The sequence below is a fragment of the Arachis ipaensis genome, chromosome B3 (genome assembly GCF_059453495.1).
Source record: "Arachis ipaensis isolate K30076 ecotype BB chromosome B3, ASM5945349v1, whole genome shotgun sequence".
NCBI lineage: Eukaryota > Viridiplantae > Streptophyta > Magnoliopsida > Fabales > Fabaceae > Arachis > Arachis ipaensis.
The window spans coordinates 125024464-125096552 of record NC_142438.1 but is presented as its reverse complement, the minus strand read 5'-3'; the positions used below and the strand labels follow the sequence as shown (position 1 = coordinate 125096552).

General features: G+C 36.8%; 4 protein-coding genes and 2 pseudogenes across 4 annotated transcripts; 5 read left to right on the top strand and 1 right to left on the bottom strand.

The window, feature by feature from the left end:
* The first annotated feature begins 34350 nt into the window (after positions 1–34350).
* Positions 34351–39726, top strand: LOC107630938 (mitogen-activated protein kinase kinase kinase 3). The gene is made up of 11 exons (XM_088507083.1): positions 34351–35260; positions 35928–36239; positions 36608–36695; positions 36787–36849; positions 36985–37145; positions 37236–37311; positions 38175–38234; positions 38334–38441; positions 38544–38783; positions 38882–38985; positions 39136–39726. The coding sequence occupies exons 1-11, from the start codon at positions 34842–34844 to the stop codon at positions 39398–39400; spliced, it is 1896 nt and encodes a 631-aa protein (XP_088363209.1). The 5' UTR covers positions 34351–34841; the 3' UTR covers positions 39401–39726.
* Positions 39727–40610: 884 nt separating this feature from the next.
* LOC107633579 (GDP-mannose transporter GONST1-like) lies at positions 40611–47765 on the top strand (annotated as a pseudogene).
* A 6312-nt stretch (positions 47766–54077) lies between these two features.
* LOC107630939 (ras-related protein RABC1) lies at positions 54078–56281 on the top strand. The gene is made up of 7 exons (XM_016334236.3): positions 54078–54369; positions 54455–54600; positions 54684–54752; positions 54839–54904; positions 55094–55215; positions 55513–55641; positions 55983–56281. The coding sequence occupies exons 2-7, from the start codon at positions 54465–54467 to the stop codon at positions 56088–56090; spliced, it is 630 nt and encodes a 209-aa protein (XP_016189722.1). The 5' UTR covers positions 54078–54369; positions 54455–54464; the 3' UTR covers positions 56091–56281.
* A 574-nt stretch (positions 56282–56855) lies between these two features.
* On the top strand, positions 56856–57952 carry LOC107634619 (uncharacterized). Its single transcript, XM_016338040.3, has 3 exons — positions 56856–57274; positions 57368–57506; positions 57589–57952. The coding sequence occupies exons 1-3, from the start codon at positions 56933–56935 to the stop codon at positions 57771–57773; spliced, it is 666 nt and encodes a 221-aa protein (XP_016193526.1). The 5' UTR covers positions 56856–56932; the 3' UTR covers positions 57774–57952.
* A 785-nt stretch (positions 57953–58737) lies between these two features.
* Positions 58738–62176, bottom strand: LOC107634620 (U-box domain-containing protein 26-like). Its single transcript, XM_016338042.3, has 2 exons — positions 62087–62176; positions 58738–60197 (listed from the first exon to the last, which is right to left on the bottom strand). Exon 2 carries the CDS (start codon positions 60177–60179, stop codon positions 58923–58925), a length of 1257 nt encoding a protein of 418 aa, XP_016193528.1. The 5' UTR covers positions 60180–60197; positions 62087–62176; the 3' UTR covers positions 58738–58922.
* Positions 62177–63977: 1801 nt separating this feature from the next.
* On the top strand, positions 63978–64589 carry LOC148572362 (uncharacterized; annotated as a pseudogene).
* Positions 64590–72089: the final 7500 nt, after the last annotated feature.

Sequence of the window (72089 nt, the reverse complement as noted above, 5' to 3'; positions counted from 1 at the left end):
TGTTGGATTTACTCACCTCTGTATTTGCACAACCGGTTTAGCATCATCCTCAAGCAATATCTTGTGCATACACTTGGCCGGACTAATCCCCTTCAAATTACTAATGGTCCAACCAAAAGCCGTTTAATGACTCTTGAGTACTTGAAGTAGAGCATCCTCCTCCTCATGCCTCAGAGAGGAGCTAATAATCACTGGATAAGTATCATGCTCGCCAAGGAATGCATACTTCAAAGAGGGAGGTAAGGGCTTCAACTCAAGCTTCGGAGCCCCTTCCTCAGTACTAGGCGTGTGAGGCTTCTCCTTCTGAGGTGGTGAATTATCAATCTCAATTAAATCTTCCTCAAAAGGGGATTTTAAAGCATCATCAAGTTCTTCAACTTTGAATACCTCTTTAATCAGAGGCTAAATCAAATCAACTCTCATACACCCTTCAGAATCATTAGGGTGTTGCAAAGCCTTAAGAAAATTAAGGAAAACTTCCTCTTCATTAACTCTCAGAGTCAATTTGCCCTTCTGAACATCAATAAGAGCTCTACCTATAGCTAAAAAGGGTCTCCCAAGAATAATAGAGACATTTTTGTCCTCTTCCATATCCAATATGACAAAATCAGCATGGAAAATAAATGGTCCCAATTTTACAAGTAAATTCTCAATAACTCCAAGAGAAAATTTAATTGAACAGTCAGCAAGTTGAAGAGAAATACGAGTGGATTTTACCTCATCAATTTGGAGCTTTCTCACAAAGAAAGAGGCATGAGGTTAATGCTAACTCCAAGATCACATAAAGCTCTCTGAATAGTGATGTCTCCAATGGTTCAAGGAATTAAAAAGCTCCTTGGATCCTACATTTTCTTAGGAAGGTCTTGCTGAATAATGGCACTGCATTCCTTAGTTAGTACCACTGTCTTACTTTCCTTCCAATTTCTCTTGTTAGTCAACAATTCCTTCATAAACTTGACATAAAGAGCCATTTGCTCAAGGACCTCTGCAAACGAAATATTGATCTGAAGCTTCCTGAAGACCTCTAAAAATCTGGAAAATTGTTTGTCCTTAGAAGCCTTCTGAAGTCTTTGAGGATATTGCATTGATAAACCACTATTTTATGGTTTATATTGTGTTTAATTGTGTGGTTTTATCATGATCCTTACCCACTTATTCATTAAATTAGCATGCATTTATATTTTCTTCCTAAAATTATTACATGTTTGAAAACTGCTTCCTAGAGACTTTTAATTATGTATTTTTAATTCTCCTTTATTCCATTCGATGCCGTGATCTGTGTGTTAAGTGTTTCAGGCTTTATAGAGCATGAATGAGTTGGAGATTGGAAAGGAAGCTAGCAAAAATGGAAGGAACACAAGAAATTGAGGAGATAACCAGCGAGAAGTGACGCGGTCGCATGGCTCACGCGACCGCACGGATTGGAAAAGCTCGAGCGACGCGGAAGCGTGGACGATGCGAATGCGTGGTGAGGAAAAGCGCAAATGATGCGTCCGCATGGATGACGCGATCGTGTGACACGCGCGATCTGCATAATCTGCAGGATTCGCTGGGGGCGATTTTGGACCCTATTTTGACGCAGTTCTCGGCCCAGAACAGTAGACTAGAGCCAGAGAACATGCAGAAACCAAAGACAACATTCATTCTACACAGTTTTAGTTTTAGATCTAGTTTTTTTTACTCCTCCTCTAGGTTTTCTCTCCACACACATTCATAGTTTTTTAGGATTATTATTTTACTTTTTGGCATTGGGATATTGAGAAGATTTATTACCTCATCAAGACTTCGTCATTCTAGTTCGTTTTCTTTACTTGGTCTTACTCTTCCATGTTCTTTGCTTTGTTTAATTTTACCATTGGAATATTTTTAGGCTTATTTAATACAAGGATTGATTCTATTTTTAAGATATTATTTTGATTTTTATTTACAATGTCTTTCTCTAATTCTCTTTCATGTGTTATGAGTTTTACATTCACAATGAGCGAGTAGTCCCCTAACTTGATGGGGAGTTGATTGAAAGGAACTCTTGAATTGGAAAGCTTAAAAGAAAGATTGTAATTGGGTTTATGGTTGGATTGCCTTCTAGTCACTAACACCAATCCCTTTTAATTAAGTGGATTGCAACTTGTGAATAGACGTAGCATTCTAACTTGTTTGACTTTCCCTTACCTAGTAAAGGATAACTAAACAGAACAACCTTTAATTATAAATTAATCTTGAGAGTATTCCAACAATAATAGGGATTCCAACTAATTAACTCCCAGTCAAGGCTTTTACTTGCATTATTCAAATTCATCAATTTAATTTCCTGCTTACTCAACTCAAACCTTTTTGAAAACCTCTGATTAATAAAATAGCACACTTTTCTGCAACTCGTTAGGAGACGACCTGGGATTCATACTCCCAGTATTTTAAATTTCAATTTTCTGTGGCACCTTTTTAAATTGAGCAGTGGATTTCTGGCGAGTTAAGAACTGTACTTGCAACGTATATATTCTAATAATTTTTAATTCGCCAATTTCTGCCCGCATCAATTTTTGGCGCCGTTGCCGGGGAGTTGCAATAGAGTGCTAAAGTTATTAATTAGAATTTATTTATTTGCATTTTATTTTATTTTGTTACTATGAGCTGCTTGTTTCTTTCGTCAAATGACGCGTTCGCTTCCTGATCCGCGCTTGCTAATATTCGATCCTGAAATTGAAAGGACTATTTCACGAATAAGGCGAGCTCGGCGTCGGTTAGTCCGCTCTGAGGGCGGATCTAAAACGTCACTTGAGGAAGAAACCAGCCCCCGTTCTACTGATTCGGTTGATTTACGTGCATACAATATGGCAGCTAGGAGAGTTACCATCCAGGAGGAAGGAGCCCCTGATTTTACAATGCAACCGTTTCAAGCGCATCACCCAGCGGTGGCTACAGATTTCGAAATAAAGACCGCACTGCTCAATTTGATGCCCAAGTTTCATGGCTTACCTGCTCAAGAGCCTATCAAGCACCTGAGAGATTTCCAGGCAGCCTGTTCTACTGTCAGGCGAGATGGTACAGATGAAACTTCAATTCTACTGAAAGCTTTCCCGTTTTCTCTTGAGGGAAAAGCAAGAGAGTGGTACTACACTCAACCCCTAGCAAATGTATCCAACTGGGATATGCTCAGAAAAGAGTTTTTGGAGAAATTCTTTCCATCTGAAGTTACTGATAAACTGAGGAAAGACATTTCCACGATTGTTCAAGATGACAACGAGACTCTCTTTGAATACTGGGAGCACTTCAATAGTCTTCTGGAAGCATGCCCCCACCACATGATCGACAAGATAGTGTTACTCAGCTATATCACACAGGGCATGAGGCCCCAAGATAAGACCATATTGGAAAGTGCTAGCAATGGGTCTATGAAGAAGTACAAAACCACTGATGAGGCATGGCAATTGATCAGCGACTTAGCTGAATCTACTAGGAACCACAGACAGAAGCAAGGTCGTTCAAAAGCCGTTGCAGAAGTATCCTCTAGCAGAGAGACTGCTGCTCTAACTCAGAGTATCTGTGAAATGACCAACTTGCTGAAGCAGATGCAATTGAATCAACAACAAGTTCAGCAAGCTCAACCTCCTTCACCACAGCAAAACCAACAGTTAGTCCCACAGAGAGTTTGCAGAATTTGTGCTGATTATAGCTATTATACTGATGAATGCCCGCAACTTCAACAGGAAGACAACATGGTGGCATCCACTCATAACCTCTATGACCGCCCCAACCAAGGGTACAATCAAGGTGGAAATAATAACCATGGATGGCAGGACAATTCTAACCAGAATTGGAGGGACAACAATAACAGAGGAGGCAGAGATAATCAGGGAAATCAGAGGTAGAATAATAATAACAACAGGCAGCAGAACCAACCTTACAGAGCACCTCACCTGAGGTAATCCCAAGGACCACAGCATACCCAACAGCAGACCTCTCAATTCACTCACCCTTCTTCGTCTCCTAATGAAGAGTTACTAAAATTTTTTTAGCGAAGTCAACAGACCATGGAAAATAACATTAATGCCAGTCTGAATGGTCTGACCGCTACTTTGCAAGCTCTTGTCTCACAGATTGGATCAATGCAAAATTCCAATAACCAACCTTCAAGTTCCACTGGAATCCCCTCTCAACCATTACCTAATCCAAAGGGAGGCATTAATGCCATCACCCTGAGGTCCGGAACCACACTGCAGGAGAGGACTCAGGAGGAGACAAGCCCACCAGAACATGCCTCAGCTGAAGAGGTAGTAGAAATAGAATATGTTGAAGAAGAAGAGGATATACAGGACATAGCTGAAGAAGAAGAAGTGCAACCACAAGAGGAAGCACCAAAAGGCGCAGACACTGCAGAAAATGACACTCCCATTCCATTTCCACAGCTTGCAAGGAAGCCCAGGAAGCAGCTGGAACCTGATCCCAAAATGGTAGAGATATTCAAAAAGGTTGAGGTAACTGTTCCCCTTTTTGACGTCATTCAACAGGTACCTAAGTACACTAAGTTTCTAAAAGATTTATGTATCCATAAAGACAAAATTAATGAATTAGAAACTATTCCCTTAGGAAGTTCCATATCTGCTTTAATAGGAGGTTTACCTGAAAAGTGTAGTGACCCAGGTCCTTGTATAGTTAGTTGTACTATTGGTGAAGTAGTAATTTATGATTGCATGTGTGATTTAGGAGCATGTGTTAGTATAATACCTTTGTCTATATATGATATTTTGAGGCTCCCTTCCTTAAAAAGGTCGGCAGCTCATTTTGTGTTAGCAGATAAAAGCATTATTACAGTGGCTGGAGTTGCTGAAGATGTTTTATTGAACATTAAGGGTCTTACATTTTCCACTGATTTTATATCTTGGAGATGCCCCAAAATGACTCGAATAAGCCATCATCAATCCTACTTGGAAGACCATTCTTGAAGACATCAAAATTCAAATTGGATGCTTTTTCAGGAACATACTCGTTTGAAATAGATGGCCGAATAGTAATCTTCAATCTGAATGGAGTCATTAACAACCCTCCAGAAGATTATTCTATCTTCCAGTGTGATGTCATAGATGAAACTGTAGCTGAGGTTCGCAAGGAAGAGTTTGAAGAGAGGCACACTGGACAAGGTCCAAGTGTGGGAACCCTCTTAACTGACAATGAGGGCACTTCGCCATTTTCACAAGCTCCAGACAATCCAGAGCCTGCCCATGATCAGAAGTTGGAATTGAAACCCCTCCCTCCACATCTCAAGTATGCTTATCTCGAAGATGAGCAGAAGTTTCCAGTTATCATTGCAAGGGAACTCACTTCTCAGCAAGAAGAACAGTTACTTAATGTACTGAGAAGGCACAAGAAAGCAATTGGATGGAGTTTGGCAGACATAGTAGGCATCAACCCTCAAGTGTGTGAGCACAGAATATTTTTAGAAGAGGGAGCAAGACCTGTCCGTCAACCCCAAAGAAGATTGAATCCCACTATCTTGGAAGTTGTCAAAAAGGAAGTGACCAGACTATTGGAAGAAGGTATCATCTATCCCATTTCAGACAGCGAATGAGTTAGCCCAGTACAAGTGGTGCCCAAGAAGTCTGGAGTCACTACAGTGAAGAATGAGCATGGAGAGCTCACAGCAACTAGAGTTCAGAATGCTTGGAGAGTCTGCATTGATTACAGGCGTCTCAACCAAGCTACCCGTAAGGATTACTACCCACTTCCATTCATTGATCAAATGCTGGATCGCCTGTCAGGTAAATCACATTATTGCTTTTTAGATGGTTACACAGGTTATTTCCAGATTCATATAGCTCCTGAGGATCAAGAAAAGACCACTTTTACATGTCCTTTTGGGACTTATGTTTACAAACGAATGCCCTTTGGCTTGTGCAATGCACCAGCTACTTTCCAAAGGTGCATGATGAGTCTTTTCTCTGATCTTATTAAGGACTGTATGGAGGTTTTTATGGATGATTTTAGCATTTATGGTGATTCTTTTAGCCTTTGGTTAGATGGATTATCTAGAGTATTAGATAGATGTGTTAATACAAACCTTGTATTGAATTTTGAAAAATGTCATTTTATGGTAAAACAAGGGATTGTATTAGGACATGTGGTATCTAATAATGGCATTTCTGTAGACCCAGCAAAGGTGAGTGTTATTTCTAGTTTACCTTACCCCTCTTCTGTGAGGGAAGTCCGTTTGTTCCTTGGCCATGCAGGTTTTTACAGGAGATTTATTAAGGACTTTAGTAAGGTAGCACTTCCTTTATCCAGATTACTACAGAAGGATATTGAGTTCGAGTTCAGTGAAGATTGCAAGCAAGCGTTTGATAAGCTGAAGGCCGCCCTAACTCAAGCTCCAATTGTGAGAGGACCAGACTGGAGCCAGCCGTTTGAAATCATGTGCGATGCTTCCAACCATGCAGTAGGAGCAGCGCTGACTCAGCGCGAAGGTAAGGACCCTTTTGTTATTGCTTATGCGTCTAAGACTTTAGACGCTGCCCAGTCCAATTATACTACTACTGAGAAAGAGCTTCTTGCTATTGTTTTTGCTATGGATAAATTCCGAGCTTATTTACTTGGTACTAGAGTAGTAGTGTATTCGGACCATGCAGCTTTAAAATATCTATTATCTAAAAAGGAGTCCAAACCAAGACTTATACGTTGGATACTGCTATTACAAGAATTTAATTTAGAAATAAAGGATAGGAGTGGTAACCAGAATTTAGTGGCAGACCACTTGAGTCGCCTTGAGCACATTAAGGATGATTCTACTCCTATAGATGATAATTTTCCATTTGATAACCTGCAAGCAGTATCTGAGGTATCTCCTTGGTATGCACCTGTAGCTAATTATCTAGTTAGCCGCACATTTCCTCCTAACTTTTCTAAGCATCAAAGAGACAAGCCGAAAAGCGAGTCTAAATATTATATATGGGATGACCCATATTTATGGAGATGTGGCGCTGATCAGGTAATTAGACGGTGTGTGCCTCAATCAGAATTCCAGTCCATCTTAGAGGTCTGTCACTCATCTGAGAGTGGATGACATTTTGGCCCTCAAAGAACTGCTAGAAAAATCTTGGACTGTAGATTCTGGTGGCCTACTCTTTTTAGAGACGCTGCTGAATTTTGTAAATCTTGCCCCCTATGCCAAAAATTTGGTAATATATCCAGGAGGGATGAGATGCCTCAACAAATTATGCTTTTCTGTGAAATTTTTTATGTTTGGGGCATTGACTTCATGGGTCCGTTTCCAAATTCTAATGGTTATTTTTATATATTATTAGCTGTGGACTACATTTCCAAATGGGTGGAAGCAATTTCTACCCGCACTGATGATGCTAACACTGTTGTTTCCTTTGTGAGAAACCACATTATTTGTCGCTTTGGATCACCACAAGCAATCGTGAGCGATCAAGGCACCCATTTTTGTAACAGGAGACTAATAGGATTAATGAAGAAGCATGGGATAATTCATAAGGTTGCAACAGCATACCATCCTCAGACCAATGGGCAAGCTGAGGTGTCAAATAGAGAAATAAAGCATATCTTGCAGAAGATAGTCAAACCTCATAGAAAAGACTAGAGCACCAGGCTACAAGATGCACTCTGGGCATATAGAACAGCATATAAAACACCCATTGGGATGAGTCCTTTCCGCTTAGTTTATGGAAAAGCTTGCCATCTCCCAGTTGAAGTGGAGCACAAAGCCTTTTGGGCAGTCAAGGAGTGCAACATGAAAATTGGGAAAGCCGGAGCTGAAAGGAAGTTGCAACTGCAAGAACTGGAAAGCCTTCACCTAGAAGCTTATGAGAACTCAAAACTATACAAGGAGAATATGAAGGCTGTACATGATCAGAACATCAAGAAAAAAGAGTTCTAACCTGGGGATTTAGTCCTCCTTTACAAATCTCGACTGAGGCTCATGCCAGGCAAATTGAGATCAAGATGGGAAGGTCCATACAGAGTAGAGAAGGCCGAACCGTACGGAGTTTATCACTTAAGCCATCCTTCACACTCTGAACTTGTCAAAGTTAATGGACACCGTTTGAAGCTATACCATGGCGAGAAGATACAGAAAAATAAGGAGCTTGAGATCTTCCTCTTGGAAGATCCCCACATAACAGAAGATTGAGCTAGTGGAGCGTCCAACTTACGGACGTTAAAGCAAAGTGCTAGGTGGGAGACAACCCACCATGGTATGATCGTTCTTTTCTTTATTTTCAGTTTTTCCTATTCAATAACTCTTCTCTTTATCAGTACTTTCATGCATCTGTATTCACATACTTTTATTTAAAAAAAATGGCACGCGATGCGACCGCATCAGCGACGCATCCGCGTCGCAAGGAGAGGGGAGAAAAATAAAAACGAACAGAGAGTCACGCTGGAGCGTGGCTGGAGGCGTGCCAATGGCACAATTCTATCCACGCGGACGCATGCCCCACGCGGCCGCGTGCCCTGATTTTCGATGTAAGAAGGGTGCACAACGAATTATTGTGCGCGAGTGGTGCTGGATTGGTGCCAATGGCACAATTCTATCCACGCGGACGCATGGCTCACGCGTCTGCGTCGTTCCCTTCTGAAGCCCACTCACGCGATCGCATGCCCCATGCGATCGCGTCACCCCAAATTGGGCACATATATCAATTCGAACAGAGAGTTGTGCTGGCGCGAAGTTGCACTCGTGCCAGAAGCACAACATGGGTCACGCGACCGCGTGACCGAGGTGACCGCGTCACCTTACTTGAAGCGCAATCACGCGATCGCGTGTCCCACGCAGTCGCGTCGCTTGCGCCGCACAGCTCAACCAAAATTGCCAAAATATCTTTTCTTTTTCCTCTCCAATCCTAATTTTTCTTTTCCCTCCTTATTTCTTCCTTCTCCCTTCTTCCTTCTATCTCACCTTTCACTCTCTCTCTCTCTCACCTCCATTAACAAGGTTTTATTTTCTTCTTCACTCTTTCCTTTTCTACCATTTTTCTTATTTCTTTTTTGTTATTTTCTTTTCTTTTCTTTTTCTTTTCATTATTCATATTTTCTTTCTTCTTCTATCCTTTTTACATGGTGTTATCAATTCATGTGAGTCATTATTCTTCATTATATGCTTGTGGATTGTTGCAAATTGTTTGGCAATTATGTATTATTTTCTTTAAAGGATTGCTTGCATGCTCACCTTAATACTTCTTATACCTTATCTACCATGCATGCTATGTGTTTGTGAAAAAGCCCATATGGCATTATGCACTTCTCTATGTTATTCTAATATTCAATGCTTGCTTTTCACAAATTCCCTTTACTATTATATTAATTGAATTTAATTGTCAATACAAACGTGATGGTTTGTTACAAAGTAATGCTTGGTCTATGCTACTCATGCCCTTTTCCGGCATACCAATAAACACCTTGCATTCACTTGTCATTATATGCACTAGCTATTTTCCTTTGATGACTTTTCACATGTACTCATGAGCGGGTGTTAATGTCAGTTACCTCCTAATGTGCATCCATCACCACCTTTTCCACTCTCTTCCTTGCTATATATCTCTTTGAATTTAAATTACTTTCTCTTCCCCTTTTCAGGATGGCCACCAAGAAAGGAAAAGAGAAAGCTACCCCCAAACAACCAGCAAGAAGAGGAACAAAAAGAGCATTAGTGGCAGAGCCTTCTTCAACTGCAGTCAAGCCCTCAACAAAACGAGTTAAGAGGATCATCAAGGTTGATGAGAAGGAGAAAGCCTTTCTAGCGAAGGACACTGCGCGATTTCCCAATTGCTACTGTGAGCAGATGTTCCCCATCCTGGCAGAAAGGAGTTATAACAACGAATACCTTCTTCTCCTCCCGCCCAATATTGCTACTTTTGTTGAGTCGCAAATTGAACGAAGACAATGGGGTTTCCTACAGAGACAGCCAAGGCAAGTCAATCTTTCTTAGGTAGTCGAGTTCTACTCTAACTTCCACATGCCTACTCTGCAGTCTGTCTATGTTCGTCAGAAGCAAGTCCCCATTACAGAAGAGATCATTCAAAAAGTTCTAGATCTTTCCCCTATTCCAGAAGGAATGGACGCCTTTCAAGAAGCTACACTCCAGCGCCAGCAGTACCAATTTGACTGGGAAGATGTTCTCAGAGTTATCGCATTACCTGGCAGCCGTTGGATCTACGGATACCATCGTACCCGCCCTAAGGGAATATCGGCTTCAGCACTTACCTTGGAGGCTCGCGTATGGGCACAGATCATGTCCCATTACGTCTTTCCGAGCACTAACGAGTCCTCCTTCACTGCAGACATGGCCGTTCTACTATGGTGCATCCTTACAGACCAACCTCTGAATCTACCAAGACACATCCGGAATGCCATGGGACACGTACAAATTGCGGGCAACTTACCTTTTCCCGCCTTGGTCTCAGATCTTGTCTCAGCAGCCGGAGTCTCCTACAGAGTTGGGGACACCAAAGCCATGCTTCCACGGGATGATCAGTATGTCCCTAACGGGAAATACCTCAGACTTCCCGCAGCCACTACAAGCCTTCCTACTGCACCGGTTGAAGATATTCCTTCTTCAACACCACAAGCACCTACAACATCCCAACTGCTCCAGCAGATACTTGAAAAGTTGGATCAGCATGAACAAAAAGCGAAGTTAAGAGAGCGCCGTAACAAGCGCCGATTCACATACCTCAAGGAGCTTATCATGGGAAAATTCAAGGACTCAGACACCCTGGACTCCACTTCTTTTACCAGCACAGGGAGCCATGATGGTCTCGACTGTGGAGATACTGCTACCAGCCCACCCCTGTTCCTGACAGATGGCACCGAGGATGGTGCAAAGCCTTAAGTGTGGGGAGGTCGGTCAGTACCTGACTTCCGGAGGTAATTTCTCTTCCCTAGCACCAATAAATTAGGATTTTAGTTAGTTTTTCTTTCTTTTATAGAATAGGATAAATTGCATAGTAATAGGTTAGTTGCATGCATGTTCTACTTGATTGAAAAGATAATAAGTTTCTTCTAAGACTCTATCTTTGGAACAAAATTTCACTAATTTTTAAAATTTTTATGATAAATTTGCTTGAAGTTGTATTTGAAACATGATGTTTGAGCCAAAGAACACACAACCTGTGAAGATTTGAGCCTTTATGCATGGTTACATTATTTAACCATAATTAATTTATTCTTGTGTGTTTACTTCTCTATGATTGTAATCTATATTTTGTTTTATCTTATATGTCCAATATTTATTATATTTATATGCTTGCACATAATTGAGGCCATTATTTGTTTAAACTCACTCATCCAAATTAAGCCTACCCTTTTCAATTACCTTTGTTAACCACTTTGAGCCTTTAAATTCCATTTGTTCTATATTTCACCACATTACTAGCCTTAAGCGGAAAAATAATTGTATATCCAAAATTGAATCTTTGGTTAGCTTAAGATAGAATTGTGTGTGCTAGTTAAGTATGGGAAATTGTGGAAACAAAAGTTATTAAGGGAATATGTCATGATAATACAATGGGAATTTGGATACCTACTCATGTGAAACTATAAGAATTAAAAATCTATGTGCATTGATAAGCTATGTTTATTTTTATGTTAAAAAAAAGGTAATAAATAAATAAGGGGACAAAATTACCCCAATGCTGAATTAAGAATTCAAGGATCAATGCACATATGATAAAAATTAAAATAAAAAGTTGATACATGAGTATGGAATGTAAAAGGGGAACTCTGGTTAGCTCGGTATGAATTCTAAAGTTATGTAAAATATATAGGTTGGGTTGAAGCTTGGGTTAATTAAAGACTCAATTTATAAGCTCACTTGACCATATAGTATCTCTACCTTTACCTTAGCCCCATTACAACCTTGAAAAAGACCTCATGATGTTTCCATTGGTATGTTAACTGTTGTTGATTGATTAGGAGAAAAACAAAAGTTAGAGAGCATTATTAGAGAAGGATAGAGTGATTACCCTATACACTAGAGATTAGAGCGTACATACATCATCAGTGAGGGTTCGATGCTTGAATTTCTATGTTCCCTGCTTTCATGAGCTATCTTCTTGTACTTTTATCTGTCTTACTGTATAATGATAGAATTAGTGAAATTTGATTTGTAATTGTTTTGAAGAGCTTATTTACTTTTGATCAAGTGGACAAGAATCATATAGTTGCATTCATATATATATATATATATATATAGGATTGCATTGCATTGCATGAGTTTCTGCATGTTCATACTTATTTACTTTATCTCCTTCAATTAACCATGAGGACATGCTAATGTTTAAGTGTGGGGAGGTTGATAAACCACTATTTTATGGTTTATATTGCGTTTAATTGTGTGGTTTTATCATGATCCTTACCCACTTATTCATTAAATTAGCATGCATTTATATTTCCTTCCTAAAATTATTACATGTTTGAAAACTGCTTCCTAGAGACTTTTAATTATGTATTTTTAATTCTCCTTTATTCCATTCGATGCCGTGATCTGTGTGTTAAGTGTTTCAGGCTTTATAGAGCATGAATGAGTTGGAGTTTGGAAAGGAAGCTAGCAAAAATGGAAGGAACACAAGAAATTGAGGAGATAACCAGCGAGAAGTGACACGGTCGCATGGCTCACGCGACCGCGCGGATTGGAAAAGCTCGAGCGACGCGGAAGCGTGGACGACGCGAACGCGTGGCGAGGAAAAGCGCAAATGACGCGTCCGCATGGATGACGCGATCGCGTGACACGCGCGGTCTGCATAATCTGCAGGATTCGCTGGGGGCGATTTTGGACCCTATTTTGACGCAGTTCTCGGCCCAGAACAACAGACTAGAGCCAGAGAACATGCAGAAACCAAAGACAACATTCATTCTACACAGTTTTAGTTTTAGATCTAGTTTTTTTTACTCCTCCTCTAGGTTTTCTCTCCACACACATTCATAGTTTTTTAGGATTATTATTTTACTTTTTGGCATTGGGATATTGAGAAGAGTTATTACCTCATCAAGACTTCGTCATTCTAGTTCATTTTCTTTACCTGGTCTTACTCTTCCATGTTCTTTGCTTTGTTTAATTTTACCATTGGAATATTTTTAGGCTTATTTAATACAAGGATTGATTTTATTTTTAAGTTATTATTTTGATTTTTATTTACAATGTCTTTCTCTAATTCTCTTTCATGTGTTATGAGTTTTACATTCACAATGAGTGAGTAGTCCCCTAACTTGATGGGGAGTTGATTGAAAGAAACTCTTGAGTTGGAAAGCTTAAAAGAAAGATTGTAATTGGGTTTATGGTTGGATTGCCTTCTAGTCACTAACACCAATCCCTTTTAATTAAGTGGATTGCAACTTGTGAATAGACGTAGCATTCCAACTTGTTTGACTTTCCCTTACCTAGTAAAGGATAACTAAATAGGACAACCTTTAATTATAAATTAATCTTGAGAGTATTCCAACAATAATAGGGATTCCAACTAATTAACTCCCAGTCAAGGCTTTTACTTGCATTATTCAAATTCATCAATTTAATTTCCTGCTTACTCAACTCAAACCTTTTTGAAAACCTCTGATTAATAAAATAGCACACTTTTCTGCAACTCGTTGGGAGACGACCTGGGATTCATACTCCCAGTATTTTAAATTTCAATTTTCTGTGACACCTTTTTAAATTGAGCGGTGGATTTCTGGCGAGTTAAGAACTGTACTTGCAACGTACATATTCTAATAATTTTTAATTCGCCAATTTATGCCCGAATCAGGCATCTTAGGCTTGTACTCAGGAGCCTTAAGCAACGCTGGATACTTCTCAAGATCAACCAAAAAAGATTTGTCCAAGTGTCTAGAGATGGCATGCTCTGCCTCTTTATTTTTCTTCTTTGGAGCTTTTTTTTCAACTGACTCCTCACTAACTTTTGCCTCTGAACCTGCTACTTTACCACTTCTCAGATGGATGGCCTTGCATTCTTCTCTTGGATTAAGCGGGCACTGTGTCACTAGGAAGAGTATTAGGAGGCTTTTCAGGTGCTTACTTGCTCAAGTGACCTACTTGAATCTCCAAGTTCCTCAGTGAAGCTCTCGTTTCCTGCATAAAACTATGAGTATTCTTGGAGAGTTCTGCAATAACAAATACCAAGTCAAGAGAGTTTTGAGACTAAAAATGTGCTTACTGTGGTTGAAAGGGCTGAAATTACTGGTTGTTGAAGTTGTTTTGCTTGAAATTGCCCTGAGAATTGTTGCCAACATTTTATTGTCTCTGTGCCTGATTTTTCCTACAAAATTAGGATGATTCCTCCATCCCAGATTATGTCTTAGAGAAAAAATCATTGTTGGGGGTCTAGAGGAATTACCCATGTAATTAACCTGTTCAGAAAAAAATTGAGCATAATTATAAGTCTCACCTTGAGGGAAGCCACCACTCATATCATAAGATGTATCTTGAGTATTAACAGGTGAGACTTGCATTTCACTCAAGTGTTAAGTAATAGTATGATCTGTTGAGACATGGCCTTGTTTTAAGCAAGAATGGCATCTAAAGCATCCAATTCCATGACTCTTTTCTTCACAGAGGTCCTCTCAGAAGAATACAAGTACTGGTTATTAGCAACCATTTTAATTAACTCCATAGCCTCTTCAGGGGTCTTTTTCATGTGGAGGAATCCGCCTGCAGAATTATCTAGAGACATTTTGGCGATCTCAGTGACTTCATCATAAAGGATCTGTAACTGAATCTAGCCTGAGAACATGTCAGTGGGACATTTCTTGAGCATCAACTTGTATCTCTCCCAAGCTTCATAGAGTGATTCACCCTCTTTCTGCCTGAAAGTCTGAACATTTATCCTTAGCTTAGTTAGCTTTTGAGGTGGAAAGAACTTGGTCAAAATTTTGTTGACCAACTTATCCCAAGTATCCAAGCTCTTCTTGGGCTGTATATCAAGCCACTGCTTGGCTCTGTCCCGTACAACAAACCAAAAGAGGAGCAACTTATAAACATTAGGCTGAACACCATTGGTCTTAGCAGTATCATAGATCTGCAAAAAATTAGAAATAAACAGGTTTGGATCTTTCTACAGGAGTCCATGAAATTGGCAATTCTGTTCTACCAAGGTAATGAGCTGAGGCTTCAGCTCAAAGTTGTTAGCAGCCACAAGAGATACAACAATACTATTCCCATAGAAATTGGGACTGGGAGTAGTGTATGAACCAAGTGTCCTTCTGGGTTGCTCAGGAATATTAGGACCATGAAGAGCATTCAGATTAACAAGATTGTTATTAGGATCCATAGTGAGCTCTTCAACTTCCTTTTCAAAATTGTCCCTGAGATTTTCATCGACTTTGTAAGCTCTAGCCTGCTATAAATGCCTTCTCAAGGTTCTTTTAATCTCAGGATCAAAGTCGAGAAGAGGTTCTTTGTTCTTGTTCCTGCTCATAAATGAACAGAAAATAAAAAGAAGTGGGAATCTCTACGTCAGAGTGAAGAGAATTCCCGGTGAGGTAACTTGAGCAAAAGAAATCAAATAAAATAAGATAAGTAAATGGTACTAGAAATTCGAAAATCACTACAGAAATCAAGCTAACAAATCCGACAACGGCGCCAAAAACTTGCTGCAAATTTTCAAAACCACAACTTACCGGCAAGTGTACCAAGTCGTACCAAACAACAACAATTGAATGATTCACTTAGTTAGACAAGCAGAAAATGGTGTTGTGATGTTCAAAATCATTAAACAGTAATTTGGTTATTAAGAAAGCAAACAGTAGATTTGGTGTGAAAAGTATGTGAGAGGACAGTTAAGGTTTCAGAGATGTTTATTTTCCAAATTAAGATTTCTTACTGTTCCGAGGGTTACTTGAAACTGAAGGTCGATCTCGGAGGAGATCTTCTGTGCTGGTCGGAGCTGACGTGTCCGGCTGGTGGATGGTAGCCGGAGCTATCATTCTCAACCTACTGGACTGGCTACGCTGCTGATCCTTTGTCACCGGAGGGTGGTGGTACCTGCAAGGGACTCCGATGCTTAAGTTAGCAAGGGTATTAAGCAGGTTTTTTAGTAGAATCAGAGTATGAGTTATACCTGGATGCTCCAGTGTATTTATAATAGTAGAGGATGACCTTTCTGGGGATAAGATAGTTATCTTATCTTATCTTTGAGTGAGGTCATCTTATCTTCAAGGGAACCGCCCATATCTCTATAGGCTTGGGTTGCCTTTGGATTTGGGTCGTGTTCCTCTATCTGGGCCCTTTATTGGGCTTTCCTGGCAATTTGGCCGAACTCTTTGAGAAGAGGTAGGATAGTCTGACCTGAAGAGGTCAGTCACCTTGTCGCTAAACATCCCGGGTTGGACAGCTCGACCCAGGGTATGAACAGTGCCCTGCTCGAGCTCGGTCTTTCTTTTGAGGTCGACTCTTAGTTTTAGGACTTTGATCCTTCTCTAGTGAAGCCGAACTCGAGCATTTTGTTGACTTTGCTGAAGCTTTTGAATGTGAAGCGTTTTCCCCTTTGTTTTCTTCTAAAGCGCGCGCTTTTGCATTTAGCGTTCTCGTCTTAGAAATGTGCGAGGGTTTAATACCCTCATTAATTGATTTTAATGCCCTGTTTCTCTTGCCTCTTTTGTTTTGAATTTTACACTCAAAAAACGGTTTTCTCTTCTCTGTAACTTCCCCTCTTTTCTCTCTATCTTTCTGTTTTGCCTGAAACTTGTATTTTCGCATTTTCTCTACGATGCTTGTTTTGGTACTTTGTTGGTGCTTTGCTTGAGAGGTGATTCCACATTTTGTCGTTCCGGCTTTCAACTTTCTTCAAAACTTTTTCCTTTTTCCAGGTTGGTTCTTCTTTCTGCTTCTTTACTTTCTTCGTCGCTTTGAATTCGGTTCTTGATAAAGTTTTGATTTTGCTTGAATGCATGTTGTTACTGAGGCTTTTATGAACCTGTTTGCTTTCCTCCAAAAGATTACTCTTTTGATGTCTTTCGCCATGTTGGTAATTTTGCTGATGAACCTTTGTAGAAAGTAACAATTTTTCTGGTGGCTCATTTTGATTTTCTCTGTGCCGTTGCTTGTTTGGGGGATTTATTTTTCTGAAAAAGGTTGCGTCTTTGATGACTTCTTCTTGATACGTTTTGTTGCTTGGTAGTTCCGTTTGTTAACAAACTGAGACTGTGAGTTTGAAAGGTAGTTATTTTTATGACTTTATTTGATTTGTGGCTCGTGGCTTTCTTCTCAGAGTGTCACTTTTGTTTGAAAAAAGGGTTATTATCTTCCTGTTAGGACATGTAGAGGTGTAGGCTTGTAGGTTTTCCTGAGTCCTTGTTCCATAACTGCCTCCAAAGGATGCCCCTGGATCTTTGGTGTGGGTCCTGGGGTTTCCTTTTGTTGTTTGTATTGCTCTGGATTATGTTGTCCGAGTTATTTTGATATCGCCCGGGCTGTTTTTTGGTTAGTAATTTATTTTTCTTTCTTGTTTGTAGGACTAGTTGGCCATGTCTTCTCGCAAAAATATTGTAGAGACGTCTTCTAAGGTTCCTGAGAGGATGTCCGACTGGTTGGACTCCCTTGTGTTAATGTGTATTTCTGTGGTGAATGCCGAGTTTTGTGTGGAGCTTAGGAAACATCACCGTCTTTGTAAGAGTAGAGATCAGGAAAAGAACTATGAATTGGTAGCACCAGATTCCGAGGAGAGGGTTTGTTTTCCTGTTCTGACCCGGGGGGAGCGCCCTTTTTTTTATGCTTATGACTATTTTTTCAACCAGTTGAATATTACTTTTTCTTTCACTTCCTTTGAGACCGATTTGCTGTGGTTGTGTAATGTAGCTCCATCCCAGCTCCATCCGAACTCCTGGGATTTTATCAAGATCTTTCAGCTACTTTTCCAAGAGTTGGACGTTATTCCTTCTCAGACTCTATTCCTTTATCTTTTTGTTTTAACCAAACCCGGGATTTCTTCTAAAAAGAAAGCCTCTTGGATTTCCTTTAGATCTGCCCAGGGACATAAAATTTTTGCCATGTATGATGAGTCCTTTAGGGACTTTAAGAATTACTTCTTTAAGGTATGAGCGGTTGAGGGAGCTCGACCATTTTTTCTAGAAGCGAACGATGAACCGGCCTTCCCCTTATGTTGGCAACAAAATGTAGTAGTGTCTCGATACACGTGGGAAATGCTTGATGAAATTGAGTAGGCCTTTGTAAATGTTTTGGAGGATATTTGGGGGGAACCTCCTCATCTTGACACTAAGAAATTTCTGAGGGACCCGTCCCTTGTCCGAACTGCGTTGGGTATTTGATATGTCTTGCTTTGTTTTGATTTTGCTTCCTTTTTTTTCCAATGTGTAATCTGCTTCTATGGTTTGATTTTATTTTTCAGAGATGGCCAAGAACAATGACTCCATGAAAGCCTTTAAGAAGGCGAGGAAGGCTACTGCGGCTCAAAACATCTCGGCCAAGGTGGCTGGGGAAGGTTCTTCAAAGGTTCCGTTGAAGCTATCTGTTCTGAGCTCTCCAGGACCGAGGAGGATGATCCCTACTCCTCGGGTCTGTTTGGTTGATCCCCCGCAGGCTTCTGCTACTACCTCTTCTCCTACCGGTGCTCCTCCTCCAAAAAAGCAAAAAACAGCCGAGCCCTTTAACCTTGATGCCCCTGATTTCGACGTTGTCGAGTTTGTGGACCAGCAAATCGGTCCTTATGGTACCATCCCTACTGATGATGTTTCTCTTCTTCGCCATCTGGATTTTATTACTCGAAGCAGCATCAAGATGGCGCACATGGGGGCGGCCTTATATCGGACTGCCCAAGATCTTCCTCTTCACGCTACAAAGGCCTTTATGGAGGAGGCCAAGTTGGAGTTCGATCGAATGAAGGGTTTGAAGGAGGAGCTCGAGGTGAAGGTGACCAAGTTAGAGAAAAAGTTGGAGGGTGGAAAGGCTAGTTCTGTTGTCTTGGCGGCTTCTGTGAAGTTGGCTGAAGACATGGCGTTGAGGCACAAGGAGAGTTATGTCATGACCTATAGAGAGATGATGCGTCTCAGGGATGATTTGGAGTCTGCCCGGGCTGATTATGCCGAACTCCAGGGTCACCTTGTAGGCAGCGTAACTGCTGCTTATGAGAACCTGAAGGAGTAGGTTCGGGTTCTTGCACCCGAGCTTGACCTTACTCTCTTCAGCTTGGAGAACGTTGTGAAGGACGGTAAGATTGTCCCTGATGACCCTGATGATGATGATATCGAACCTCCTCCTGTGCCTACCGCTAAAACTTTTATTGTGCCGACTTCTTCAATTCCTTCATCTGAGGTTGGTCATTCGGATCCTGATTGCCAACTCTTGAACCGGGATGATGGGATAGTGGATGCGGTGCCTCTTCAGACTCGCCCTCCTTCACCCCGTGCTGATGCAGCTGAGAAGTCTTCAGATCCTTAATGATTATTCTGGATGTTTGTGTATATAGCCCAACTTGTGGGCTTTGAACTTTTTATATTTTGTAATTGGTTCTGACTTTTTGATACTCTTTTAGTTGCTTGTTTAGCAACTTTATTTTGAAAAACAAAGTAGTTTCTCAAGCTCTTGGGGGTGACTTTTGGTAGCCTCTTGAGTTTGTTATTATTATAACTTGTGTTTTGCATAACATGTTTGTCTGCATCTGTCTAATACCTTTTTAGGTCTTTGGGAGTGTTGGAGCCTTGTTGACCGACCTCTTGTGATTTGCCATTGTATTTTCATGCTTATGGCTTGATTATTTTGAGGTTGTGGATGTTTGGGTTCAACTTGTATGCCGACTTCCCCACTTCGCGTTGAAGTTATTTCTAGTAATCCGTTTTGTTTGGACCTTTGTTAGGTCTCTTTTAAGGATTACTTTTATAACGTTTGTGGGAGTCTGATTTCATCATGTCGGTCTCTGCTAAGTTATTTATAGTAATCCTCTTTTTGGACCTTTGTCAGGTCTCTTTTAGGGATTACTTTATAACTTTATGTTCTAGGCCGACTTCATCATGTCGGGCCTTTCGAAGTTATTTTAATAATCTTCTTTTTTGGACCTTGTTCAGGTCTCTTTTAGGGATTACTTTTTATAACTTTATGTTCTGGGCCGACTTCATCATGTCAGGCCCTTCTAAGTTATTTTAGTAATCCTCTTTTTTGGACCTTGTTCAAGTCTCTTTCAGGGATTACTTTTATAACTTTATGTTCTGGGCCGACTTCATCATGTCGGGCCCTTCTAAGTTATTTTAGTAATCCTCTTTTATAGGGCTGGCCAGACCTCTTTCCAGGGATTTACTTTTTATAACTTTGGTTATTATGGTCGACTGGTCCGACTTCTTTACGTTGGCCGGTCTTTAAGTTATTTTTAGCAATCCATTTTATTAAGACCTCGTCAGGTCCTTTCTATGGATCACTTTCGATAACTTTTTGCATTATTCTGTTTTCATCTTTGCCGATTTTGTAGAAATTGGGTTTAATCCCCGTTTGGTCGACCTTTTAATGAATTTGGTTTTCATCTTTGTTGGTCTTTATCGTGATCGTGCAGTGAATTTGATTTTCACTTTCTGCCGATCTGTAGCTTTATAATCAGGCGATGAAATTTTAGCATTTCAGATTAATGCGTCTTGAGAATTTGTAGAAGATCTAAACAAATTTTATTCAAAAGAAAATGCAGATATATACATATGGGAGTTTTATCCCTCTAAGTCGGGCAATTTGTAGGTCTTGGCTTGGCACCTCATTAAAAAACCCTTTCAGGAAAAAGAGTGTGCCTTATCCTAAGATCCTTTATCACCCCTAACTATAGTACCTTCTTAGGTTGTAGGCGTGCCATGACCTAGGAAGCTCTCATCCTTTGAGTTCGGACAATCTGTAGTAGCCCTTTCCAAGTACTTCTATGACTCGGTAGGGTCCTTTCCAATTTGTTGCCAGCTTTCCTTCTCCAGGTCGAGTTGTTCTGATATCATTTCGAATTAGGATGAGGTCATTCTCAGTAAAACTTCGCGGCACTACCTTTTGATTGTATCTCGAAGCCATTCGACGTTTCAATGCCTCTTCCCTGATCCGAGCTCTTTCTCAGATTTCTGGAAGTAGGTTGAGTTCTTCCCTTTAAAGTTGGAAGTTGGCTTCTTCATTATAGTGGATCACTCTGGGCGACCCTTCTTCAATCTCTACTGGGATCATTGCCTCCATTCCACAAGCTAATCGGAAGGGTGATTCCTTTGTGGTGGAATGTGGTATTATTCGGTATGTCCATAGGACTTGTGGGAGCTCTTCAGCCCAGGCTCCCTTTGCGTCCTGTAATCTCCATTTTAGCCCAGCCAATATGACTTTGTTGGCAGCTTCGGCTTGTCCATTGGCCTGGGAATGTTCTACAAAAGTGAATTGGTGTTTTATGTTCAAGTCGGCCACTAACTTTCTGAAGCCTGCATCTGTGAATTGGGTTCCATTGTCTGTGGTGATGGAGTATGGAACCCCGATCCTTGTGACAATATTTCTATATAGGAATTTTTGACTTCTTTGAGCAGTGGCGTTAGCTAGAGGTTCTGCCTCGATCCATTTTGTGAAGTAGTCTACCCCTACTATGAGGAATTTGACTTGTCCTGATCCCTGAGGGAAAGGTCTGAGAAGGTCGAGTCCCTATTTTGCGAATGACCAGGGTGAGGTTACGCTGATAAGCTCCTCTGGCGGGGCGATGTGAAAGTTGGCATGTTTCTGACATGGTGGACACGTCTTTACGAACTCTGTGGCTTCTTTTTGTAGAGTTGGCCAATAAAATCCGGCCCGGAGTACTTTTTTGGCAAGAACCTGTGCTCCAAGATGATTGCCACAGATGTCACTGTATACTTCTTCTAAAACTTCTTTTGTGTTGGAAGTTGGTACACATTTTAACAATGGTATTGAAATCCCTCTTTTGTATAGAGTATTGTTTATGATAGTGTAATATTGTGCCTCCCTTTTTAACCTCTTTGCCTTCTTCTTATTTGTGGGGAGTGTTTCTGTTTTGAGGTAGTTAATTATGGGAGTCATCCATCCTTGATCCAGACCTGTTATGGCTAGGACTTTTTCTTCTTCCGAGATTGACGGGTTCTGCAGCATTTCCTGGATGAGGCTTCTATTGTTGCCCCCTGTTTTAGTGCTGGCTAGTTTTGAGAGTGTATCAGCTCGGGCGTTCTGTTCTCGGGGTATATGGCGGACCTCATATTCCCCGAGTTGTCCGAGCTGTTCTCTGGTTTTTTCCAAGTACTTTTTCATGGTGGGATCCTTGGCTTGGTAGCTCCCTGCTATTTGTGAAGTGACCACCTGTGAGTCGCTGAAGATGATGAGCTTTTGAGCTCCAACCTCTCTAGCCAACTTCAAACCAGCTAGTTGTGCCTCATACTCAGCTTGGTTGTTTGAGGCAGAGAACCCGAATTTGAGAAAAAGTTTGATTTGGGTTCCCTGATCGCTTTCAATTATCACACCCACGTCGCTTCCAGTTTTGTTTGAGGAACCGTCTACATAGAGATTCCATTCTGTATGGATTTCCGGGGTGTCTGTAAATTCTACAATGAAGTCAGCCAAATATTGGGATTTGATGGCTGTCTGAGCTTCATATTGAAGGTCGAATTCAAACAACTCGACTGTCCATTGTAAGATTCTTCCTGCTAAATTTATTTTCTGCAGAATGCCTTTTATTGGCTGATTGGTTTGAACCCTGATGCTGTGGGCTTGGAAATATGGACGAAGTCGTCGAGATGTTAATATGAGAGCATAGGCAAATTTTTCTATTTTTTGGTATTTCATCTCGGATCCTTGTAGTGCCTTGCTAATGAAGTATACAGGTTCTTGCCCACTATCATTTTCTCGGACCAATGCTGAGGCTACTGCCCGACTTCCTACTGCGAGATATAATACAAGGGGTTCTCCTTCCCGTGGTCGAGTTAGGATAGGAGGTTGTCCCAGGAACTTTTTGAAATCTTGGAAGGCCTGTTCGCACTCCGTTGTCCATTCGAACCTCTTTTCCTTTCTTAGAGTAGCATAGAAGGGGAGAGATCTTATGGCTGATCCCGCTAGAAATCTGGACAAGGCTGCAAATCTTCCATTGAGATGTTGTACCTCTTTGCCGCAAGTCGGGCTCTTCATATCGAGTATAGCCTGGCATTTATCCGGATTCGCCTCAATTCCTCTTTGTGTGAGCATAAAACCCAAGAATTTGCCAGCTTCTACTGCGAAGGTTCATTTTGCAGGATTAAGTCGCATCCCATGCCTTCTTATAGTGTTGAATACTTGGGTGAGGTCGGACAGTAACGTCTCTTCACTTTGTATCTTTACTAACATGTCGTCCACATAGACTTCCATGATTTTTCTGATGTGATCCGTAAAGACCTTATTCATTAATCTCTGGTAAGTAGCTCCTGCGTTTTTAAGTCCAAAAGGCATGACGATGTAGTAGTAGTTTGCTTTTGGGGTTAAGAATGAAGTTTTTTCTTGGTCGGGTGGGTACATCGGGATTTGATTGTATCCCGAATATGCGTCCATAAATGAGAGGTATTTATATCCGGAGGAGGCATCCACTAGAGCGTCGATACTTGGGAGTGGGTAAGGATCTTTTGGGCAGGCTTTGTTGAGATCAGTGTAGTCGGTGCATATCCGCTACTTCCCATTTGATTTCTTTACCAAGACGACGTTAGCTAGCCATAGTGGGTACTTGACTTCTCTTATGAATCTTGCCTCCAGTAGAGCTTGTACCTATTCTTCCACAGCTTGGGATCGTTCTGGTCCGAGCTTTCTACGTCTCTGTTGTACTAGCTGAGATCCTGGGTAGACTGCTAGCTTGTGGCACATTAACTTGGGGTCTATGCCTGGCATGTCTGCAGCCTTCCATGCAAAGAGTTCGACGTTATCTCGTAAGAACTGTACGAGTGATTCTTTTGTGTCTCCTTTTAGGATTGTACTGATATTGGTTGTTTTGTCTGGGATATCTTCGATCTGGACTTTTTCTACTTCACCTTCGGATTTTGGGAGGAGTTCTTCCCGCCTCTGAACTCCACCGAGTTCGATGGTATGGAATTCTTCTCCTCTGCCTCTGAAGTTTAGACTTTCGTTGTAACAGCAGAATGCCGTCTTCTGGTCTGCTCTTATTGTAGCTATCCCTTCTGTAGTTGGGAACTTCATGCATAGATCTGGAGTCGAGACTACTGCACCAAGTTGATTTAATGTTGTCTGACCTATTAAGGCATTGCAGGTTGAACTCACGTCGACCACGATGTAGTCTATCTTGAGTGTTCTTGACTGGTTTCCTTTTTCGAAGGTTGTGTGTAGTGAGATGTATCCAAGTGGCTGAACTGGAGTGTCTCCCAGTCTGAACAGGCTGTTCAGATATACTCTGAGTTCTTTTTCTTCCAGGCTGAGTTTGTCGAAGGCAGTTTTGAACAGGATGTCGGCGGAGCTTCCTTGGTCTACCAGTGTGCGGTGGAGATTTGCGTTTGCCAGTATGATAGTGATGACCATGGGATCGTTGTGTCCTGAGATGATACCGGATGCGTCCTCTTTGGTAAAAGTAATTGTGGGGATGTCGGGTGCTTCCACTTTTCCCTCGACATGATATACTTCTTTAAGATATCTTTTGCGAGATGATTTGGAGATTCCTCCTCCCGTAAATCCTCCGTGTATCATGTGGATGTGTCTATCTGGTGTACGAGGTGATCGCTCAGTTCGTCCGACATCTTCGTCCCTTCTTCTTTTTCTTTGCTCATCGACTCGGTTGGCTAGGTACTGATCTAATTTTCCTTCTCTTACCAGTTTTTCTATGACATTTTTTAAGTCAAAGCATTCGTTGGTGGAATGTCCACGGATTTGATGGTATTCACAATATTCAGTCCGATTTCCTCCCCTTTTTTTGCTTTTGAGTGGTCGAGCTGGGGGTATTTTTCAGTATGGCAAACTTCTCTGTAGATATCCACAAGGGACACCCAAAGAGGGGTGTAATTGTGGTATTTTTTTATTTTTTTTCCCATGTTGGTCTTCTTTCTTTTTGGACTCTTTATCCTTATCTCGGGAGGAGTAGGAGAATCCGGATTTTGAGGTCTCTCCTAGTCGAGAGTTTTCCTCCATGTTGATGTACTTTTCTACTCGTTCTTGCACTTCGTTCAGAGATGTGGGATGTTTTTTCGATATAGATTGGCTAAAAGATCCCTCTCGCAAGCCATTGATGAGACCCATAATGGCGGCCTCTGTTGGTAGGCTTTGTATGTCCAGGCATGCTTTGTTGAATCTTTCCATGTAGCTGCGGAGACTTTCCCGATCTCCTTGCTTGCTTCCTAATAGACTAGGGGCGTGCTTAGCTTTGTCTTTTTGGATGGAGAATCTGGCCAGAAACTTCTTGGCTAAGTCGTCGAAGCTTGAGATGGACCTAGGGGGTAGATTGTCGAACCATCTAATTGCTGTCTTTGTTAAAGTGGTCGGGAAGGCTTTGCAGCGAACTGCGTCTGAGGCGTCGGTGAGGTACATTCTACTTTTGAAATTACTGAGATGATGGCCGAGATCTGTTGTGCCATCGTATAAAGTCATATCGGGAAGTTTGAAGTCCTTTGGGATTTTGGTCCTCATGATCTCTTTGGTGAATGGGTCTTGGTCCTTACAGGAGTCGTCTTCGTGCTTGGATCAAGTATTTTTGGCCTTGAGATCTACTTCGAATTTTAGGAATTTGTCCTCTAACTCGCAGCGTCACCTAACTTCCCTTTGTAGGTCTCTCTCAGCTTCTTGTTGATGCTCCACCACTTTTTCGAGTTGTTTTAGGCGGTTTTGAAGCGCCTCCAGGGCTCCCAGGTTTGGCGAACTCTTATCTCCGTTAGGTTGAGGAGTATCTTTTGGTGTAGTGTCCGTGTTTTGTGCGGCATTCTATCTTCTAGATCCAAGTCGTGGTCGTTATCAAGGTCGTCCGCCATGGTGATGGGATGTCTTCCAGGTTCCCCGGCAACGGCACTAATGTTCCGAGGGTTACCTGAAACTGTAGGTCGATCTCGGACGAGATCTTCTATGCTGGTCGGAGCTGATGTGTCCAGCTGGTGGATGGTGGCCGGAGCTGTCGTGCTCGACTTACTGGACTGGCTACGCTGCTGATCCTTTGTCACCGGAGGGTGGTGGTACCTGCAAGGGACTCCGATGTTTAAGTTAGCAAGGGTATTAAGCAGGTTTTTTAGTAGAATCAGAGTATGAGTTATACCTGGGTGCTCCAGTGTATTTATAATAGTAGAGGATGACCTTTTTGGGGATAAGATAGTTATCTTATCTTATCTTTGAGTGAGGTCATCTTATCTTCAAGGGAACCGCGCTTATCTCTATAAGCTTGGGCTGCCTTTGGATTTGGGTCGTGTTCCTCTATCTGGGCCCTTTATTGGGCTTTCCTAGCAATTTGACCAAATTCTTTGAGAAGAGGTCGGATAGTCTGACCTGAAGAGGTCGGTCACCTTGTCGCTAAACATCCCGGGTCGGACAGCTCGACCCAGGGTATGAACACTTACCAACTATTTTAATCATATAAGATTCAATTTCATGGCAAACTGTAATTGACTAAACCCTAATTCCTTAGTGATTTAGTCTCCTTTAACCTAATCGATCGCCAATTCCTATAGATTAAAGGGTTAGGTTCAATTCTAGTTTATTATCCACAAAAATCCTAATTACCTAAATATAAGAGGATTATATATCACGTATCCTATTAAGTCTAGGCAATTAGTAATTTAGGAAGAATTTACTTTCAAGCTAGTATTCAAGTGAGATAACTTTTTCAAGAATCAACGAGAATTTATGTAGAACAAGAGTTATTTTCCAATACACTCAGATTCATAAGATGAAGAATGAAAGTAATCCTTGAATTTAAATCAATACATTAATCAAAATAGAGTGTCAATAGTTTTAATCCATAGAATAAACAGAGCTCTTAACCTTAACTAAGGAGGTTTAGTTGCTCATGACTCAGAGAAAAGCTAGGGTTCAAAAGTGTGTGAAAACTAGAATGAGGTAGAAGAGAAGAGAGAGTCCGAAGGGCTGAATCTTTTTTCTTTTATATCTAACCTAATTTTATTTGAAAATAGAATAAACCAATAATTACTAAAGTCCAAAAGATTGTGTTTGGGAATAGAAATACTTAAAATAAAATAAAATATAATAATTATAATCCAATCTAACTAATGAAGCCCCTTTGTTGAAGTTGGATCCGCGCTACTGGCACTAAACGCCAGAATTGGCGTTTAGCACCCCAGGTGGCAGAAAGCTCCCTTTTGTTGCTGTGTTCCTAGCGCTAAACGTCATGCTCAGCGTTTAGAGCCCCATGAGGCAGCGAGTCATGAAGAACCTAGCTCTAAATGCCTAGGTCCGCGTTTAGCGCCGCTTGAACAGAATCAAATGGTGAAGTTTCGGGTGTCCTGGCGCTAAACGCCAGGTTTGGCGTTTAATGCCGCCTTCACAAAATGGTTGCACACATTACGAGACACTTGGGTGCTAAACGCTAGATGTGGCGTTTAGCGCCAGCTCAGTAGATTCAAAATTCTTCTCTTTTCTTGCACACGAACTCTACCAAATTGATCCAAATTTTATTTGAAATAATTAAAATAATAAAGCGACTCAAAGTAACATCCAAATAGGCTTCAAACACTAAAATCTCAATAAATTCATATTTAAAATAGTAAGAAAACAAAGAAAAGATGCTCACACATCAAGTGGGAAGTAGTGGCTTCGATTTTTCTCGTTGTGCTAAAAACATTTGTCAATTTCTCTCTTTTTGTTGAAATTTATTTGGCAAAGAGGAGGAGACTTGCTTGGAAATGGTGCTGGGATAGCTTGAGAAAAACGCATTTGTCTTACAACATAATGGAGAGCATGTAGTGTGACTCGAAATTGTTCCTTTTTGTATTGAGGAATCCCTGTGGAAACACTTGGATGACAAGGAAATTGGACCACATAGAGTCAGTCAGGTGTTGCTATTCCTTATCATCATCTTTTTGAACCATAGAGTTTCAAAACTAGGTTGGTCCACATTTTCGGTCGACAAACGGAGCAAGTTTATTTTGAAATTTGGCACAAATGAAGTTTTGAGAATGCTTCCCAGAAGAGTTCACTAGTGGAGTGAGAGTTGACAAAATTTGGTTCCAAGGTAATCACTCGAAGTCCTTCAGTGCTTTGTTTTTCTGTGGAGGCAATTCCTTTGTGTTTTATATGTTTTTTCAAAAATAGCATTCAACCAAAGTTGTAATAACCAAAGAGGACCTCCGGCACTAATTAAAGTCTTACTTCGAAGGCTGTTAATCATTTGTCCTAATTCGTCATAGAGACTTCCTAAGAGTAACTTGGCTAGGCTGAATTTGCGCTTTTCATGGATTAGGCCAGCTAATGGGATGAACAATTTTTGCATAGAAACACTTCTTAAGCAGAAAACAATAGCATTGAACCAGTAGTATAAAAAGGCAACATACTCATCATCTGTAAATGGACTACCATCATCTCCCATATTGTGTTTGATAAATTCTCCGTAAGAATTTTTCTCAATAATGTTGCATCTTCGTTCAGGCTTCATATCAAAGGTAGCCGTAGGTCCACTTACAAAAAGCCCTGTGATAGCTACAACATCAAAGAGTGTAGGTCCGATCATACCACATGGAAGATGAAAATTATTGGTGATTTTGTTTTTAAAATATAGTGCAGCTCCAATCATCTAATAATGTATTGTTGGTGAAAAATGTGATAGATTTTCCGAAACTTCCATTCTTCTAATTTTAGAGGTTCAATTCTCTTGTACCAAGCAAGGAAACTTGAGTTTTTGAAGGAAATGTTGGGATTATTGCAAAATAGTCATATGCTTCAACAAAGGGAGCCACAACAAGTCTTGTTTGATAAGTAAATTCTTACGTTCGATACTAAGGATATAATGGAAAATCTTTTTGGCTTGATCAGGAGAATTCAGAGGACTTAAGAAGTAATGGAGTTCATTTTCGACAAAAAAGGAGAAGAGAATTTTCTTGTCATTTGTTGTGTTATTTGGACCCTTAATGATGGTATCTGTTACGTGAGATAGTATTTTTAAACTTAAATGTTCAAAATCTTTGGTAGTGGTTTGTTTTTCTTGTTGTTTTGCAGGTTGTTTCCCTTTAATTTTTGTTGGAGAGGTTGTAGTAAGAGAGATTGATGCATCCATCTTTATTAAATAGAAGAAGTGAAATTAGGTTTTAAGAAATGCATGTTGGAAGAAAATTTGAAATGATAAAGTAATTGAAATGAAACACATGAGATGAAGTAGAAACATACTAGAGAAAGTGAAAAAGTATGGAGAAGGTTAGAGTTTGAAGTTGCCTGCGATGATAATGTTGAGAGAAGAGCGCCAAAATAGAGCGATCAAACTCTTGAGATTTGTTTGAAGATGAAGGATTTTGAGTTTAAACTCGTAATGTTTGGAAAAATAAAGTTTGGAAGAGAGAGAAGAAGATAAATCATTGAGAAACTTGTATTGTGAACGCATTTATTGAAATTGTGGAGATATGGACAGTTAAGAGATATTTGAACCAACCTTTCCAATTCTCTAATTTATTTTAATACTTAAAGAATTTCTTTCATTTAGGATTAAGGATTTCATCTTCAGATCTATTTTCAATGATCGCGTTAATTTTAAGGGGCAATTTGTTAGTCAAATAAAATAAATTATTAGTTAAAGATTTTGCACTGATGTTGAAGGTTGTATGTGACAAGTTTTGTTGAGTGTGATGAGTTTTTTACGAAGGAAGATTGTCAATAGAAAAAAAGTAATTGGTTCGATGAGGTTTATCGAGTTAAAGTGAAACAGAATAATTAAATAGTGCTAGGTTTGATGGTCTAAAAAACTGAAAACGGTTACATGACTGTGCATCTGACGGAAATGGTTATTTCTAAGGTCTTTCATAGAGACATGTAGTAAAATATGATTGGTTGAAAAAGTTTATAAATGTACAAATATTTGAAAAAATGTGATTAGAATTTTTTTGAAAAATACTCGTACACACATCTCTAGCGATTTTCTAAATTTACCAAGAGATTGTTTTTTATGTTTTTATATTTCTTTTTAAATTCATCTGTAATTTTTTTTTTTTATGCAAGGCAATGTACTCTTTTTTTTTTCTTTGAATTTCGAATTAGCAATTTTAATTCCATAGTCCTTCGATTTTGTCGAAGGTCCTTGTTTGCTTGCTTTTATTTCTTAGCTTTAGTTTTCCTGCATTTACTTTCCTTTTAATTCAACCTTTTTTATTTGCTTCGTTCAAAGAAAAATCTTTAATGGACATTTAAAAATTGATACTCATTTAAAAGAAGAATAAATTTTGTTCTCAAATCATTAAATATTGAACCAACTCAAATTTATTAAAAACTACATAACACTTATAAAAAATCATTTTGTATTTAGATAAAAAAATATTAGACAAATTCTTTTAGTGCATAATTCATTAGTTTCTTATTAAATTTAATTATTTAAAAAATAACATGCTGCGTATTTAAAATTATATCTAAATACCTTTATAAGAATATAAAAGTATTTTTTAAGTAAAAAGATATATATATATATATATATATATATATATATATATATATATATATATATAATCCAAACGAAGTCTAACTAATTCCAAACCAATTATCTATGAACATGGTGCTACTTAATTGCCCCAAATTAATGTGACACGTATCGTTAAGCTTTAACGAACAGAAAAGCTATGTTTGTCTCTATTTTTAGTTAGAGATCATTGTGCTTGTATAAATGTTTAATTTCTGTTTGTGGATATATACCTAGCAAAAAGAATACTGTAATTGGGAGGTAAAGGTGAACGTCCCGTTGAAGTGGGTGAGGGATGTTGGTGACGAAAGGAGTGACGCATCATCACACGTCCCACGGGCCACGGATGGACCCTCCAGCACAGGATGGTTACTACTCCCTCTAGAACGCAAAATCTAGAATAATTCGTTCACTCTTTCACTACCTCAAATTTCTAAAATCTAAATACGGTCCGGACTCCAGATGCCTATCCCATTTTATCTTGTCCCAATGACCCAATCCACACGCTTTATCTAAGGGTGTCTTTGGTTTTGCATTAAAAAAAAAAAAAAAGAGAGAAAAAGTGTATTTGAGTCTTTTGAACATTTTATTTATATGTTTGATAATTTTTTATTTTTTGAATGCAAAAATAATTTTACTTCGAAATGTACGTTTAGATAAAGCTAAAAAATAAAAATTATAATTTTTACATTCACGTTTACGGTAGTTTATTATCGCTAAAAAATTAAATAAAAAAATTTTTTTTTACTAACTCTACAAATAACAATCTACTTTCACAATAATTTTTTGTGATCTTTTGTTTCAATATTTTTTTTTATCAAAAAATTTTAGACTAAGATAAATATTTTAATTTTTTTATTATTTTTAGTATTATCTTTTATATTTTGATTTTTATTTTTTTATTATATTTTTTTATTCATATGATAAATATCTTTTATATGAAGTTTATTTTTTTTATTTTATATAGTTATGACCCTTTTTTACTTTTTATTGTATTTTTTTTATTCATATGATATATGTGGTTGATTTTATAAAATTTTTATCGTTTTTTGTTTACATGAGTTCTTTTTTTCTATTTTTTACTATATTTTATTTTTGTTTTTGGTTAAAATTTTTTATTTTTTATTTGGTTCTATAAAATTTATAATTATAAAATTTATTAATTACATGCGGTAGAAATAATGATATTCTTATGTACTAATTTTGTATAAGATATTATTTTTTATGTATTTTATTAGTATTTTATCTTTTAATTTAATATTTATTTACATTAACATATTAAATTATTAGTTTATTCATATATTTTTTATTTTTAATAGAAAATATATTTTTCTAATTTTTATGTGTTATTTTAACTTAGTAACTAAATATTAATTTTATTATAAGATTAATTAATAAGATCTATTTAAATATCTAAATTAAAATAATAAGATAATATAAAAATTATTTAAATTGATGTTTATTTTAGTAATTTTTTATCTAAAAGTGATTTTAAGTAGTGTAATCCAAATAACATTTATTTTACTATAATTCATTTTGATATAAAGATTGTCAAATATAAATCATGTTAATACAAATTTACTTTTTTTCAAAATCAAACTTAAAAAATTAATTTTATGCAAATTTTCGTTTGTAAACTATAATCCAAACACACTGAAAACCGGATTGATAGTTAGATCATTCTAGACTTTTAACTACTAATTTATTAGTTTATTGATTCAACTGTTTTAACGGTAGTTTAATCAAAATAATCGTTTTATAATAAATATTAAATATATTAAAATAAATTATAATCTAATATAAATTATAAAATATTATTCAAATTAAAAGTATTACATCAACTAAAATATTATAACCTTATCTAACTATAAATTTAAAAATTAAATAATAAAAAATATTTAAATATAAAATATTAACATTCAAATTTATTATTAATCATCAAAATTTATAAAAACTTGATGTATATTTATTTCACTTAGATCATCCTCAATTTCATTTTAACTATTGAATATTGATCTCATCAAAACAGTCACAAGAAATTAAAAAATTTATTGAATTAACTAAGCGAATACAAATTTTCAATCTTTTAATTAATTCAATAAAGTTATGTTAGATTTGATTCTTTGTTTGATCATTGTGTTATTCCAACTATGATAGATTGGACAGTGGAGGGGTTGAACCATGACGACCATGAGAAAGAGGTTGGTGATTGGTGAATGAGGAGGTTTTAGAGCACGGCGATTAGATGAAGACGGAAGATTTTAAGCGTGACAGACGCGTAAGTATAACAGTCATGGCGGTGATGATGGCTAGCTGGCTAGGGTTTCTTTTAAGGGAAAAGTTCTGAACTATTAAACTGAATAGATGTGAGAATGAGGCTGTGTAAAGGAGAAGGGCGCGTGATAAATCCCAAAATAACGTTTTATAAAAATCGGCTGATTCTTAATTTGATCGACTGATCGATTTAGCGATTCAAAAATGATTTTCTGAAATAGTGATTTTATTTTTGGACCAAATTGCAAAAGCTTCTGATTTCTAATTGGACCTGTCTGACCAAACAATCCGAATATCCAATCGAATTTTTTACAACCATGGTCCCGCTGATCCCTTATTTTCCATCCCAGTTAGGTTACCTTATTTTTAACATAGGCAATATTTTGTCCTAAAAAAAGGAGGAATAAGGTATTTTTTTGTTTTAAATTTATTATAAATTTTAAAAATATTTTTACATTTTATTTTATTTTAATTTTATTTTAAAATTTTTTATTTATAATATATTTTTAACAACTAAGTTTTTAAAAAATATAAAAATAATTTAATAATAATTTTATGAGGATAATTTTTAATACAAACAAATTAGAATGAGATTTTGTCATTAATTTTTAGTTGTCAAATATGATTGATGAATTGATCCTAAATTTCTTAAAAATTTAATTGTCAAGGGTATATTTGATATAAATAAAAAATTTCTAAAACAAAATTTAAAAATATTTTTTTAAATTTTTGACAAATTTTAAAAATAAAAATATTTTTTATTCTTCTTAAATAGTGATAATTAAGAATCTTAATTCATTATCTTAAGTATTCTCTTAACAGATAAAAATTTAAATATATATGTTATCTTTTAAAAATATCAAAAAATAAAAAATTCAATTTTTTTATTTAAAAATTAAAAAATGAATAAAAATTCTTAATCATTTTATATTCTTAAATTATTTATAAATAATGGTATAGAATTCGTATAAATTCCTATTTTTGACTAATAATTAATTAATAATATTTAAAATATTAATTAAAAATATAATATTAAATTAATGAATTAAATATATTAAATTATTAATTAAAAATGCCGTAAAAACAATAAATTATGCTCGTCTATATTTGAGTTTGTGTTTTATTATATTTATAAGGATTTAGTTAATATGTATTTTAAAATATATGATAAATTTACGATGAACAAAAAAATTTTAATATTTTTTTATTTAATAAATATAAAATAAATATTTAAAAAATTTAAATTTTTTATATTTTTAATGATTTTTTAATTTATAAATCTAATATGTGCCTTTAAAATACAAAAAAGACACACGATAATTAAGAACTTATTTGAAAAGTTAAAAATTTTATTTTTTTAAATTTTTAACTTATAAAAAATAATAATATTAATATCTAATATAATTTTTAAAATTAAATTATAATTTTTTAAAAAATTATTTAAATATTTATAAAAAAATCAACATAAAATTTTTATAATAAAATATTTTTTTATCACATTTTTTTTGAAATAAATATTTTTAAAACACAATCTTTTTTATAATGCCTTGCAGGCCAAACCGTCTGCGAGTGTGTAGTGTAAAAATCGGATTTGGAAAGAAATAGCACAATAGCCAATGTGGATTCTCACGTATATATATGTCCATGTATGTATGTATCTACTCCCTTCACAGGTAACAGCACCGCCACCAAACAGAACCAACCAATCCCATTCTATTTTGTAAAATGCAAAAATAAGAAGAAAAGATATTTATAGAGAAAATGAAGGAAGGAGACACAGTTATACTGTCAATTGGGACACGCTAATACCACTCACTCCATTCTGATTCCTCCATATCAAAGTAAACTGCTGTAACAAACACACTCACTTGCATTCTCCCTCTATACGAAATAGCCACGTCATTTCCCCGCTTTATCCAACCACCGTGACTCACCTCTCTCCCTATCTTTCCTCGCATCTTCTCCTCTTTCACCTTCCAATTCCAAACACCACCTCTCCTTCTTATTCTTCTTCTTCTTCTTCTTCTTCTTCAAACTTGTGGTTTCTACTGTTCTAGAATGCCGGCGTGGTGGAGTAGAAAATCCTGCAAGAACAAACAGCAGAATCAGGGTGAGGTTGAAGATGAGGAAGAGACACGTGGCAGGCAGAAATTCAATCTGATAGGATCGCCGATTAGCATTATCAGCAGCAGGAAGAAAGGCAAGGACAAGAACAAGAACAACAAGAGCTTCGATGAGCTTATCGCCTCTCGCAACTCACCGAGGACAAGCAAGGAATTCGCCAGCGTCGACGGTAACGACAATAACAGAGACCGAGACAGAGGGCTTCCGTTGCCTCGCCCTACGGTTTCGGCCAATCACAGCTTCAACAACGATCAGGGCCTCGTCTTCGGATCTACTTCGCTATCTGGTTCCAGCGTCAGCTCCTCAACCTCTAACGATGACCACCCTATATCTCCTCAATTCATTAACAACAGGTTTCCTTCCCCCTACGATTGACTCAATTCCTCTTTCCACTTTGTGGATTTTGTCCTTCTCTTTGTTCAGCTCAATTTTCGTGTTTGATCGATTGATCCGCTTTTCTTTAGGAGCCTTATATTGTAATCATTGATCAGATTCTCTGTAATTGCTTTATGAGCTTCAGTTATGGCTTATAGTTTTTCCCCACTTCCTTTTTCCGTTTGATCTACACGAAAAAGATACTTTTTGCTCCGTCAAATAAGCAATTTTGTAAAAGGGATAAGAGGATAGATGGTGTGTGATTTATGACTCCCAATCTATTTTTACTTTGAGGGATCTTGATTATTGAACTATTTAGTTCCCTAAAAATTTTGTCAATTAATGATTATCTCGGGAAAAATCACAGTGAACATATATGTTAATTTTGAGGAGCTAGTTAGTTAACTCTAGCCTTGTTGGCCATAATCCAACTATTTTTACATATATTATCTATACAACATCCATGCATCCTACTGTTTGACTGTTTCTAATGATTTATCATTATCGAAATGAATTCAGGGGTATATAGTCCGTCCTTAATGACTCTATAAGGAACAGAAATAACAAGATTCAGATATGCATTTTGGTGTGTGCTTCTCCAATCTAGTGTTAAACTAATCCCTGTTTATTTCTTTCTTTATGCAGAGGACAAGGTGACATCAAATTCCATGTGAGGCCAAAGAGTCCAGGTGCTGGGTCAAGGGGGCCGACAAGCCCTACATCGCCACTTCATCAGAGGATTTTGAGTCTCGACTCTCCTACAGGCAAGCAAGAGGATGGAAAAAGTGAATGTCACCCGTTGCCTCTTCCCCCCGGCTCTCCTACTAGTCCTTCCACCCTTTCCACCCCACGGGCAAATGGATCCTTAGAAAACAACGCCAGTAATCTGTCGAAGTGGAAGAAAGGAAAGCTTCTAGGAAGGGGAACTTTTGGGCATGTTTATCTTGGATTTAATAGGTAATTTTGGTTTTTTGTTTTCTGCTTTTTCTTCTGTTTTAGAAAACAGTTGATGTTGAAGGGATTTGCTACCTGAAAACAGATTTGTATCATATACAAGTTTTGTTCCATCAAATATTCTAAGGCTGAAACTAAACCTGCGGTCTCTGTCATCTGTGATTGTAATTTATGTCGATATATTTAGGTTATGAACTGAATATTTACTGAGGTGGTTGGCTATTGCAATGATCCGAGTTTGATACTGAAGTAATACTATGTTTACATAATTATGTCATCAACCTTCTTCCAGAATTTGTAATTTCAGCCTAATGTCCATATTTCGGGCAAATAACTGAAATTTTTTCTATTATGCTTCCTATGTTTCATAGTGAGAGTGGACAAATGTGTGCAATAAAGGAAGTCAGGGTTGTCTCTGATGATCCAACATCAAAAGAGTGCCTCAGACAACTTAATCAGGTAATTTTGCTGCTCTTTAACACATGCTATAGTTCAGTTAATTTGCTTTAAAATGTCATAGGTTATTTTAACAAACTCTATACGTTTACAGGAGATAAACTTGCTTAATCAGCTTTCACATCCAAACATTGTTCAATATTATGGGAGTGAACTGGTATTGATAGCATTTTCCTAGTCTTGAATCGTTTGTACTTCATACCGTGTCTACACCTAATATAGCTGTGTGCACTCTGCATCTTTGCACACAGTAAATAGAACCTGACTAAGTAAAATACATGCTAATTTTCAGGGTGAAGAAACACTTTCAGTTTATTTGGAATATGTTTCTGGTGGTTCTATCCATAAATTGCTACAGGAATATGGTTCATTTAAGGAGCCTGTCATTCAAAATTATACCAGGCAGATTGTATCTGGGCTTGCTTATTTGCATGCAAGAAATACAGTACACAGGTAATTTATTATTGCCACTCAGCTTATCACATTCCATTGATGCTTCTTTATTCTCCTTTTGAAATCATTCTCCCTGTTTTCTTTTGTCAGAGATATCAAAGGAGCTAACATACTTGTTGATCCTAATGGTGAAATCAAGCTGGCAGACTTTGGAATGGCTAAACTAGTAAGTGCATATTATTTGACAAGCAACGGATTACTTCAAAGTCACTTTAAAAAGAATAGTTAAATGAAGAGTAAACTACAATTTCTATCCACAAAATTTCAAAAATGTTGACAAATTTAACCATGAATGAACAAAACTTGCTTTGTACCCACGAAAAATGGTCGTGACAAAAGTACTTAAATGTTAATTTCATTTTTGGTTAAATTTGTTAGCATTTTGAACTTTCGTGGGTAAAAATAGTAGTTTACTCATGTTTCGTAGGTACAAAGCTAGTTCTATTCATTTATGGATAGATTTGTTGGTTCCGAACTTCCATAAATAGAAATAGTAGTTTACTTATAAATAAATGTATTTATGGTACAGAAAAACATAACTGATCGAATTACAAGATATGAAATTAGTTAAGAATGGTTGCTAGAAAGTTGAGAATATATCTTTTGCTCAAGGTTAAAATTTGCAATTCTACTGATTCTTAGTTTCAGCGAGATATTACTGTGTCTGTCTTTCTCTATCAGATGCACATGCTCCCTTTGTCACACGTTCAGGCACACCCATAGCACGGAGAAGACACGTGCGCCAGCACACACACACACACAACTCTTATTTGAGTAGGATGCCTTGCACTAATACAGACTCGAAACCCCCCCCCCCCTCTCTCTTTTGCGCTGTTTCTTTCGTGTTTTTTTTTCTTTTGTTAACCTTCTTGATTTCTTTATCTCCACTCAGTGTTTTTCAATTCGGACTGAATCGATAAGATCTTAGTGGTAGGAAGAAATGTGATTTAGAAATGTTAGGATTCTATATATATTTAAAATTTTAAATCCTTTACAATAGAATATCCCTAACTTCTCTTTCTGAACCAGATAAATTCTGCTGCCTCAGTACTTTCATTCAAAGGAAGTCCATACTGGATGGCACCTGAGGTGAAATGATTTCCCCCACTATTTTTTCCCCTTCAAATCTTGGAATTTATTCTCCTCTCTCTCACCATGCTTACTGTAGCTTGATGTTCTTTCTCTTAGGTTGTAATGAATACCAATGGCTATGGTCTTCCAGTTGATATATGGAGCTTGGGATGCACAATTCTTGAAATGGCAACATCGAAGCCTCCATGGAATCAATATGAAGGGGTGAGATTTTGGATATACCAGAAATGGTCTTCATTTGTATGATCTCGTTTGTTGTGTAATAAGTACTGAGAGCCACAATTGTTTTCGTGTCGACTTGAGCAGGTAGCTGCCATATTTAAAATTGGGAACAGCAAAGATATGCCTGAAATCCCTGAACATCTTTCAGATGATGCCAAAAGCTTCATTAAGCTATGTTTAAATAGGGACCCGTTAGCACGCCCAACAGCTCAAATGCTACTAGACCATCCCTTCATTCGTGACCAATCAGCAACAAAAGCTGTAAATGTTAGCATAACCAGAGATGCTTTCCCCCGCATGTTAGATGGAAGCCGGACTCCGCCAGTATGGCCTTTGTATTCATTTATTTCCTTTGATATTCCATTCTCATTACTTTCTGTTGTTGTGCTTGGAACTAACTTTCTCATTGTTTCTGGTTGCAGCCTGTTTTGGAGCATCAATCCAATAGAACAAGTATAACGTCACTTGATGGAGATCATGCAACAAAGACAGCTCGAGCAGCTTCTCACGCATTAAGGAGCCCAAGGTAAAAAAATCCCACCTGTTAATTTCAATTAAGGCATGAACTAGTGTGTCAGTATACTTTATAGCTTCATTTTTTTTTTTTTTTGTGATTATAGCTTCATTATTTTCTTGTTATTTGGAGTTGACTTTCTTTTGTAATGCACTTATTCAGAGACAACGCAAGAACAATCACATCTTTGCCAGTGTCTCCCTCTTCAAGTCCATTGAGACAATATGGGACAGCACAAAAGAGCGGTTTCTTTTCTCCTCCTCATCCAACTTACACAATGATGGGGCAAAATAATTTCAATTTGAGTGACACGTCGCCATATTCTGTAAGATCAAATGCAGCATTCACTCTCGATCCTTGGCATGAAACGTCTCGATACAAAGCCCAAACACCACTTGGTGGATCTCCAAGAATGAGATTCATTTGAATTTTGATTGTAAATACGGTTAGCATTAAAATCTGAGAGTTTCCCCAGCATGCATGCCTTGTGAACTGTGCTTGGTTGGACTTCAATCCTGACTCCGAACTCTGAAGCACCGAAAGATGCTGCTGCCATGCTGGTCCATTCTTTATATGTGAGAACCAGACGACAAAGGACTGGGGAAACCATGCTGCTTGTAACATTTTTCTTGATTATTGTAAATGTAGTGTGCTTACAATGTTTGTAGTGACGTTTACGATGTATATTGCTAGTTCATGGAAGAAGGAAAAGAAAAAAAAAAAAAAAGAAAAATGGAAATTTTTGAAGCTCCACTCTCGTATATTACTATGTTAATACTAACCTATAGCTAGAAAGATCAACCCAAAATGAGAGACGACTGAATTTATGACTTTAAAACAATTGCATTTATGACTTTAAAACAATTGCATCGTTACGTAAGTGATAAAGTAACCCAGAAAGATTTGACATACACTCATTTAAGAGAAACATTAGGTGATTAATATTCAAGTAATAATAGGGAGTCAATTTTTATGAGTTAATATTAGTCAGTTTTTTCTTTTTAATTATTTTATTTATATTAAATTTTATATTTTAAATTATAAATTTTTTATTTTATACTCTTACGTTATAAATCTTAAATTAAAAAAAAATTCTAGAATTAAAAAACAAAAGTTAACGAATATTGATTAACTAAAAGTTGATTTTCGATATTCTTTTAATATTTTTTATTTTGTATTTGAATTAATATTAATTAATTTTTTAACTAAAAATATTGGTTCTTTCGTATTTTTTAAATAAAATAATAGTTTAAGAGATTTTATTGAGAATAATCTGTAAAATAATTTGCTACACATTAAAATTATTTTCTAAATTAATTTAAATAATACAAATTTGCAATTTTTTTCTTTTAACCCATGTTCTTATATTAAATAAATACTTATAAAACATTATTAAAAAATTGTTTGGGAATACCCTTGACTTGAGTGTTGAGTCCTTGACGTTCCTGGGTTCTCGAGTGGGGTGTAGGCAACAAGAAAGAAAGAAAGCAATTGCGGATCTTGGGTATTTTAAAGTGTTCATTCCCCAATTGCATGACAAAAGACATGATAGCTTTAACATTGGGATGGAGAAACTCTGCACTCTCTTTTGTCTTGCCCTCCTTCACTGGTAACTCCTTTCCAAATTTCAACTAGCAATGAAGCTTTCTACCAACATTGGACTGGACTTGGAAGATGGCAAGTTGGGCAAGAAGAGTGACAAGCCTCTTCGAACTAGAAGGCTACCTAAACCTCATAATCAACCCTTCTTTTCTGGCCTTGCCTATTGCCTTTATCTTGCAGCATGATTCTCGTTAAGTCTGTGTTGGAATAAATTAATTTCAATAACTCAGATCATCCATATTGAATCACCAAAAATATAATATAATGGAAAAGCGTATCTTTTACTCGTAAGAGTTAGAAATTGATGGAAGAATTTGGATCTTGTGGTTCTTTCGATCTTCCTCAACCAAAACCTTCTGTATTCCTAAGTGGCTGAACTGCAAATCTTTTGATGGAAAAAGAGCAACAAAGGCGGCTTTGGTATATTGGGGACCGAAACCCTGAAGGTCTATTTATATTTGAGCATGGCACCCATTAAACCCTTAGGATTTGGATCCTCTAAATTTTGAATTTAACCTTAGAGAGTAAAGTGTGATCTTTCACCATTTATTTTATAAGTGGGACCAAGAATAAATATGAGAGAGAAACTATTTAAGGGTAGAAGATCACACTTTATCCTCTAAAGTACAAATTCAAAATTTAGAAGATCCAAATTCAAACCCTTAAGCCCAAATAAAATAGTATCTAAAATCCAAAAGATAATATATCTAAAATCCAAAAAGATAATTATTTAAGGAACAAAAAATAATATCTAGTTTTATTCTCATTTAATTCCAAATCAAAAGTAATAATGACTTATTCAATTAGCATTTATAACAATAAATAAGATCATCATTATATAAGTCATTTAATTTGAAATAGCATAATTTGTTATTACAATTAATATATGTATTGCCCACAAACAAATTAGGAAAATAAAATAATTTCCTAACAATCTCCCACTTGGGCTATACATATATTCTTTCTTGACATAATCACACCTTATAAACTTTATGCGCGCATCTGAATGCTATTTCTCTCATTACATTAACAATCTAGTCCGTCTCATATATTAGATATGGAACTACCGCAGCTTTTATCACATTAATGTCGTGACTAAACCACGACAATCACCATCCTAATATACTTAACGACATAGATCAAATTTGGATGAGTAATATGGAAATTACATGCCAAGTGATCTCATGCATGTCTATTTCCAGCTGGTCCAAATTTAAAACTTTATTGAGATCAAACGCAAAACAAATTTTGCAAAATGAACATTTCACATAACATGAAATAAACCATCAACTTAATTCTGCAGAAAAATAACTCAATATCTGTCATAGGACATATAGCATAAACTCCCACTAAACCAAGGCATCACAAATATTGACACACATCCGAGCAGTGTGCTCATGAAAGACTTTAGGGATCAATCCCTTGGTTAATGGGTCTGCTAGCATATACTCTGTTCCTATATATTCTATGGAAATATGTTTTTCTCGAATTTTCTCCTTGACAACTAAGAACTTGATGTCTATATGCTTCGATTTTGTCAAGCTCTTATTGTTGTTGGAGTATAATACTGCTAACTTATTGTCACAGAATATCTTTAACGGCCTTTCAATGTCATCTACTATATGAAGCTCAATGACAAAGTTTCACAACCATATGCCATGAAATCGGAATCAGAGTACCTAATGATCTCCAAATTTTCTGATCTCCGATAAGTAAGCATGTAATCCTTTGTTCTCTTTTAAATAACGCATTACGCATTAAACAGCTATCCAATGATTCATGCCTGGATTGCTCAAGTATTTACCCAACACTCCCACTATAAATAATATATCGGGACGTATGTAGACTTGAGCATACATTAAGCTCCCTAGTGCTGATGCATAAGGTTTATCATGCATTGCTGTCCTCTCAAGATCATTTTTAGGGCATTGTTTGAGACTGAACTTGTCTCCTTTAGCTACGGGTGTGTCCATTGGTCTACAATTTTTCATGCCATGTCTACTTAAAATCTTTTCGATATAGTTCTTTTGTGATCATCTAAGAATACCTTGAGAGCAATCTCTTAGTATCTCGATTCCTAATACAAAAGAGGCATCACCAAGATCTTTCATTTCGAATTTGTTCGATAGAAATTTCTTAGTTTCATGCAACAAGCCTATATCGTTACCAGCAAGTAGAATATCATCAACATATAAGACCAAAAAGATGTATTTACTCCCACTGAACTTGCGGTATACACATTTCTCTATAATATTTACCTCAAAACCGTATGAGGTAATGACTTGATGAAACTTGTGATACCATTGATGGGAAGCTTGTTTGAGACCATAGATGGATTTTTTCCTTTCTCTATTGGATCTCCTTAATGACACTTCTTGAGGTTGTTGAGCTTGCTGTATGGGTTGGGGTTGAGGAGGATTCTCATTATTTTTCGGTACTATACCAATATCTTGAGCAACAACAATATTCTCATTGTTCTCTTGTACTGTAACTGGATCTTTAGCAGGATTATCATTGTGCTCTTATACTATAACTGTATCTTGAATAATAGTAGGCACAAGGTCCTGATCATTGTCAGTTATAGAATCCTCATCAAAAGCAACATTTCTAATATTTCCTCCCCCCCAACTCAATATCCTCAAGAAATCTCGCATTTTTCGTCTCAAAAATAGACCTTGATGCGGGATTGTAAAACTTGTACCCCCGTGAAATCAAGCCTATATAGATTATCCACCAAATGACCAGAGCAAATATTATTCGAATTATAGAAGAGACTGACTTTATTGTCTCTGAACGAACAAAAATAACTTGATTTGTCCAAACAAAAAACAGAAACCAAATTCCGCCTAAATGACAGTACATAAAATGTCTCTAATAAATCCAAGTAAAATCCACTCGTGGAACATAATCTAAAGGTTCCTATAGTTTCGACTGCAACTATATTGGTATTTCTCCCACTTCTCTATTTTAACCTCATTGAGATTTTCCGGAGTGGAAGTGAGTTTCTCCTCTCGAAGAGCTATATTTAGATCCATACAACCGAAGACAATCTCTACGGTATCCTTCCAAACTTTAAAGTTTGAACCATTCAGCATAGGAATACTGCTAATTTGTGCAGAAACATTGGTAGCTAAAGCCATAGTTTCTGGATTAGAACAAAAAACATGCAGTAAACATTCGTTAAATAATGGGAAAAAAGTCCATATTGAGATATCTAGAACAACATTAATTTTCAACCTTTGGATAGAAAATTAACTGTAAGTGATACTCTCATTGCAGTAATCAAATATTGTCAAAATTTCTGTCACACATTAAGTCTTTCTTTGGACCGACTGAATGCGCACATGAAAACTTAAACTTTGCAACCTATTTATTACCGCATATATTTTCTATTAATTGGTCAAATAATAACCTTCCTTTGGGCCGATTATTGACCGCATAATTAATAGAAAATAAACAAAAATGTGCAATGCTTATTATTTGGCCAAACAATAAACTTCCTTTGGGCCGATTATTATTCGCATAAATAATAAGCATCACTTTATTCTTAATTAATTACCCAAACATGTATTTACTATCTGTATATAATTCAGCCAAATATAGACCTTCCTTTGGGCTGACCAATATTCGCATGAATTATATATCGTCATATTCCTTATGTTTTGAATAAATCAATTTTCACAAAAGAGGCTACTTTGGCAGCATAATGTTCAATCAATTTATTCCAAAACTAATTTTTTATAAAATGAGTGGGTATAATAATCCTTATATCTCAAGAGGATAATCCATTAATTTTATACCAAATTAAAGATATAAACATAATTAAATATGAGACAATTATAATTTAATAATGTTCTATTAATCCTTTAGAATAAAACATTTGTTTATTATGTAAACTAAATGCGAAATCGGACTCATATAAAATATATATATATAAAGAATTGCAATCACAACATTAGAACAAAAGAATATCAATCTCTACGTTTGTACAACAGAAGCAATTACATGTGACGCACACACAAAACATATATGTTAAAGTTAAATGTATTACATGCGTGACAATAATAAAGAATCACAAAGACATTATTTACAATTCTACTGTACGGCAACATTGAACGTAGACGCATATATACGCATATATCGATCCAAAATAAAAAATGAAATATTTTTGATGACTAAATTATGGATGGCTCTGATACCACTTGTTGGAATAAATTAATTTCAATAACCCAGATCATCCATATTGAGTCACCAAAAATATAACATAATGCGGAAGCATACTTTTTTACTCATAAGAGTTAGAAATTGATGGAAGAATTTGGATCTTGTGGTTCTTTCGATCTTCCTCAACCAAAACCTTCTGTATTCCTAGGTGGCTGAACTGCAACTCTTTTGATAGAAAAAGAGCAACAAAGGCGGCTTTGGTATATTGAGGACTGAAACCCTGAAGGTCTATTTATATTTGAGCATGGCACCCATTAAACCCTTAAGCCCAAATAAAATAGTATCTAAAACCCAAAAGATAATATATCTAAAATCCAAAAAGATAATTATTTAAGGAACAAAAGATAATATCTGGTTTTATTCTCATTTAATTCCAAATCAAAAGTAATAATGACTTATTCAATTAGTATTTATAACAATAAATGAGATCATCATTATATAAGTCATTTAATTTGAAATAGCATAATTTATGATTACAATTAATATATGTATTGCCCACAAATAAATTAGGAAAATAAAATAATTTCCTAACAGTTTGTGCTTTCCAGTTATGACTTCAATGCTGGGGTATCCTTGATGTTTTACCAGGTCACCTATTTTGTTCCCTTTTAATTATTCTAATGCATGTTTGGTGATAGTGCCTTTTGACTTTTGTGTTATGTCTTGTGTGGTTGCAGAGTTTGATTTCAGTTATTGTTGTTTCTGTACTCAACCTTCTAGGCTTAGTTTCAACTGAGCCACTAACTTGGAGACTGGTTAAAGTTAGGTTGCCAGTGAATGTTATGTTTGTAGGAATGCTCGTCACTAGCATGTTTAGGTATGCTGATTTTAATTATCTTAGCTGATATGATGCTTTATTTCTGTTTTTCATTGAGTCATTATAATATTTGGATCGTTTTTTCAAATGGGATGGATGCTTTTGACTGGTTTATTTTTCTCTTTATCATGTGACTTGTATTATGTGCAGTTTGAAGTACATTAATGTAGCTATGGTAACAATATTGAAGAATGTTACTATTGTCATGACTGTCCTTGGTGAAACATATTTGTTCAAGAAGCACCACGATAGTAGAGTCTGGACTGCTTTGTCTCTAATGGTATGTCAAACATCCTTTGACACTAGAGCCTTGTGATCCCTGGAATATTTTGTTTGCGCTATGCTGCTTTGCATATTTCTAGGTGGTTTATGTATTTCGAATTTCGATCCTTACAATAAAGCCTTTTACTTTGTTGTGCCTATGTATTGTTTGGCTTACAATAGGATACAAGGGCATACTTCGATTCCTAGTTTGCTATAACCAACTCTACCTAGTGAAAACAGAAAAAAAAGGCTTTATTGTTGTAGCTTGTAGGAAGGAAATGTTAGGATTTTGTATTATTCTTTTTCGAATGTACTTTATTTGGGGTATCATTACTCTTTTTCCATCCCTTTTGGTGAATTGAACATGAACATGGTTTATTCAGTGGTGTTTGTTTTCTATAAAAATGTCCTTATTTATTTTATAAACCATCACAAATTGTTTAGTAAGATGACCTGATAGAGTTTTTGTATTTCTGTTGCAGATCCTTTCAGCAATAACTGGAGGGATTACTGATCTTTCTTTTCATGCTACTGGCTATGCTTGGCAAATACTTAACTGTTTCTTAACTGCATCATATTCTGTGACTATAGACCTTTTGAGATTTGGGGGTAAGCTTTGGTTCAATGGGAGGCATAGTCTTGTGAATTGGTTGGTGGTCATGGGTTCTAGTGGCAGAAGCTGCCCCTCCTAACACCTACAAGGATTCATTCCTTGTTTGCTGGAAACTTCGTCCGTTGACTAGGGAGTTGAGATATCAAAGCTGACAAGTCAATATTAAATTCATTATCATCTGCCCTCTGTCTTGCTAAAATCCTTTTTCCCCCCTCCAAATGATCATTGAACTTTCTTTTCTTTTATTCTGTCAGTATGGTTTTCTTCTTTCTAAAATTATCTGGATATTTATATACTTTTCTTTTCTTGTTATTAGTATTATATTTCACTGATATATGTTACTCTGGATGAAGTCAGTGAATCATTTTATTCAACTAAGGCTTTACCACTATTCACTTATTTTGATGAAAGTGGATGCAGCGCGCGTTGATGTTTCAGGTTTGTACTTAATGGAGGGCACTTATTCCAAAGCGGAGAAAGATTAGTTAACTTTGATAATGTGTATATTTGTAGATGAGCTATAATTGTTTGCTTTTGGTAATGCTTACTGGTTGATTAGTTGCTTATATTTTGCGCTGCAGCTGACCCTGCGAAGGGTCATGGACTTGGCAAAGCAAGTCACAAAATCAGGAAATTTAAATGAGTTTACAGTGGTATTGTTGAACAACACCGTTTCTCTGCCTTTGGGGATTTTCTTGATTATTGTTTTCAGTGAGGTGGACTATCTCTTAAGAACGTGAGTTTTCTCCACAATTTTTGAAATAAATATTATGTTGATAGCAGAAGCAAAAGCTACTCACTCTTCTTTAATTGGCAAACCGCTACTACAATTGCCTAGCTTTTGGTTAGTAATGACCTTTAGTGGATTTTTGGATCTGGCGATCAGCTTCTCATCCATGTGGTTTCTTCATCACACGGGAGCAACAACTTACAGGTGTGATAAGAGGGAACTATTCTGGCAGTTTCTCTCAACTATTACAGTTCCCTATCAGCATCGAAATTAGAACATTATTCTACGCATATCCAACCACTGATTTTCTATTTGCAGCCTTGTTGGTTCGATGAATAAGTTCCCACTTTCTGTAGCTGGAATTATTCTATTCAAAGCTCCTACTAGTTTGGAGAACTCTGCTAGCATTTTATTCAGTTAGTTCCTGCGATAGTGTCGTAGTGTTCCTATATTACATCTTGTTGCAACACTAAGAAGTGTGACTTGTAGGTCTTCTGGCAGGAGTAATTTTTGCTAAAGCCAAAATGCAAGACAAAATTTGAACCTGAATGGCATTCAAAGGGCGCTTTGCACTTGAAGTGATCATCTCTACCTCAATGGGATTCAATTTTGTGAATGAAGGTGGAACTGTGAAGTTCAATGCAGTTCTGACATGCATCTTTGAGAGATGGTATCATCTAAACTTCACGCCACTTAAACATGTAGCCTCGGGTGATTGGTTGTTGATTCTTGACTTCAAAAGCACCTAGGGTGGCTGAGCATTTCTTTCACTGAGAAGTGGTTGGTCTACTCCTTGTCATGTGGATCTCTGAGGTAGAAGCTAACTGGGTTGCAGTGGCAGCAAAATTGTTACTAACCTTTTGCAAAATTGTCCACATCTATCTATATTTATTTGAATTAGGCATCATCTTGATTTTAGTAGTAGTAAAATGAGTATTACTGTTACTAGGTTATATTCCTTTTTTTTTTTGCTAGACCGATAAAAACTAATGTTATGTAATCGCTTCTCAATGTTATGTCTGTTAGAAATGGGATGTGGATCAAATTAATCATACAACATGGTGCTATATGAACCTAATTTCTAGAGGAGGGGAATGTGGGTTTTTTTTTTTTGTCATTAGGAGGGAGATTTGCGTTAACTACTAATTTTTTAACTTAAATGATATAGTTAAGAGACTAATCTCAACACAATTTTTATTTTAAAGTAGAAGGTAATTCCATTCCAAAATAAAAAATGCATCATACGTACCCATATTATGCATATTTTTTCTTAAACACTTGTCTTCCACTTGAATATTCAATTCCTGCGTTGTTTCGTGTTTTGGTTTGGATGAGATTTCATACAAAATCAACTCTGTAATTAACTTGTGGCGTTCGACGATGAGAAATCTGCCATTGGCCAGCCTTGAAGCTTCTGGTGCCATAGAGTCCTATCATGCGAAGCTAAAAGCCTAATCGCAGTTGCATTCCATGTAACAGCGGCAAAGCTATTTATTTTTTACTTTATGTTGGACGATATAGAAAATATGCTACTGAGTTAATTTAGCTCAAATTTTAAGCACTGAAAATTTGTTTCACACTATGGTATACAATATACTCATCTACATTTCTGATTTCTCTTTGTTCGCTTAAGTTGTTCCGTTACTGTTGTGAGGGTTGTCGTTAAAGTGTTTATATTGAATGAAATTGTTACTGTGAGTTACTCAGCTGCCGCTGGTTCTGTTCGAAGAAATAAAGCTGCTGCGTTGTTGGTTGCGGTTCAACTAGTCGTCACACCACAACCCCGCCTTTAGTTCAATTTCTCTTAATTTTGACTATTTGAGGTAGAGGCACTTTTCTTAAATTTATTTTATTTTCAAGAGTTGTTACAAGTCGATATTAATGCGAAAAGTATATTTTTGTGATTTCGTAACTCATATGGACTGAATTATGTTGTTTTGAATGATTGTAATTGTTTGTCTGATGGAACTATTGACTGTTTGAGAAGGTTGAATATTCTGAGTTATTGATTTTATTAAATTGGCGGTTGTCGAATTTGTTTTCTTGAGATTTGAAAATGTTTTGTTATTGAAAATGAGTTAACTTTTGAAAAGATTTAATATTGGAATTTAGTTTAATTCTGAAAATGATTTTGTATTAGAAAAGATTGAATATTGAAATTTGGTTTAAAACAAATTTGAAAAGGATTTGATATTGGAAATGGTTTGATTATTAGAAATGAGTTACTGTTTGGAAATTATTGAAAGGGGTTTGAGGAATATTTGGATGGGACCCGAGAAGGGTGGCAGAGTCCGAGTTTTAGAGAAGATGCTGTCGAAATTTTGATAAAAATTGGAGATTTCATTTGAAATGGTTATTTAGAAAATTTGGATTTTATGAATTTTATGATTTGATTTTGAGTTGTTAAAAAAGGACTTCTTTTTTAGTTTGATTTATTTAGAAAAGAATGAATTATTGATGAATGGAATGGGAGATGTGATGAGGTTGAGTGTGATAATGAGGAATAATAATGATTGAATTTGAATGAAGTGATGATAGTGATGATGAGAATAATAATAAAGTTGAGATTTAATGAGATATGAATTGATGATCATAATGAATTAAAAGTACAAGACTTGCAAAATTGAGACAAATTGTTGACCCTTTGTACGTAAGATGTGACCGGGTACTTTAATTTTTCGGGTTTTTCCATGGGCATGCATATATATATATATATATATATATATATATATATATATATGAATTTGAGCTTGGGGTTGTCTCCTCCATGGATGATGTTGGGATTTTTTCCATAGATATTATTGAGCTTGGAAATGCGCATACAGAGGGACTGTCCAATGGCTAGCTACCAGGATATGTCGGACTGGCTATGTAACCAACAGATGATATCATTAGCCATATTATAGGCATTCATCATATGCATTCGTATGTTTTGTTTGAGTTTGAATTTGTTTTGGTTTGCCTAATTGCTTAACTGTTATTAATTGCTATCTGAGTTATTTGCTGTAACTGCTATCTATACCTATGCATTCTTTATCTATTTTGCCTGTGTTTGCTTTTGAGAGAATCTCTCTGGCAGGTGGAGGAAGCGTTGAGGATTGTTTCTGATGTGGTACTTTTGAGATTGAGTGTTAGTGATGAATTGATGATAATGTTAATTGATTATGTGATGGCTGGAGGCTATGATTGGTTTCTGATTGAGGTTTTAGTAAAGTATGAAAAATCAAGCTGGTTCAGCATAGACTTAATGAACCTATGCTTGGAACAGATTGGTCATTCATACAGTTTAGAAAATTGATTAAGATTTTGGATTTTTTGGATAATTAAATATTAGTTTTTTAAAAGAGTTTTGGATGATTAGCCGTTGGTTTTTAAAAAATCATAGGACGAACGATAATCAATACCTTGAAATCAATTCTTCTCTTCATACGTATTCTCTTATGACAATTCTTAAACCTTTTACTGAGAATCCTTTCGAGGACGATATTCTCACCCCCTATAGATTTTCTTTTCAGTGATAGGTTCAGGAAGTTTGGTGCGCAAAGCCACGACCGATCTACAAGCTTTATATATATGTGTTGTATTTTATGTTTGTTGGTTTAGTTGAGACTTTACTCCCCATTAATTGTCATTTTGAGATTTTAGAGGGGCAGGACTTGTATTTGAGAAGTTTTGAAAAAGATTATGTATTTATTATTAATATGTGAATATAATTATGCGATTAAGTGAATTAAAGTAAAGACTTTTCGATTTCATAACTAAGGATTCGGTTTATATTCGCGAAGGCTCAATATTAAATAATTATAATATTAAATTAACGAAAAGATAAGTAACGCCTGAATTTTCAGTACGATCATAATGTGTTAAAAGTAAGGATGTTACAGATGCAAACAAAGTTCACCTAGGTGTTCGTGGAGCATACGCGTGTCACTTAAACAAAATCTTAGTTATTACTAAGTAATTAGTCGCCGTTATTGTTTTACGTCATTTATGATGATTTCTACTATTTAGTCATGAGTTACATGTTTATCGTCATGTTGTATTTTAAGGAATCGTAAGTTTGGTGGACCTCACACATGCTTGGCACCGACAATGTCTGCTGACCATGCCCAACTAAATAGCACGATAATTAGTGGCGTTATTTTGCCTATCATCCAAGTCAACTCTTCAGTATCCATCCCGATGTTGTAGAGTGCCATACTATAGAGATATCACTTCAAACCTTCCTATCGAAAAGTATGGCTGGAAAAATAGAAAACAATTGCAAAGATATACGGTAATTGGGAGGAGTCTTACAACAAGCTCCCTGGACTTCTCCAAGTGCTCTAGCAGTGCCTCCCGGAGACCATTGCTGACCTCCAGGTTGTGCCATACTATGTTGATGATTTGCTTGATAGCAAATCCTATCAGTATGACAAAGTATTTTAGTCATTTCTGCTTTGCATTGAAGCTTTCAAATATTGCAAGCAATTTGTTTCCGTAGACATGACTCATTTGTATGGCTCATCATGCTTATTGTATCAGTCACATGGCATCCAACTTCATGACTCGATTTAAGTCCGCGAAAGGAAAACGATATCTTATAAATATAGCGTACCCACCAAGGCAGACAGTTGTTGTGATTGTCCAATCTACTTATGGGATGTTTCATCAGTTGTGGATATGAAAGGGCCATGAGGCACAAGCGCAACTTACAGGTGGCCAATAGTTTTCATAGCGTCACCTTGCAGTATTCGAAAAGAATTTGAAAGATCTACCGAAGATGTGTGTCACACACTGTCACAGATGATCACGGGTGTACAGTGTGGAGGAGCTTGCGTCCCTAGAAGGGTGGAGCCAGATATCGTATCGTGTTAGATTGAACTCTCAGACATGTGATTGTTGCATGTTCCAGTTGTTGCATTTTTTATATCTCCATACAATTGCAGCATGCGTAACGACTAGTATTGAGTGGAGTAGATATGTCGATCTTGTATCCAAGATGGAGTTTGTATTCAAAGTGTACGAGATGGATTGGCCGTCAATTGTGGATGAAAAGTTATGGCCAGAATGATATGGTATGAAGTTGCTATCCGACCCAGTTATGCGAAGAAAGGTTAAAGGTTGACCGATGTCCACAAGCATTAGAAATGAGATAAACCTTGTTGTGCGTTAGAAGAAGTGTTGTGGCTTGTGTAGGTAGGTGAGTCACAAAAGTCGAAGGTTGTCTAAAATGCACCCCACAAAAAACCTGTGATTACATGTATTAGTTTGTATTTACACTGTATTGTATATTATCAATGGAATTGTGCTTCTTATGTTATGTTATCTTCTATGTCTTTTTTATGTTGAGATTATGTTTTAAGAATTATTATTTGTGCTAATACATTGTTTTAGATAAGATATTATATCAGTAATTTTTTATACATGTATCTTGTTCTCATCATACATGAAATACATTAATAAAGATGATAGTATCTTATCTCATTTGTAAATTAGAAATATTACTAGTCTTTTCTTGCTTATTTCAACTATGCCAATAACAAAATAGTTTATAAGAAACTCGTCCATGCTGAGGACAAAATATGTAATAAAGGATATAATCATAAATTAATTTATGGGTGTCTATAGCTATAAGTGTAAAATTTAATATTTATTTTATTTAGGAAAAGTATATAGAACAACTCCTAATCAGCCAAGAATGGAATAACTTAATTAATTATAATTATATTAATAATTAATTTTAAATTTTTTAAATTTAAAATTTAAAAAATTTAAAATTGATTAAGTAAACCTAATTAAAATCTATAAAAATCTTTCTCTTCTCTCTCACATTAACCTACCCACCTCCAACAACCACACACACAGACCTCTCTCTCTCTCACCGTTAGGCCCTCTCCGCCTCTGCCCTCACCCAATATTCTGCAACTTCTCAGACTGAAAGTGACGCAATAATGCATTGAGTTGCTGGTGTTGCGATCCAAAGAGTGACTTAGTTTGTTAAAGGAGTGCCCATTTTCCAGTGAAGAGATCGTAGGAACCCATTTCAAGAACGCCATCAGTGGTTGGAATGTGTATGAGAGTTCGGATGCCATGCATGTAAGCTTCTTTAGCTCTGTCATAGTCGTAGAATTAAAGGTCCCCATTGAGCCAGATGGGAGACCCCGAACCGAAGGCCTTCTCGGGTAGCGAAGAAATATGAAGCTTTGCCCATAGGGAAGGTGCGTGTCAAAGACATCACGTAGATACCTTTAAATCGGTCTCTACCTTGCACTTGGTTCAGCTTCAGGAATTGTTTAAGGAAGCAGTGATGGAGCACGAATTGTCCTTGAATAATTACAGAAATATAAAAAAAACATTTCATTTAATATGAAAAAAAATCCTTAATACTTAACAAAAGAAATATTCAATTATATTTTGGCAAAAATAATTAGATATCTATAAAATAAAAAAAATTATGAAATTCTTAAAGAAATAGAAACATTCATATTTGCAATACAAAAAAAATCGAAAAATATATAAAAGAACATCATTTCAGTATGAAAAAGAAACATTTCGATACTTAGCAGAAGAAACATTCATGTATATTAACTTATTTTTATTAAGATGAATTTTGAGGTCCAGCCCATTAAAAAGTTGGCAGGAGTTAGCTAAATCCCCTCTTGATTCTTAGCAAAATTCTTTTATTTATTAAAAAAAACCCTAGTAAATTAGTAAAAATTTGGATCTTCTAAATTTTAAATTTTACTTTAGAGAATAAAGTATAATCTTTCACTATTTATTTTATAAGTGGGATCAAGAATAAATATGAGAAAAAAATTATTTAAAAATAAAAGATCACATTTTACCCTTTAAATTAAAAATAAAAAATTTAGAGGATTCAAATTTAATTAGTAATATCCTATAGTCAATAATTGTCGTAGACTCGTAGTAATACTAATTTCAGGGTGCTTGGTTGTTAAGCAATAGGCACGTTAGCGCTTCTGGAGTAGTCGCAGTGGAAGCAAAAGGGATAGCATAACATTGGAAGTCGCAAAGAAAAAGAAACTGAAACGTCAAAGTGATCAAACTAGATCACCGCCGATCTAACCCTCTTTCTTCTCTTCTCTTCTCTTCTTTTCTCTTATATTCCTAAGATTTCGTCCTATTTTCAATTCTGAGCCTGAGGTATGTCAGTATAACCACTATTCTTATGAAATCATTATTGTTATTACTTTGCGTGCCATAGATTTAATTGATTGATTAATTGCAGTTTTGAAGGGATGGATTCGAGTTTAGGGCAACAGGAATTCGATTATCTGTTCAAATTGTTGATGATTGGGGACTCTGGTGTTGGCAAGAGCAGCCTACTCCTCAGTTTCACCTCTGATGATTTTCAAGATCTCTCCCCCACCATTGGTCAGTGTGCTCTCTCTTCTGCATCTTTGATTATGTCACTCACTGTTTCTATGTGTTGTTTGATTTGAAGTTTCCTTCTTCAGGTGTTGATTTTAAGATCAAATATGTTACTATCGGTGGTAAACAGCTCAAGCTTGCCATTTGGGATACTGGTATGCATTCTTTCTGTTTGATTTAATGTCTGAGTCACTCTATATATATATCTCCATTTGTCTATACTTTAACTTTAATAATGCAGCTGGTCAAGAGAGATTCAGAACGCTCACAAGCTCTTACTACCGAGGGGCACAAGGGATCATTATGGGTAAATCTCTATTCTCTTGAATCACTTGAATTTTCATTGCAACCTAATACAAGAGAATAATAATTCATTGGATAGAAAGAATGCTTTTTGGTTTCACATGTCCCATCCCCCAAGGTGGTTTCACTGTTGAGATCTGTATTTTAGGGTTTGCTGCTTATTCTCAATGTTTTGTACCTTTAACCATTGCAGTTTATGATGTAACGCGACGGGAAACATTTACAAATCTTTCTGACATATGGGCAAAGGAAATTGACCTCTATTCAACAAATCAAGACTGCATCAAGATGCTTGTGGGAAACAAAGTAGACAAGGTACCTTCATTTGGGGTTTTTACATGGTATTTATAAGAAAATACAATAAATCCTTTTCTCATTCAGTGGGGGCTTTCGCGTGAATCTTGAATTTCATGTACTCTTATAGAGGATTCTGTTGTTAACATTCATATCATTGATTTTGCTACCGGTTTTTCGATTCCACCTTAAACTTTGGATGTGTATAGTTGGCCAAAAAAAAACATATCACATTCAGTTTCTTGTTTGATTCCTGCATCTTATCATTTTCTTGTGCCAATAGAGGAAACTTGACTTTTTGACTTGCATGTTTTTCAGGAGAGTGAAAGAGTTGTGACAAAGAAAGAGGGAATAGAATTTGCCAGGGAATATGGTTGCCTGTTTACTGAATGCAGTGCTAAAACTCGGGTTAATGTACAACAATGCTTTGAAGAGCTTGTTTTGAAGGTATGTTAAGCGACTTATGCGCATTTCCTAATATTATCTTTGACAATTAAGCATGCTGCATCATAGATTCCTCTTGCTCCATACAAATAACATTCTACTATCACTTTTGAAGGCTATGATTATTCTTTTTCTGTATTCTCTCTGGCTCTCTGCTCTGTTTTCTGTTGAATGAGATATGGAGGGTAGAAATGTTTAAATTTTTTTTTTGTTCTTTTTTGGGGAAGAGAGGGGGGGGGGGGGGCACATGTAAATGGATTGCTTTTCTTGCATTGTGATTAACAAATTAACAGTTTATGACCATGGTTTTGCTTTTCTTCTTTTCTTCTTTTGGTTGTATGCAGATTTTGGATACACCTAGCCTCTTAGCCGAGGGTTCTAAAGGGGTCAAGAAGAACATTTTCAAGGAGAGGCCACCCGAAACTGATACATCCACGAGTAGCTGTTGCTGATAGTAAGAAGTTATCTCACTCGAAAGTCAAAACCTACCTTTTGACCATTAAGATCTGAGAGAGCATAGCAATACATCTATATTCAAAATCAGATTCCTAACATCTATTGTAATTTAGCAACGATGGAACCATTGTTCACTATTTTGTCCAGAATATTACGAGTAATATGATGATGAGGGTTGTTGTCTACATTTTCTTTAGTTCTTTTTGTTATTTTAGCACATTTAGTTTGATGTGTAGATATGCAAAATCTATAACAAATCATGGATGTTATTACTTTCAAGGAATGCGGTTTTATACTGTATGCATACTGATAACTGATAAGGTTCCACAAGGTTATCCACCTGATGTCATGTTAAAACTGTTGACATTACTTGACGTGGGAAATACTAAAGCTATATGTTTTTTGGTAATCTGAAGGCTACTTGAATGATCGAATCATCCGAAACCTGAATTTTAAATGTTATTGATGATCTATTACGAAAATTATACATTTAATTTTACCTTTTGCAGCTATAAAGTTCTAATATTTCACTTTGAAATATACTATATACATTTAACCTTACATTAAACATAAAACAACCTACATTTGATTTTGCTAGTCCTACCAATCGTCCGCGAGTTTATATCATGTGCGAGTCTATGATAACTATCAAAATAATTTCTCAATTAATGTAATTTATATGTGTATTAAATTTGTTGAGGAAAGACAGAGAGTATGTAAAGGATATAACTTATAAGTGTTGATATGCAATAGTAGCTACTGTCTACTAATTCTGACCATTAAATATTTAGTGATGTTGCAAAATATCTCCTAAAAGGCGTCAGAGTTAGTTAAGCTTATGGTTGTGGTGACTCCGTCCTTCTCCTTCCAATTGCAAACAGAGACAAGCATGGTGCGTGCGTGCAGAGCACCTCCCATTTCCCATCTTCCTCCATGGAACCCCAAAACCCCATCTTCTTTAAGCAGGCGCGTGTTCCTCTTGTCTCTGCCCCTCTCTTCAGCCTTCCTTCAATCATCTTCCTATGCTGCCACCACAGTGTATGACCCAGTAAGCCCTTCTGAGAAAGATGCAAGCACTTTGATTTCACTCAGAGTCTCTGAAGCTGTGAACTTGTTGGAAAAAGGCAAAGAATTGCAAGCTCGCGGTGACTTCAATGGCGCTCTTGACTGCTTTTCCAAGGTCTGCTACCCAATTTCATATAATTTTTTTTTTCTAATATTCTAAATGCAAATTTTGGTGTCTTAACCTGTGGTTCACTTCTCACTTTTTAAGGTTATTGAAAGCTATAAAGACTTGGCATTCTCAGAGTACGCAAGGGTAGGAAGAGCACTTGCACTCTATGAAGTTGGTGACAGAGAAGAAGCCATTGCAGAGATGGAAGACGTTTCCGTATCTCTAAAGGGCTATCCAGGTATTCTATTTTTATAATAGAGCATATGCATTCCAGAAACGGCAAGAAAGATTCTCACTTTTCTCTAATGGCATGGTTGCAGAAGTACATGCAGCTCTTGCAGCAGCCTTATATGCAGATAAGCATGCTCCATTGCTTGCTGAGAACCAGTTCACCATTGCGACACTGCTTGATCCCCATTTCACAGACCTTTCATATGTCAGAGACACCAAGCACTGGCCTCCAAGTTTGATTAGTTCTCTGCAGCACTTCATCACACTATCTTAGCACTTCATTCATACATATTGTACTATACCCATGCTTAGTACTTAGTAGTGTCACCTAAATGTATAACCCTCTTTTTTTTTTATTCATTATTTTAACTCTTGTTCTGAATTGTAATAAACTGTGATCTGATATAAATTTTGATCTCAAAAAACATAAATATCGATAAACTAGTTTTTAAACATTCTGAAGCATATGATCTTATCTTAAAGAACTAAAGCTTCAGAAAATTTTAATCTATCATTGGAATGTATGTGGATGCATACTGATCTAGTAAAGATAAATACCAAATGTCCTAACACTCATAGTAATATGGTTTTTTTTTTCCAGGTTAGAAACAACGCATATTTAGTTATAAAGACTAGTTTTTTTTTTAGTTTCCAAGGGAGTCCTCCAACCTGGCAGGCCAAGAACTAATCCACTGTGATACTGATACTGAATTCCATTTAAGGGTTTGTCGCTGGTCAATGAGTTGCTGTATACACAAAGCGATTAGTCACTGTTATTGTTTTTTACTGGAATGGAGAATTCTTATTGGACGGTCAATTGTCAATGTGCCAAAGCCCAATCATAATCCTTTATTATCTCTAATCACAGCCTTCAAAACTTAAAAAAGATAGATACATGTTGATTTATATGTATCGCCAATTATTTTGAGGAGGGCAACGATACACCTAAACTCATTGCTTACCAAACAAAAAACCCTCTCGTGTCCTGAGATCGAGATAGCACATTCAGTACTTGTTTTTGTTGCTTTCTGTTCAAATTTAGAGGACGGGGGCAGAAAGCTAATGAGAAACATACATTCCATTCAAACCAAGTCCCATCAATGGTCAACGTACATGGTGTGTGGTCCATGCAGCGAACATTTGACCACAGAAAAGGTAATAAATGGAAATTAAAAAGAATTTGCCATTGAGTTGAGTTGATGCCAGCAATTCAACGCAAGATCAAAAGATGTTTGATACGATAATAGTGCACGATGAATTTCTAGTATTCTCAAGAAGTTTGTGTTTCCGTTCAATTATTCATAGATCTTACATGTTATACGGGAACAAATATGGCGGCATTATACCCCATAAATTATACACACTATATACCTTTTTTTGTTACAGAACTCGCATTATTAATTAACATTGACATCATCCATGCCTACTTTGGCACCTGAACCCACTTGGATTTGAGCAATTTGAGGAGCATTCTGGTCTTTGATTTAGTAGTGGTGGCACAATGACTCTGCATAAGCAACAGCAACTTTGTCATAACCCCAGCACCAATGGCTTGTTCTCTTGCACTTATATAATCACCACAAACAATGGAAAGTGCCTCAACAGCACTATCACTGCAATCTTGATCACATTTTACACTGAACACCAACTTCACCAAAGTATCAACCCCGTTTGGGTGACTCACCAATGTCTCTCTACCACTCTCTAGCTCCAGTAGTTTTACTGCTATTCCCATTGCTATTGAAGTCAGAAGTTTCTTGTTTTGTCCTCTAATTTGAGTAATCTCATTACCTGATGATGATGAAATCATTGAAATGTATGTTATGATCCCTTCTATTGCTCCTTCTCTCACCAAACTCTCTCTGTTGGAATTCAATGAACACAGTGCTAAAATGGCCTTAACTGCATCCTCAGAAGCATCACAATTTTGAACAAGTACTAAAACAATCTCATGCATTAGTTTCTGAGTGTTTCCAAAAACATAACATAACTCTTGTGTTGTCTCAGATGATGATGCTGACTCTATAATATGACATAAGCTAGATTTAACAGAAATTGTGCCTTTTTCAAATAACACCACAAATGTTGCTAATTTAGACTCATCATCTTTGATAATATTTAGAGCCTCCAAATCATAACCAAGATGCAGCAGTTTCACAATGCAACCAAGTGCAATCTCTATAAATTTCATGCGATCATTATTTGATACAGCATGAGATTCTTCTATTGTTCCTCCTCTAAAAACTAGTTCCAAGAGCAGAGGCAAAAAACCAAGTTGTACGAAACATGATCTGCTGAAAGAACTATACTCACCAGAAAAGAAGACATTGATTTTCTCAAGTACTTGGAGCTTGTTCTCTAAGGTATCATCCTCTTGAGATTGAAGGGTGTGTTTCAAAGCAGCTAGAGAATCAATAGTTGCAGAGTTACCAGGGTGAAATGGAGGACCAAGTTGAAGCCACTGGTGGATCAAGTGGCGGAGAGTGTGGTTGGGAACAATGGAAGGGTCATGGAGCTTCTGCATTGTGACAGGGCATATCAGGTTACCTGTACCTAACCATTTCTCTATGCTTGATCTGTCATAGGTTTGACCAGTGCATAGAGTCACTGGATCTTCAAACAAGTCCAAACTGATAGGGCATCTGAATACGTGTGGAATGGTCATTTCAGGTTCACTCATGGAAAATTAAATGACAACCTGAGGATGTTTGATTGATGATTCCAAGTCAAGTAACAAAGAAGAAAAAATAAACAGCTGTTAGATCTCAAAAGGTGCTTTTATTGAGTTCTTGACATATGATGTGGGGCTTAATTTCAGGAAGATATTAAAAATGGTATCAGAATTAAAGTAGAAAAGGAGAAGAATGAGAACAGAAACTAAAAAGTGGTGAGTGAATGATACGTTGGAAGTGGGATGGTGGATAAAATAAAATAAATTAATACCAATTAAAAGTGAATAAAATATTGCATTAGAAAATGACAATTAAAAGTGAATAAAATAAATACCAATTACCATACATTAAATAACAATATTCTTATAGAACTATTTGAAAAACCATCTATCAAGTACTATTAATAGGTACCACTATTAGTTACATTTTTTTAAAATTTCATTATCATTAATTTTACTTCATTAACCATACAATTTTTGTACAAGTTAATAATCAACCTTGCAAAAAGAGTAATTGCAAAAGAACGAATCCGATTATAGCAAAGTGGGATTGTAACTAAACGTAGTACTAATACAAAAAAGGCAAAGCCTAATAGTAGTACTATTGTAGAACAAAAATTATAGAATAGCTGTGAGAATGGTCCCCAGTCCAGCATATTACTTTATCAACCAGTCAAACAAGAAATTGAAAACAAAAAGAAAAGGAAGAAGAAAAGAAATCAATGCCGTCAAACTGCCCAACTAAAATGGAGAAATTTATTGTAGTTAACATATTTAAAGTTTGATTAAATACACCTACAGGGACAACTGTCGCTTGGCTTTTGTGAGAGAGAAAGGGGGGAAAAATGATCTTCGCATAGATTAAAAAAAAAAAAAGAGTATTTTTTATCGTTCCATATTTTTGTAGTATATAAGAAATATAGTGTAATCGAACAAACTTTTTATCAGATTTCCTAGTTTTCATAAGTGAATTGTTTTTTCATCTTCATTAAGTCATTTGCCAGCAATCAATTTTAATCCACATCTTTGTGCCCTTTGTCACACGAGTAGGTGGGGCAAAAGCCTATTAACTTGGTTAAGTGTTTTAATTCGCCTAGAACAGCAGGTGAGTTTGGCCACAGGGAGAAACTGGAATTGACAAAGAGGCAAACGACTGATTTATACTAGTACTAAATATTTCTAGTGTGTAGAAATTCTTGCCTTTGAACACTATTTTGTCTTCCACTACTCAATCGAGCTCTCTAGTCCACTATCTAGTGAAAGCAATCTTGATGGCTGTCATTTGTTTTCGGTTCTGTGAGTTGAACCATATCCTGAATAATTGGTGTTTGAACTAGAGCAATATTAAAAAATGAAAATGATGCTATGAAGCAATTCTGGTGGTATAAGAAAGAACTGAAAGAAAGTATGTATTTAGCTAACAAATCCTCCAAGGGAACTTGTTAAGGAGAAGGTTTAATTATTTTGTTGGTTTCTATAGTTTTACCAAATTTATAATTAGGTCTTTATACTTTTTTTTTTTCTTTCAATTGGATTCTTACACTTTTTTTAATTCTGTAATTAGATTCTTTCTGTGTCAAAAACATTAAAATTAACGGAATATTCTTCTAAAAAAATTATTTGTTTAAAGATTTAATTAAGTTTTTAATTGTAATGTTGAGATATATACAGTGTATTTGGAATGTTACAGAAAATAATTAAAATGAAGTGGCTATGATGTTATCAACATTTTACATCAAGAAATTCAATCAAATATGACAAACAAAAATCAACACATGATGTCAATCAGATTATAAACTTTAAACCTCAGTCTTAACAAAATGAAGCAAGAGCAGTTGACAGGGAACCAATGAATATCCATCCATTCCTCTTTCATTTTAAATAGAATAAAAAATAATTAAAGAGATATTCCTTACCAATGCAGGAATAAATGTGAATCCTGGGAAAATAAAATAGCTCATCTGAAAGGCAACACAGTGCTCTCCCCAATTGAACATGTTGCATCAATATCTTCAACAAGTTTAAATGACTATTTGGGGGAGCCACTGATAGATTCAACATTTGAATTTTCAACCCCTTCATTGAACAGAACAACACAACAGCTCCTTGGTATCCACGTCATTAAACAACCATGATATAAGTTAGCCTAAGAAGGGTTCAAACATAAAAACCCAGCGAGACCACCTGCTCAAATCAGACAACGTAGGTGCCTTAAAGATTTCAATTGCATTTTTTGCTGTACAGTTTTTGAGCTTGTTTTCTGGATCATCTGCGACTTATCTGTAGTTATCTCATACAAATTATCTCTATTGAAGTGGTGAGCTGCAGTTTCCATATATTTCATTATCGATGTCAAAATAGGTTGAAATTTTTCTAACAACACAAAATTTCCTATTAGTGATTCACAGAGAAAAAAACATTAGCAAAGCTGCGCAACAATGGTCCCAGTCCTAATATTTCAAATTCATCAACGCCTTCATTTCTACTGTTAAGTTTAAGTTGATTTTGAATTGTATAAATGATGACAAATATTTTTTGGATTGAAAGCCCAATATTGTTTAATGTGTGCTTTATTATGTCAGACCCATAACACATCTCATTACCAAACAAACAATGAAGCTGGTCCATGTGATTATTCAAGCATATAAACAAGCCCAAAACTAGCTTATGTTTCAGCAATGTAAAAGAGCCAAAACTCCTCCTTGTGTCACCATTCAGCAATTATATGGTTATGTATTTGCTAAAAGTAACAAGAGGGCAGCTGGAAAAAAGAGAAAGGACATGTGTTACTCTAATAAAGCAAGAAGGACAGCTGGTACACCCCACTAACCCAAGGACATCAGCAGAGCACCACCTTGGATCGTGGTTGAGCAAAACACAAACTTGCATAGAGCAGCAGCAGTAGAAAAATGGAGCAAAATAAAAAAGGAGAGCATGCTAAGGAAGAAAGCCAAGCCAAGGACCACAGAGGTAGTGGACGAGCTCCTCATCCAGCAGAGATAGTAGAGCATGAGGAAGAAGGACTACTTGCTAGTTGTGACAGCTACAACGGGCAGCAAGGACAAGCAAAAGGAAGAAGCAAAAATCAAGGCAAGCAGAAGATATATAAGAAGCTTCATTCCATCATTTCAAAGCAAGAAAAAGAAAGCACACATTCAGAGCACCATCTCAAACATTGAGCTGGAATCTTTTTCTTCTACTCGAGCTTAATTTCTGATCTTTGTGTTACGGTTGTCTTGTGTCATTTTCTGTTTTAAAAGGCAAATATTGAGAGGTTGAAAAAGCCAAGAGAGAAAAGGCATGAGTGATGCAGAATAGCCACTGATTTCTGATGTATTGCCCTTTGCCAAGTTGGGTGAGCACTTGGTGAGTCTGAATCTGTTTAGATTCCCCTTCCTAGTTGGGTCAGCACTATGGGAAGCTAAGTTTTGGTGTAGAAAGCTTAGGGGTAGATACTAGTTGAATTAGGGAGTAATTCAATAGTATTGGTGTATGTAATATGAGAATTTTAGTGAAAATTCTACCATAGTTTGTGGTGGAGACTGGATGTAGGATTCATTGCACGTTGAATCCGAACCAGGATATATGCTGGTCTTCATCTTTTCATCCCTACTCTTTACTCATTCTGCACATGAGATAAAATAAAATAATCTCCTGCAACTCGAGCAACAGCTGAAACAGAGTTTGAAACTTTAAGTTTTAAGCCAACTTGATTCAACCCCCCTTCTCAAGTTCAACTAGAACCATCAATTGGTATCCAGAGCAAGGTCTCAAGGAGTCAAGCTTCACAGCTTGGAGTAAAGATCCATGGCCAACAACATGAATCCCAACATCGTGGCTTTCACTCTCACTGAAGGACAGTCTAATAATAGACCTCCCTATTTCAATGGCAGCAACTATTCCTACTGGAAAGAAAGAATGAGAATCTTCGTGTAGTCAATCGACTACAACATCTGGAAGATTATCCTCAACGGACCAGACGTTCCCACAAAGTAAAATTCTGATGGAGAAGTTGTGGCAAAAGAAGACAATGAGTGGACAGAGGAAGAAAAGAAGAAGGTTGAACTAAAGGCCAAGGCTATCAACCTGATGCACTGTGCAATCAGTTTTGAAGAATTCAGAAAAGTGTCAAGGTGCAAGACGGCTAAAGAAATATGGGACAAGCTCAGACTCACTCATGAAGGCACTAAGCAAGTGAGGAAAATCAGAATCGACATGCTGATGAAAGAGTATGAAATGTTCAGTATGAAGGAGGATGAGAGCATCGATCAAATGTTCGAAAGGTTCTCAATAATCATCAACAATTTGGACGCCATGGGAAGAAACTACTCTGAAGAAACCTTAGTAAGGAAGATCCTGAGAAGTCTTACTAAGAAATGGGAAGTAAAAGCACAACCATCTCTGAAAGGAATGATTTGATCAAAATCACCTATGATGAGCTAAGAGGCAAGCTGCTGGCTTATGAAACCACTCACATGTCTCAAGACAAAGATGACAAAAAGAAAAGTATAGCACTAAAATCAAGAATGACAGCAAAGGAAGAAGAATCTGATGACAGTTTCTTAGATGAAGAAATGGTGCTCTTTGCAAGAAAAATGAGAAGGTTACTTATATTCAAAAGCAAAGGCAAAGGAAGCTCTTCATCCAAAGACGTCAAAAAGGATCAAGTCAAGTTCACATGCCATCACTGCAAAGAACCAGGTCACTTCAAGTCAGATTGCCCTCAACTTAAGAAAGGCGAAAAATCCAAGAAAGACAAAAAGAAGGTGATGATGGCAACATGGGAGGACTTGGAGAACGACACCAGCTCAGAGAGCTCAGATTAAGAAGCTCAGCTATGTCTGATGGCAGATCATGATGATGAAAATGAGGTAGATCTCTCTGACTTATCTATTGATGAACTTCACTATATTATCAAAGACATTTCTGTGAACTCTAAGAAACTCTTGTATAAGTATGCTAAATACAAGAAAGAAAACGAGGCATTGATGACAAAAAATGATCTTCTTTTGAAAAAGGTTAAAGCTACTGAAACAGGTAATGAAAATTTTTTAAAAGAAGAAAATAGTTCTTTGCGAGCTGAATTAGAGAAATTCAAACTCAAGCATGAAGTTACTGCTTCCACTGATTTGATTTCTGAAAACAAAAAGTTGAATAAACAAATAAAAAATTTGAATGAAGACTTAGCAAAGTTTGTTCAAGGTTCTCAAAATCTGAACAAACTGCTTGCTTGTCAAAGGTTTGGGTCTAAAAAATCTGGACTTGGATTCAAAGAGGAAAATAAGGCTGTTTTCAAACAAAACTTTAAAAAATCCGAAGCCTCCTCTTCCAAGCTTTTCAAACCAAAAGGATTCAGCAAACCTCAAAAATTAGTGAGCAAGAATCAATGCTACAAGTGCAATAGAAATGGTCATAATCCTCCTCAATGTTTCATCTTTTTTAAGTCCTTTGGTAATGATAGTAAATTATATAAAGTTGTTCATGATTTTAATGCTCTTGGGCAACCAAGAAGAATTCACATCAAAGGATCCAAATGGATTTGGATACCTAAGGTTAGTTGAAGAGCATGCAGGTTTGCCTTACATCCAAGAAGAAAATGGACATGTGGTATCTTGATAGTGGATGTTCAAGGCATATGACCGGAAGGGATACTTTCTTCATTAAACTCAACAAGTATGATGGAGGATTTGTCACTTTTGGAGATAATGGTAAAGGTAAAATAATTGCCATTGGTAAGGTTGGCAAAGATTTTTCTACTTGCATTGATAGTGTCTTTTTAGTTGATGGGTTGAAGCATAATCTATTGACCATATGTCAATTGTGTGACCTTAGATATGCTGTAGGCCTGTAACTTTTAGGAAATCTGATTGTAGAGTCATAAATGAGAAAACAGGGGCTGTTTTATTTGTTGTCAAAAGAAGTGACAATGTGTATGGTATCACTCTAGATGATCTAAAAGTTCAAAATGTAACTTGTTTCTCTTCAATGGAATCTGAAAAATGGATGTGGCATAAGAGGTTAGGACATGCTAGCATGTTCCAAATCTCTAAGCTTGTAAAGAGAGGCTTAGTTAGAGGTCTTCCTAATATAAAATTTGATAAGGACATCATTTATGATGCTTGTCAAATGGGTAAACAAATAAAAACCTCTTTCAAACCCAAGGAAGATGTCTCTACTAAGAAACCATTGGAGTTGTTACATCTTGATCTGTTTGGACCAACTAGGACTCAAAGTCTTAGAGGAAAGAGTTATGGCATGGTAATTGTGGATGAATATACTAGATTTGGTTGGGTGTTCTTTCTTGCTCATAAACATGAGGCCTTTTCTGTTTTTGAGAAATTCAGCAAAAAGATTCAAAATGAAAAAGGTTTAAAAATTGTTTCAATTAGAAGTGATCATGGTAAAGAATTTGAAAATAAATACTTTGAATCCTTTTGTGATGAACAAGGCATATCACATAACTTCTCTTTTCCAAGAACACCTCAAAAAAATGGTGTTGTGAAAAGAAGAAATAGAAGTTTACAAGAAATGGCTAGAGCTATGTTATGTGAATATAAAATTCCCAAGTTCTTATGGGCTGAAGCTGTGAATATAGCTTGCTATGTTTTAAATAGAACCATCATTAGGAAGTTTTTGAAGAAAATCCCATATGAACTTTGGAAAGGGCATCCTCCCAATCTTAGTTATTTTCATGTGTTTGGCTGCAAGTGTTTCATACTGAATATCAAAGAAAATCTAGGAAAATTTGATCCTAAAACACATGAAGGTATTTTTCTGGGTTATTCCACTCTTAGTAAGGCCTATAGAATTTATAACAAGAACTCCAAAACTGTTGAGGAAACCATGCATGTCACATTCTGTGAGTCTAACACTGTTTCTAGTATTTGCATTGATGATAGTCCAGGTTTTGAAGCTGACTTGTCCAAGAATGCTGAGTCAGTTCCACAAAATTCAAGTTCTCATGAAGCCACACCTGCTAGCAGCAAAAATCCCAATTCTGCAGGAGACAATTTGGAATTATCTCCTGTCGCAACAGAAAATACTGATGCAGAGGCCATTGTTGATCAAGAGGAATCTGAATCCTCAACCCAAAACAGAAGGCCCAGGGAATGAAAGTTTCTTAAAAACTATCCTAAGAAATTCATAATTGGTGATCCCTACAAAGGAATATCAACTAGATCATCTTTGAAAAGAAATGAAACCAACAACTTAGCTCTTATATCAAAGATTGAACCTCAAAATGTCCAAGAAGCTCTTGTTGATCCATCTTGGGTGTTAGCCATGGAGGAGGAATTGCAGCAGTTTGAGAAAAATCAGGTCTGGACATTGGTGCCTCACTCAAATGGGAAGAAGGTTACTGGCACTAAATGGATTTTCAGAAACAAGTTGGGAGAAGATGGAACCATTGTCAGAAACAAAGCCAGATTAGTAGCTCAAGGCTATGATCAAGAAGAAGGGATTGACTTCGATGAATCCTTTGCACCAGTAGCTCGAATGGAAGCCATCAGATTGCTCCTTGCTTATGCAGCTCATTGTGGCTTCAAGCTATTTCAAATGGACGTAAAGTGTGCTTTTCTCAATGGCATAATAGATAGAGAGGTTTATGTGGCTCAACCACCTGGGTTTGGAAACAAATCTTTTCCTAACCATGTTTTCAAACTAGCTAAAGCTTTATATGGTTTGAGACAAGCTCCTAGAGCTTGGTATGAGAGGCTTAGCTCATTTTTATTGAAAAACCAATTTCAAAGAGGAGCCACTGACACCACTTTATTTATTAAGAATTATAATGATCATTTTATTCTTGTGCAAGTCTATGTTGATGATATTATCTTTGGTTCAGCTAATGAGGACTTGTGTGTAGATTTTGCTAAGCTTATGACAAATGAATTTGATATGAGCATGATGGGAGAGCTCAATTTCTTTCTAGGCTTGCAAATAAAGCAAATTGCAGAAGGCATATTGGTGCACGAATTATGAATCACACTTTTCACAACTCGTACCACTAACCAGCAAGTGCACTGGGTCGTCCAAGTAATACCTTACGTGAGTAAGGGTTGAATCCCACGGAGATTGTTGGTTTGAAGCAATCTATGGTTATCTTGTAAATCTTAGTCAGGAAGTCAATTATGTTTATCAGTTGAATTGCGAATAACCAAGAGAGCATAAATTAAAGGTTACTTGTTATGCAGTAATGGAGAATATGTTGGAGTTTTGGAGATGCTTTGTCTTCTGAATCTCTGCTTTCCTCTGTCTTCTTGTTCACGCACGCACGTCCTCCTATGGCAAGCTGTGTGTTGGTGGATCACCGTTGTCAATGGCTACCTTCCATCCTTCCAGTGAAAACTATGCTCACGCGCTCTGTCACAGCACGGCTAATCACCGGTTAGTTCTCGATCCGGTTGGAATAGGATTTACTATCCTTTTGCGTCTGTCACTAACGCCCAGCCCTCAGGAGTTTGAAACTCGTCACAGTCATTCAATCCTTGAATCCTACTCGGAATACCACAGACAAGGTTTAGACTTTCCGGATTCTCATGAATGCCGCCCTCAGTTCTAGCTTATACCACGGAGATTCTGATTAAGGAATCTAAGAGATTCTCATTCAATCGTATATAGAACGGAGGTGGTTGTCAGGCACACGTTCATGATTTGAGGAAGGTGATGAGTGTCACAGATCATCACCTCCATCACAGTTAAGCACGAATGAACATCTTAGATAGGAACAAGCGTTTTTGAATGGAAAACAGAAATACTTGCATTAATTCATCGAGACACAGCAGAGCTCCTCACCCCCAACAATGGGGTTTAGAGACTCATGCCGTCAGAGAATACAAAGTTTAGATCTAAAATGTCATGAGGTCCCAAATAAGTCTCTAAAAGTTGTTTAAATACTAAACTAGTAGCCTAGGTTTACAAAAAATGAGTAGACTATAATGGATGATGCAGAGATCCACTTCTGGGGCCCACTTGGTGTGTGCTGGGGCTGGGATTTAAATGAGTCACGTGCAGAGGCCATTTGTGGAGTTGAACGCCAGTTTTTGTGCCAGTTTGGGCGTTCAACTCCAGCTTTTGATCCTTTTCTGGCGCTGGACGCCAGAATTGGGCAGAGAACTGGCGTTGAACGCCAGTTTACGTCATCTATACTTGTGCAAAGTATGGACTATTATATATTGCTGGAAAGCCCTGGATGTCTACTTTCCAACACAATTGGAAGCATGCCATTTCGAGTTCAGTAGCTCCAGAAAATCCACTTTGAGTGCAGGGAGGTCAGAATCCAACAGCATCAGCAGTTCTTTTTCAGCCTGAATCAGATTTTTGCTCAGCTCCCTCAATTTCAGCCAGAAAAATACCTGAAATTACAGAAAAACACACAACTCATAGTAAAGTCCAGAAATATGAATTTTTCCTAAAAACTAATGAAAATAGACTAAAAACTCACTAAAACATACTCAAAACTATATGAAATTAACCCCAAAAAGCGTATAAAATATCCGCTCATCACAACACCAAACTTAAACTGTTGCTTGTCCTCAAGAAACTAGACAAATAAAATAGAAGACTAATAGGTTGAGAAGCAATAATATCTCAGAGTTTTTGATTGAAGCTCAGATTCTAATTAGATGAGCGGGACTAGTAGCTTTTTGCTTCTGAACAGTTTTGGCATCTCACTTTATCCATTGAAGCTCAGAGTGATTGGCATCTATAGGAACTCAGAATTCAGATAATGTTATTGATTATCTTAGTTCAGCGTGATGATTCTTGAACACAGCTTCTTTATGAGTCTTGGCCGTGGCCCTAAGCACTTTGTTTTCCAGTATTACCACCGGATACATAAATGCCACAGACACATAATTGGGTGAACCTTTTCAGATTGTGACTCAGCTTTGCTAAAGTCCCCAGTTAGAGGTGTCCAGGGTTCTTAAGCACACTCTTCTTTTTGCTTGGATCTTGACTTTAACCGCTCAGTCTCAAGTTTTCACTTGACACCTTCACGCCACAAGCACATGGTTAGGGACAGCTTGGTTTAGCCGCTTAGGCCAGGATTTTATTCCTTTAGGCCCTCCTATCCACTGATGCTCAAAGCCTTGGGATCCTTTTTATTTGCCCTTGCCTTTTGGTTTTAAGGGTTATTGGCTTTTTCTGCTTGCTTTTTCTTTTTCTTTCTATCTTTTTTTTTCGCTTCTCTTTTTTTTTTCTGCAAGCTTTGTTCTTTGCTACTTTTTCTTGCTTCAAGAATCATTTTTATGATTTTTCAGATTATCAATAACATGTCTCATGTTCATCATTCTTTCAAGAGCCAACATATTTAACAGTCTTAAGCAACAAATTCAAAAGACATATGCACTGTTCAAGCATTCATTCAGAAGACAGAAAGCATTGCCACCACATTTAACTAATTAGAATTTCTCTTATTAAAACTCGAAATTTTATTGCCTCTTATTCAAAAGATCTAATACTTTATTCATTTTTGCTGATGATGAGAAAAATAAACTATAGCTTAATTGGAGATAAAATCAAAATAGATACTAATTACTACTATATGACTCCTAAGGTAAACTTCTATAAGGACACTGTCACAGAGTTAAGGCAGAGATTGGAATTTAACAACCTTTATTCTGGGGGAACGGGGGTTCCTCTGATCCTTGGGGTGCTTGGTCCTACAAGAGAAGACTTTTGGTGCTTCAATTCCCTTAAGTCACGCCCTTGTTCCTCTTGTTCTTTAAACATATAGGTCAGCATTTGACTGTGTTCCTTCTATTCTTTTATTATTTGCTCCATAGCTTCCCGTATCTTGGTAACGGACGTCTCAAGATACTCCCAGTATTCAGCTTGAGGGATCTCTGGGAGGAATTCCTGTGCTCTCTTCTTGATGGGATCCTCCTGTGCTTGTTGTTTTTCCATTGATGCTTTGGTGATTGGCTTTTCAATTAGGATATACTCAGTTATTCCCATCCTTACTCCAGCGTCCTTGCAGAGCAGAGAAATCACGTTTGGATAAGCCAACCTGGCCTCTTTTGAATTTTTGTTAGCAATCTTGTAGAGTTCAGTTGAAATCAACTGATGAACCGCCACTTCCTTTCCCATCATGATGCAATGGATCATCACTGCTCTTTTAACTGTGACTTCAGAACGGTTGCTAGTAGGCAACAGAGAACGCCCAATGAAGTCCAGCCATCCTCTGGCGACTGGTTTGAGATCCTCTCTCTTGAGTTGATTTGGGACACCCTTTGTGTTGGTGGTCCACCTGGCTCCAGGGATACATATGTCCTCTAGAATCTTATCCAGGTCAATGTCTGCTCTCATCATCCTCCTGTTGAAGGAGTCTGGATCATCCTTTAGCTGAGGTAGCTTTAAGATCTCTCTGATCTTGTCAGGGGTGGTATGAACAATCTTCCCTCTGACCATGGTCCGAAATTCATAGAAGGCAGTTCCAGATAGTTTTTGCTTGTCAGTCTGCCACATATTAGCATAGAACTCCTGGACCATGTTCCTTCCCACTTTCGTTTCAGGATTAGCTAGGACTTCCCAGTTCCTGATTCAAATTTGCTCCTGGATCTCTGGATATTCATCTTCTTTCAGATCGAATCTAACTTCCGGGATCACTGATCTCAGACCCATTACTTTAAGATAATGGTCTGAATGTTCTTTAGATAAGAACTTCCCTTGATTCTAAAGTGGTTTTGGAACGCTCTCTTTCTTGCCTCTTGGAGTGGGTTGTTTTCCTTTAGGAGCCATGATCTTAGTGATCTCGGATAAACACACCAAATTTAGAGGTTTGCTTGTCCTCAAGCAAAAGAAAAGAAAGGAGAGGGATAGAAGGAGAGATAGGTGCAGTTGTTGATGGAGGAGGAGGGAGGCCGAACCCAAATTTAAAGGGATGGGGGGTGGGTTTTTGAAAAATTGGAAAAGATAAGATAA

Coding starts and splice junctions, on each gene's coding strand:
- LOC107630938 (XM_088507083.1), top strand. CDS start 34,842: ATGCCGGCGTGGTGGAGTAGAAAATCCTGCAAGAACAAACAGCAGAAT. Junction 37,146..37,235: donor GCAAGAAATACAGTACACAG/GTAATTTATTAT, acceptor TTCTTTTGTCAG/AGATATCAAAGGAGCTAACA. Junction 38,784..38,881: donor ATGGAAGCCGGACTCCGCCA/GTATGGCCTTTG, acceptor TTCTGGTTGCAG/CCTGTTTTGGAGCATCAATC.
- LOC107630939 (XM_016334236.3), top strand. CDS start 54,465: ATGGATTCGAGTTTAGGGCAACAGGAATTCGATTATCTGTTCAAATTG. Junction 54,601..54,683: donor AGATCTCTCCCCCACCATTG/GTCAGTGTGCTC, acceptor TTCCTTCTTCAG/GTGTTGATTTTAAGATCAAA. Junction 55,216..55,512: donor TGGGAAACAAAGTAGACAAG/GTACCTTCATTT, acceptor CATGTTTTTCAG/GAGAGTGAAAGAGTTGTGAC.
- LOC107634619 (XM_016338040.3), top strand. CDS start 56,933: ATGGTTGTGGTGACTCCGTCCTTCTCCTTCCAATTGCAAACAGAGACA. Junction 57,275..57,367: donor CTCTTGACTGCTTTTCCAAG/GTCTGCTACCCA, acceptor TCACTTTTTAAG/GTTATTGAAAGCTATAAAGA. Junction 57,507..57,588: donor ATCTCTAAAGGGCTATCCAG/GTATTCTATTTT, acceptor GCATGGTTGCAG/AAGTACATGCAGCTCTTGCA.
- LOC107634620 (XM_016338042.3), bottom strand. CDS start 60,179: ATGAGTGAACCTGAAATGACCATTCCACACGTATTCAGATGCCCTATC.